At 37.2% G+C, this 72089-nt stretch overlaps 1 protein-coding gene across 4 annotated transcripts; it reads right to left on the reverse strand.

Moving 5' to 3' along the window:
• Nucleotides 1-3802: 3802 nt before the first annotated feature.
• SYT10 (synaptotagmin 10) lies at nucleotides 3803-36969 on the reverse strand. Of its 4 annotated transcripts, none has more exons than XM_015866409.3 (7): nucleotides 36269-36969; nucleotides 24768-25125; nucleotides 19251-19815; nucleotides 8756-8876; nucleotides 7672-7843; nucleotides 5680-5809; nucleotides 3803-4613 (listed from the first exon to the last, which is right to left on the reverse strand). In XM_015866409.3, exons 1-7 carry the CDS (start codon nucleotides 36417-36419, stop codon nucleotides 4542-4544), a joined length of 1569 nt encoding a protein of 522 aa, XP_015721895.2. In that variant the 5' UTR covers nucleotides 36420-36969; the 3' UTR covers nucleotides 3803-4541. The 4 variants fall into 4 exon arrangements, with proteins under 4 accessions (XP_015721895.2, XP_015721905.2, XP_085397229.1 ...); XM_015866419.3 differs by having other exon boundaries at nucleotides 7672-7720; nucleotides 36269-36555; XM_085541103.1 differs by lacking the exon at nucleotides 36269-36969 and adding an exon at nucleotides 35726-36084.
• Nucleotides 36970-72089: the final 35120 nt, after the last annotated feature.

Here is a 72089-nt window from a genome sequence, read left to right on the forward strand (position 1 = left end):
CTTTAAAAAAAAAATAAAATTGTTACTTAGAAATAGTAAGTGCAAACATTTCCATATACTGAAAAAGAAATGTTCCAGGGGAAGGCTTGTCCTGAAATACTAAGTTTGTATTTATCTTGTTTGTCCTGGACACATTCTTTGTACATGTCCCTGAGACACGTATATTCTCCTTAGTGCTTCCTCGAAACCAAATACCAGTCAGTGTTACTGATTCCATAACCTCTGGTAATCATAAAAGACTGTGGAAGAGGAAAGTTCTTTGACAGTTCTTCATAGAATTAGAATGAGAAATGTAGTGATCCTACACCTTTTGGTCAGGACCCCACAGGCTTCACATCACTGCATTTTAAGGCCAGGAGTCATCTTTAGGCAACACAGACAAAATTAAAGGTCAAGAATGTACTGCTTGAACATATAGAAGCCAGTCTATACTGAAGCCCAAGATAGAAAGAAAGATAATGGGAAAATAGCTGGTCACTTGCCAAGAAGGTGAGGACAAAAGTTTTATCACCAGATGGATACTATAACGCTAACCAAAGTTGAGAACATAGAGTGCAGTCAATCCTATGCTACTGCCTGCAGTGCCAGTGGAACTGTAAATCTACCTATGTTGTAGGGTCCTAGTTAACATTTTGCATAGACCTAATAATAATTTTATGGTTGCTCAGAGCAAATCTAATGGTCCCTGAAAACTTATTTAATATGAGGAAGGGAAGCAATTGTTTGAAAACAGTATTTACCCATAAGACTAGAATGACTCATTAGATACATTTGTATGTGGGCTTTTTTTCACTTTACAGTGCATTATTGAAAATAAATATAAACTTTAACAGCTCTCCTGAAACCACTTAATCCATCATACACTTTCTCTGTACAATTCTGTGGTTTACTGTTGTGAAAGTACAAAAAAAGCTCTGCAGTGCAAAATTCTTATTAACTACAGTTACTGTTTCCAGTAAAACATTTCAATAAAAATATCTCAGGCTTTTGAGTTAGCCTCAGGATTATGAGTTTTTCAAACTCTTTTAAAATTACTACTATATATTTTACACCAACCATTTGCCAAATTTGTTTTCTCTCAAATCAGAGTAATGTTTGTGATATAGCAGAAATACTAAGAAGTAAAAAACTGCATATTCAGTACAGGAATAGGAAGTTTACAACAGTTTTGCAAATTAAACCCGTAAGAGTTAGATAAAGCAATATATAAATTGACCAACTGTGTTAAGCTTTTATTTAGAGGATACTTCTATGAGTGCACACACAGAGTAAGTTAAAGCCAATGGACTGGTTGTGCTAAGTATTTACTCTACCTTGAGAAAACTAAGAAAGCAGTAAAAAAAGAAAAAAGAAAGAAAGAAAAAATATAGTATTTTGCATTATTTATCACTGATAAGCAACAAATTAAACAAGGGATCATTTTTAAAATCAGATATTTTGTTAATCTTGCAGCCTGATTTTTCGTAGATGCAGAGCATCCATAAATCAAGTTTAGACACAGTAGTCATACAGAATTGTTATTAGCCATACAGAAAACAAAACAATAACGTAACAACAACAATAAAAACAATTAAAAAACTCTCTGCACCTACCCTCCCCCCTCCCACCCGAAAAAATAACAAAAAAAGCAAGAACCCAAAAGAAAAGAAACAAACAAAAATACCAACAGGGAAAAAATTGAGCAATTATTTCTTTGGTGCTTTACAACAATTTAAATTTAAGGAAGTGACAACTGAAATATCTTACTACTTATGATGAAACATACAGGACACTCATAGATAACAATGAAATAGTGAAAAAGGTGTTGCTCATCACTGAACACTTATGCTACATTTCATTGTGAAATTGTTAGCTTTTTGGATATTAGGTGCAAGAAAGTGCAAAGAATATTCAGTCAACTGTTACAGTACCACATTACAAAAAGTATTTTCTAGGCCACAAAGGCCACAGCTGATATTATTTGTATTAAGATAAATGTATACACAAAATAAGTTTTCAATCTCCATGTACATATCTACGTATCTATATCAGCATCGCAAAACCACTGGGAAAATGATCTAGGCCACAAATCTCGTATTTAAAATATTAGACATCTAGAGAGAATAAAGAAATGAAATTCTGCAAGGTAGCTCTGCATTTATGGTAATGAAAGTACAACCTTGAACAGGAAGGATCAGTACTTAGCATTACCAATCCTCTCTGGGAAATGCATTTCTTTCTAGAGGCCATGGAAAGCAATTTTGAAGAGACATGAAAAAAATTCAGTTGAAGCCATTATTGTTAGTGTTTTTAATAATAAATAAGGAATACCTTATATAAAGCTCTATTTGTCTATTTGGCTTGCTTTCTTCATGTGTATGAAATCATTTTGAATTACTCCTTTTTGCCTCTTAAAAAAATAAAATAAAATAAAAATCCACCTCAAAAAACCAAAAACAACCACAAATAAAAAACCCCTAGAATATTAAGAACAGCCTTCTCAGCATCTCTAGAGCTGTCAAAATGTTTCAAGGCATAATTGACAAATGTAGGATTCAGTTAAAGGAATGGAGGTGGCTGGATCTTTATTAATTCATTCTGTGTCAATCAGGCCAAACTAACCAATTCCAAGTGGTTCTTTGCAAGTCTCTCAATTTGCAGACCTTTTCCCCTTCATAATCAGATTAATTTCCACATTTTTTTCTGTTCTTATAAAACAATCTTCCATTTTTCTCATGTGACAGTACAAAATGCTGGTTTGGAAAATTGCCATTCTCACAAGGATACAAAAAGAGTCACCACTCAAACATTTTTCTAGTTGCTCTTCAGCTTTCAAAATCCAAGGTCCAACTATTCAGTCTTTTCTGTGCTCTTCACAATAAATAAATAAATAAATGAATGAATTGGTCTGATTGAAGTTAGATCTACAAAATAATATTCAGTTCTCTTCCAGTTTTTAAGTCAGCTCACTTCAGCAGATGATTTGTTGTATTTTCTCTCAATGTGTATTCCAATAAGCGAATTTTCTTGTTTATAAAATTGTTGCATTTCAATTTCTTTTTCCATATATTGATACAAAGCACAACTCAAATTCATTTTGGACATCTAATTTGAGGTACCAATGAAGGACCAGAAACACAAACTACGTATTTAGTTAAAACTACTTCAAACAAATCTAACACTCATGCTAAATCCAGAAACATAAAGGTGTTGGTTTTTTTTTTGTTTTTTTGGTTTTTTTTTGTAACCACAGCTTTTGTTCATGTTTTTGAATACCTAAAATTCATAAAACAGTTTATGTTACATCAGAACATATTCACACCTTCAGTTTGGCCTGATTAAATACTGAATATGGGATGCAAGATGCCCACAGCAAACAGGCTCTACTGAAAGTGCTAGAAGCATCTGCTTGGGAGACCCTTATACTTCTGTGGTGCTACTGCAACCTCCACAAAACTCCTCGTAGACACATCCACTGTCCATAATGATACACCCATACCTGTTGTTCAATGTCATGCAGAGCTAGTGGATAACTGAAGTAAAACTGCTACCAAATACAGCTGCTGGCCTCGGTGCACATGGTAATTATGCCAGTTAGTTTAATGAGTTCCTGTAGGTGCATCAGGCATCCTGATTGCTGGAATATTATAACTGCATAGATCCAGTCACGGGACATTTTCCATAAAGGCTGAACTGAAACCCAGGGAAGCCTGTAGGGTCCTACTGAGCCAATGTGGCTTCAAAGGACTTTTGATGAGTGCTTCAACCCTGTTCAAAGCAAGAACTTCTAAAAGTCAAAATGTGACAGTAATTACTGTTGTTATTTTCTTTTTCTTTTTCTCTTTCTCTTTTTCCTCCTCTTTTTCTTTTTTTCTTCTTTTTCTGATTTTCTCTTTCTTTTTCCTCTTCTCTTTCTTTTTCTTTCTTTTCCTTTTCCTTTTCCTTTTCCTTTTTGTTTTTTCTTTTTCCTTTTCCTTTTTTTCTTTTTCCTTTTCCTTTTTCCTTTTTCTTTTCCTTTTTCTCTTTTTCCTTCATTCTTCTATTTTTTGTTGTTTCTATTTCTTTCTCTATTTCTCTCTTACCTCCTTTCTTCCTTTCTTTTTTCTTTTTCTTTTTTCATGCAGTGTTCAGCTTGAAGTCTTTTCTTGACAAGTCATATCAAATTTAGTGCAATTTATATGAGATTTTCTACAAGAATCATATATGACTATTTGTACTCAGAAGAATTAAGCATCAAAATCTGCAGTGGTACTGAATTACTTCAGGGATTATTCTTTTTGATTTTTATGTCTATTCAAATATATTGGATATGATACTGGATATATGCCAGAGACAAAACAGGTGAGTGAATTTTTATGAGAAAAGATTATATTTGGCTCAAGTCAGCTCCATTCTCAAGGTAAGAAATTATTATAAACTGTAATATAAGACTTAGAATAGGAAAAAAGTATTTTAATACAAAAATATGGATACAGTTCATCTGCGAAAGCCAAACCTGTTTATGTAGATGTGAGCTACATGGGAGCACTGGACACTGAATATGATGAATCCACGCTTGTTCCCTAGGGTGTAAGTGGTGGTTTTGGTGATGAACAAGATCCCTGGCTATCAAAACTGGTTGCTCGGCCAGGTAACTGCAAGAAAAATATTAATTTTACAAATGTCATTAATCTGGCCATGACTCCTTTCAGAGAATGAGGGAATCCCTCAAAGAAGAACCTGAGTCACAATGAGAATCTTTCTGGGTCAAAGTCTTAATCAGAACTAATAATATAAAGAAATTTCCTAGAGACCTAAAAATTCCTCTGACTCTTTCACAGGAGTGGGTAGGTACCCCCTTTGCCAAACCTACATAACTCAGAGAAAACCAGAAACATCTCAAAAGAGGCTTCAGTTGTGCATTGACTCAGTTTCCCTATCCTCATACTCTTCAGGTATTCTACTGAAGCCTTGATGTTTTTTCTAATGCTGAAGATACTGTGCAGCAAAGCAATACACAGTGGGAAAGCCAAGTCTTGATCTGCTTCAAACAGCAAATCATTTTTCTACACAGAGTAACCTAGAGGAGGTCTCTATGGTGCACCCTCTGTGTCTTAAAGCGGGGCCTGCTGCTTCTTGAGTCTTCAATATGAATCTTTTCAAACTCAAAGCTGATTAGCATCTTGTATACTGAAAACCAGTAAGATATGACCACACCAGGCTGAAGTTAGAGTCTAAGCCTGGGGAGTTGTAGATACAATCATCAATCCATATGAATAAGCTTCTAATAAAAGCCTACTAGTAAATCTAGAGGTAGTTGCTATTTTTATTTTTTTTTGGCCTCTAATTAGCATAATTAGCCAGTTTCAGATTAATGTCTTAGCATCATGATTGTTAAAGATTTCTGAATAGGAAAAGATTGCTTTTGATCTGCTTAAAAATGATCTCTTAAAAATGAATATAAGATCAAAATCTCTGGAATTTTAAAGGTTTTAATGTTACAGTGCTCATGAAAATGTTTGAAATGGCAGATATAATAAACAATAAACCCAAGCAACTAGAGGTAGATTTGTGCAGAGGGTATTATAGAGGTGTGATAGATGGGAAGTGGCAACCATGTTGTGCTGATTTTTATGGTTCTTAGAAGCACATAAGCAGGAGAGAGAAAATAAACCCAAACATAAAATACACTGAGGAGGAGAAAATTGTGCTACTTTTTACCTCTACCAGTGGATGCCAGTGAGTTATTGGTTTACGTGGGTAAGCCAGCATTTCATTCCAGTGATCTCTTCCAAGCCCTTCAGCATCAATTCCTGTCCGACACACTCCGATGACCTCATTGTGCCCTACACTGAGAATTGTAAAGATAGATAATTTTTTAAATGTAATTTTAATAACATTTGATGTATAATGTACTAGTCTCATGCAACATAGTAGATATGTCCAAGATTTTCCTAGTATTTATTACAGATATTAGTTTAGTGGAACTGTGGCAATGAGATATCCTGTAATAACATCCAAAGCCTCCAGCTACTTCCAGACTGCTTCTAGGAGCCATACAAATAGCAATGAAGGTTTAACCTTTGCCATTAAAATTTTACAAACATAAACGCTCAAGGAAAACACATTTAAATTTTGCTATAGAGTGTCATGGAGTTATCTAGATCAATCTGTGTGCATGACAGGGGGCAGCGGGCCTACTGGCTCCCTGACCCCAAAAATGGGAAGGGAAAAAAGGAAGGGGTAGGGAGATGGGAACTGGGCTCAAGGAAACAAACAAAGCAGTGACAACAAACTATGAAGGAAAACTTATTTTACAAACTATGAGATTGGAATGCAAGATAACACTATATAATCAAATTGAAACTGAGGCTAATAAATCAAATAAAATAGGAAAGAGAGAGAGGTTTCTGAGGACTGAGAAGCCTACTTTGAAACTGAAGGCGTACGGCTTGGAAGCACACCCACACCCGCAGCCAGGCAGTGAGAGAGGGAGAGCAGGCATCACTTCCGTGACGTATTTCCCTCTCTGACTGTGAGGTCCTCTGGGACATGTAGTTCTTCTCTGTGCACCGCCTGATGTTATGATGTGGAATACCAATAGCAGAATTACGAAACTGTGACATAGAGCACGGTGATGGAGGATGCCAGGGAATAAATTCTTGCTCCAGATGTTTCAAATGTAATTCACACTACATATCCTAGATCTAATTAATCTCATTTGAGTTTCTGCTAAAAATGTGAAAGCCGAGGTTTTATAGCAGTAAGGGGCTTACCTTAGTAATTCAGAATTCCTAGTAGTGTGATAGACTTGTTGAGGGAACACAGAAAGTAATTTTCTTTACTTCCCCTACAAGTACCTTAGACTAACATTTCCTACCTTCCTCTTAGTTAACGTTTTGAAAGGAGCAGCTGGAGAGGACTAGAGGTGTGAAAGTTGCTCTACATTTCTCCCCCCAGTGACGTTGCAGTGTCCCTTTCATATCTGAACATCTTCTTAACAGAATTATAGAAGCAAAATAAAATCTGATGGTGAGGAAAGATAATCTGACATTTTGTATTAGTAAACTGGACTTTCACTGTTTATTTGCCCTGCAATCTCAAGAGCTCATTACTAATAGCCCTGGAAAGAAGGAAACTTGGATCAGGCACTGTCAGTCAAGACTAATAGTTTACTTTGAAATATTTTAGATGCTCTGAGCAGGAGTCTTTTCAATTCTCAGTAAGGATACAGATTAGTTGAAGCTAAGATGTGTAATCACTGAGGGATGAACTGAAGGATTCATCCAAATAATTAATTATGACTTAATTCAATGAGGCAATTATGCACCTAATTATTTTTTAGGCATCTAAATTTCCATTGATTTCAAATACCTGACATTTATATAGGAACTGGAGACACAAGTGTCTTTTAAACCAGGAGGCATAACTTACAGACTCTTACATTGTACAGCATCTAGATGGGGACAAAAATGCATGTCACTGCTAGAGGCAGGTAAGGAGTTTTAGCCAAGCTTCTTCCTTACCACAGACAAAATGGACAACGCTCTAAAAGTTGTGGAAGCTTTAAACCTCTTCAGGAAAGGGCCCAAAGACTTTATCCTTTGTGAAACTGAGCCTGCTTGAAAGTTCAGGGAGGTAGAAATCAGTTGCTCACAACGATCAGATAATGTCTAACTGAAGCTTAATGTTCAGAGAGCAAGCAGTGCTTACCGATCATAATCCATCACTGCAATGGAGAGGCTGACCTGGTCCACATTCTCTGGAGGAATATCAAAGATGATGGCCTCGTTATAAACTGGATTGAGTGTATTCTTCTTTGTGGTTGTTTTCCGCTTTTTCAGTCTTCGACCCTCACACATCAGTGACACTTTGACATATGGATCTAAGTAACAGACAATAAGCTGTGTGTACTTGGACTCAAAGCCATTCATACATTTAGCATAAATACAGTATTTCTGTAGGTGTGGTATAATTATAAGACATAAAATACAAGATCTTTAATAACCTTGGGAATGCATGTTTTCAATATGCTTTCAATGCAATGGGAAGGCATAAAGTTTATGAATGTATGTACCAAATATCAGACCAAAGATAGCAGGTATGAAGGCTGCCTGAAAAGTAACGCCTCCTATTTTATTATGTTGGCCCATTATGTCAGAAACAGATGTTGGTAGTATGGCAGTGGAGATTGAACCTTCCTGATAGTATCCTATTAAATTTAGTTACTATGTGACAGATAGCAGTAGAGGGGAAGGCTGACAAGCTGGCATCTGACATGGAAGTGTGTATGAAGCAACAGTGCTCCACTGAATTCCATGCAGAAAAAATCATACCCATTGAAATACATCAGAACTTTCTGAACATTTCTGAAGACCAAACAGCAGATGTGAGAAAAGTGGGGAAGTATGTTTCAGTAACAATGCTGTCACAGCAGCTATGAAATTCTAGGTAACTTCTGCTGATGCAGATATTTATTAGCATGGAATGGATGTTCTTTTTTATTGTTGACAAAAATACACAGATAATGGTGGAAACTATATTGAAAAACAGTGTTTTGTAGCTGAGAATTTGCTCTATGAAATAGTGTTATTGTGCTCTTTGTAGCTGTTGTAGTTTCCATGAAAATATATAGGAGGCAGTATGAAAGTACATTCATTTGTGTACAGGTCCTACATCTATTCTCGTGCTGCTTCTATTCAGAACCATGCTAAACATGCACTAAATGAAGAAGTTGCTTTTTTTCTCCTTTCTGAGTAAGCTCTGCTATGCTGTTTAAAAAAAGAAGTAGATTCACCTGATGCACCAGTTATATCCATTGCTTTGAGATTTCTGCATTTGATGACTGTTAATGTCATTCTCCCAGCAGTAGGCAAATAACAAAGGGAAAACATGATCTCACCCAAATCTATGCTTTCCTAAAAAAGAAAAGCAATTATTAGAAATCCAATCATGCTGCCAACAATCCAGTTCATACCATGCAGAATTTAAAAAACATTTTTAAAATACAGAGAGACATCTTTTGCAGCCTCAGATACATTTGAAGAGAAGAGAAACTAGAATACTTGGAAATCATTTCTATAACATGCAGAAAGAGTACCAATAGAATAATATTTTAATGACAGGATCTGGAGTTACTAAATGGAGAATTTAAATCAGGAGCATAGCCAATTTTTTTCTGGAAGCATTTGTGTTGAATTCACAGTTAGAAATGCTGTTGAATGTAGAATTTCATGCTCTTCTCCTGGAAAACTCAGATTGCATCATCTCCAGTATAAAGAAATGAAGTGGGATATTTAGATCACATACATTTCCTTGCATTTTAGCTACTGAAATGAATATAGCAGTTTTATTCATGCACATATGTATGTATTTGAAAGGTTCATCCTGTCTGAGAGCTTCAAAAAGATGAATGTGCTTCTAAACGTTACTAGACTTATTGATTTTACCTTGTTTAGTGGGTTCTTTTTTTCTAGAAGAAAAGCAAAGCAAAGGAGTAGCATCTCACACTTTCCTGCCTCAAGGACAGCTTCTAGGAGGATGCTGTACTAGGGAAGATAGATAAGGTCTGATAGGATCTTGATCATACTCATGGAGAAATAGTTTTTATGTTGTGGCAATGTGTTGTAAATTAAAAAAAAAAAGAAAAAAAGCTATATAGATTAGATGTAACAACAGCTGACAAACAAGATCTAAGGAAGAAGGTTTCCATTAATTCTTTTTTTTTTCTTTTTCTTTTTTTCCCCCCTTCCTTAATATACACATGAATATATAATTTCCTAATATCACACAAATGTAGCTTTTGAGATATTAGTAATATTCTGAATTATTCCTGTTCTTTTAAGATATTAAATAACTTTCTACTCCTCCTCCTCAAACAAACGAAAACAAAACCTATGTTTGCTAATCTAAACAACACACCAAGAACAAGCCAGGATTTTTAAATAATAGCTTGTAAGGATCTTTTAAGGCAGTCAGCTCAGTAAGGCAGCAGTTCTCAAGCGTGTTCACATGATCTTGAAGGATTATTTTTAACTTTCCTAAAATGCTTATTTTTAGTGTCCGCCCTGTCTTTAATATTTTATCTGTCAGACCTGCAACTACCCTGAGATTACGAATCTTAGTTCAGCTGGATTTATGATACAGCTGATCCAGCATCAGAAGGTGAGCATGATATATTTTTAAATGACGAATGGTAAAATGATTATTGCTGGATAGATGACAAATATTTTGCTTATAGTTATGAGTAAGAGTGAGGATTCTTCACATTTTTCAGCTACATATGCAAAGTCTTATGAATTTCCCTTGCGTTAATCCTTTAGCTTGAAATACATACTTAAAATCTTTCTTGAATAAAAATGGACTTAATCACATGCATAGATAGTTTTTATTGTGCAGGTTGGTCAGTTCACAAATTCAGTCATTTTGCTGTGATTCTATTGTAAGTATTAAGAGTGGTGTGAATGTGAATATACTCCTTGGGTAGATTTCATGCTTGTCAGGATTTCTCAGGAAAAATCCAGTCTACATAATAGAGCCATTTTGTACCCCTCCTTTGCTCAGTTCCTTACTTTGCCACACAAGCTGCACAACTTTTTACCACAGAGTACACACACAGATAGTGACAAATAGTTGTCCTCTGTTATACTTTACAGGTTTGTCATAAGTGGAATCTGTGTTTTAAAGACAGTTTCTATTATTACCATTGCTTTCTGAATTCAGACTGATCACTGGTTCTCATATATATATATATATAGGAAAGAAATCTCATCCTTTTCTTTGAAAAGAAAATGCAGTTCCCCCACATCCGACTCTTTGAAGTGCGAAGTCTGAGTTGAGAGAGGTAATGGGTTGGGTCATGGAGTACAGTAAGGAGACCATGAAAAAGTCTGGGAGGATATAAATTCTTCCTCCAGTGAGTTGATTTGTGCAGGTGAATAGAGAGGATCATTTTATGCAAGATGGGAGAACATACTTGAATCTTCTACTATTACATTCTGAAGATAAATTATATATATGCTCAGAAGTCTGAGTGAGATCAAATGATAAACAGCAGTTCATACAGAACTATTTGCCATGACTTCAATTTTTATTTACTTATTTATTTATTTTTATTTTTATTTTTATTTTAATTTTAATAAAAAAGCAAAGCTCCATGTGGCGGTTACTTTCTGAAGACTTATGAAAACCATTAGTGTTTAACAAAATGATCACAATTTGATATTAATGGTCAGTCCCTTTTATTTCCTTTCTAAACACTGTGTACTGAATATATATATTATATTGGAAAAGAACTTGTAAAATTAGCTGCAATCAGACCCAGTGTTTTTGATCACAAAATGAATAAGCAACATGCCAAATGCAAAATAATGCCTGAACAATGAATGAAGGTGAAGTTTTCAGCCAACATAGCAGGCCATCAAAAGGAGCGTACTGAAGTTACCAGAGCTCTGTAATTTGTGATACTCTTCAGTTTGAAGCAATAAGGGATGAATTTAGGATTGGGAAAAGGCCGTTCCACTATTTACTCAGGCATCCCCTAACACCTATGATCTACATCTGGTGAAAAAGTGGCTCATGTCAGCCTGATATATCTAATTTTCATATGGCAGAATAATACTCATGCTACAATGTGTACTATGAAAACAGGTAAATTCTGCAGTAGGCTAGAATACATAGTATTTCAGATAAACACCCTAGTCTGTGTAAAACAAATTTAAGAGTATCTTGTCTTAAGATCGGAAAGCTAGAAATAAAATCAGTAGCTACATTGCACTGATCTGTAGACACCACATAACTACCCTGGTAAAGAGAACCTGCTGTGATAGACTACTACTGGCAATTAGAAGTTTACATAGTCCTCTGAAGTCAAATACAAAGTGTCTGTTCTGAGTATCTGTTAAGACCGGTAGCCTTTCTTCCTACTTGGGCGAATTCTTACAGTGACATGTTATTGCTATAACTGTAAGAGTTATATTAGGACCTCGAGAAATTATCAGGCAACTGAAAACTATGATACTAAAAGAAATATAAATAAAATATATATTCTTTGGAGCTCATTCACACAGCGTGAAGCCCAATAGTCATGAACTTCTAAATTTGCTTTTGAAGGACTAAGGAAAAAATTACATGTATATAAAAGACAGCATCAGAGATCAGGTATCACATGAAATTGCTTGGATATCACCCATTTTATTTTGTTTTTCATAAATTGTGTTCTAGAGGGTCATGAATTTGGAGATGAACGCATAAGTTCAGACATAGATAATGAACAAAGTAAGGCTTGACATATAAACATTTTCTGAAATTCTTTATCACACTGATTATCCTGAGTAACATTTTCGATCACCTTGGGTACTTAAGTATTATTTCATTTAATTGAAATTTAAAAATAGGATTTAAATTACTTCAGAATCCCATTGCTCTAGAAAATTCATATTCCTCTCACTCTACAATACACTAGGTAATTTAGTTCACACAACTCATCTGCCAGGAACCCTTTAGTATGAGCAAATCTATGGAAACCAAAGCACAGACAATATCATCTGCACTGCAATCCACTTCAAAAAACATGACTCAGAGGATGCAAGCCTGGAACCAGTGGCAATCTCTCATGCAAATCTGAACTATCCTTCAGACTGCTTTACATGTACCACGTATTCTCTTATATAGCTTTTGTTATATCTGTACCTAGGTAACTCTCATGACATTTTCTTTCTTTCCTTGGCTTACTTTGGTATTTTTTTCTTCTTAAATTAAACTTACATTTTAATTAACAGATAGTTTTACAGATGCTTATAATAATTTTCCCCTCACCAAATTACAATAAGAGGTACAAAACCTGACAAACAAAGAATAAAAACTACCGGCATCAAGCACAGCTGCACTAATACAAAAAGAAGCAGTTGCTGGTACTGCATTTTTTTTCCTCTTATTTCCCTTTTGTGTACAGAAGCCATCATAGAGAACTAAGGAACTGGAACAGTGTTAAGAACTACACTAGTTTCAGTTATTTTCATGGCTCCCAATCTACCACACTATCCAATCCATCTTCTGTTACAGCAATGCTAGAACAAAGTAAAACAGAGGGAACAGACATCAAGCGTGTATGTTAGATGCACATATTAATTAGATCTTTTAGAAACGGAATATAGATATATATATTTTTAATAACATAATTACTCTACAAAAGCAACCTCCCCTGAATGGATACACTAACCAGTTACCAAGAATATATACACATTCATTGTTCCATGTCTGTTTGGGATATCAGCCCAGAGGCTGGCAAAGTTGGATAAAGAATTATTCTATTGCTTTGTCATCAGACCCACTAGAAAGCAATACTCCCATCTCCAAACTTAGCTCTGTGGAAGCATTTCTACAGAAATGTTCCCTAGTTATGGCACAGACAGAGTACTGTAAGGAGAAGTTTGAAACCTTTGCAGAGGAGCACCAATTGGTCCACTCAGGTTTTCAGAACTGTTGTTACTGGACAAAGTTCTGCTGTTTCTCATTCTGATTAATTCATCCAGTCTTGACATTAAATTTAATCAGAGATAACATTTAGCCAGGAATACCTACAAACCCAGGGAGAAAGTCAGCAACAGATAATATTACACTCAGGGTAGTTTCTGGATAAGAAAAATTATTTACAGATTATGTTGTTACTGAGAGGATTTACATACTGTCCTGCCGGTATGTAAAGTGTCATTTTTACAATAATTTTGTAATAATGATAATTGTCCGTAAATATATCCTAGCCATTTGTTAATTGGTGCTTGTTCCTTGTCTTTCCTTTCTTTTTCAAGTTTTGCAAATCAAATAAAACCTTAAAAGCAACTAAGTATAGATTTTTACAGTGAACAATGAAAATGTTACTGGAACTCAAAATTGCATATACTTGTATTGGCGCTAATGTGTCATTTATTTCTGTTGTTAAATAACAGTGATCTGCATAATGAATACTGCCCTAGAAATTGAATTTCCTATGAACCATCCATGTTAATTCCATTGTCATAATCTACAGTAATTAATAATTTTAATTTTTTATCTCTGTGTTACTACTGAGGACTACTCTCTCAATAATTGTATTTTAAGTGATGTTTTAATGATTACAAGAGATGATTACAAGAGAAAATTCTTAGATTGGCATTAATTTACTTTACATTTAAATCCTAAATAAATGATCTGCACATTGTCTCTTTCCATTTTCCTGCAGTACATTGAGTGAGTGCCTGTACTAATTAGTAATCGCTTTCTAGTTGTCAGAGAAATTATTCAGACATTTACATTTCTGAATTCTTAGCTGCTCAGTCATATTAAAAACTAACTTTCTGCACAGTATTCAATAATAATAATAATAATACTAATAATAAGAAAGCAGTGGCAGAAGCCCTTAGGACTTTATGAATACTGTTTTCTCATCTATGCATTTTGAATTTGATACTATTTATACTAACACAGACAGTGTCAAAAGTTCCGCGATGCCTGAGTAGAACAGCTAATTCTACCATCTCTCAACGGGATTTCACTCTGGAAACCTTGTCCTTACAGTTAATATTTACTTCCCTCTCCTGTCATTCTTTGCATACAAAATTCAGCTATTTTTGTTCTTCCCAGCACCACTTACTGATTGAGTGGTTCTCCTAGGAAATGAATCAATAAGATTTATGTTTGTTCTTGCCCCTGTGAAAGATGGTATGGAGACACTGGGGTCTGCTGCTCCATAATGACCGTTTCTTCCTCTTCAGGAGGCCTAATGTTTATTTTAGTCCAATGTTTGCTCTAGGTAAGAGTAGCTGTTGACTGTGATTGTGATTGCAGAAGGAGGACTCCTTGAGACAGCAGGTAGGGTCCAGCAGGCTGAATGCTCTCAACAGGAGACAAGGAAGCCTCCTGGGTGCTGGTTTTGTCAACCCCTTTGTACATAACCATCTGCCTTTTGCGCCTGGGGGTTAGTTTCATCCTGCCTGCCAGCAACAAAGCTCATTCATGCCTCAGAACAGCTAGGAACAGAGATACTTATGTGATCTAAATGTGGCATCCACTGGCATGTGAATGGAAAAGTAACCGAGTAGCTTCAGATATATTCATCTGAAGGAGCAGTGCATTGATTACAAAGGGAATACTAGCAGCAAGAAATTCAGAGATCACTTAAGGCCCGGCTACCACCTGGATGCAGAAATATTAATTTCCTCAGCAGAAGCCACCCCCTTCATTCATCTAATTTCTCTTACATTTAAGGTAGATCAGAAGTAGCAGTTGGCTTTTAGTAAGACAGAATATTCAAATGATCTGTCATTTCAAATGGAAAGAAATATTCGACAACTGAAGCCTCTGCTGCTTTCAGTAGCTAGAAAGAAACCCATGCTTTCTCAGTTGTCTTTTCTGACTATGAACTGGGCTGAAAGCAGTCCCAAACCTAAATAAAAAACCGAAACACTTTTCCTGTAAAGACTGAACTGGAGAGTTCTCTCATTCACCCAGTAACAGGTAATTACATTGAACTTTTATATTATCACGAGTGATCAGAAATGAGAAATGCCGTCTATTCTTGCCTATAAAGGCACTGATACCATTATAGAATTAATAAATGTTTCTGCTTCAATTTTGTTTGATTTACTTTCCACCTATATTTTGAGCAATGAAATTAGAGGCAGATATTTCCAAAGCAGTCCATCAATTTTCAAACAAGAATCAGAAGTTGATGAACTTTCATATCCAGAAAATTTTAGATCATTTCAAGAAGTGTCCTTTTTGCCTAAATGATTTTATGATACTGAGTACTGGCAGTTAAATGCAAATAAATGGGTTTTCTTTTTTTTTTTTTTTTCTTTTGTTGATTTAAAAAAGTACCAAAACCATGCAGTATATTATATTGGGAATAACAAGCTTCAGAAATACATGCAAAGCTTGCAAGCACTTCACAAAAATTCAAGATGATAGATATGTTGACTAAACAGCTCATGTGACACTGTTTGCCTTGGTTGCTTTGAAAGAGTTTCCTACAGTGTATTAAGAATTACAGTATACCACAGTATAATACACAACCTTTGCAGGTGTTCCAAAGCTGCCTCTGGTTTGCCTATAATTCAATCAATCAAACGAACAAAGTAAATAATGGATTATTTATTGAAAATGCAACCACCCATGTTGAAGCAAAACTGGGGGGTATTAATATAATCAGATACCTAGGATACTTCTTCTCCACAGCCAATTTTACACCAATTTTATCTTGGTAATTTAACATTAAAAAATGAAAATGCTTTCGCACTTACAACAGGTACATACTACATATTATACAGTAGCTGCAGGTTTCCAACAGAACACATAACAGAGAAACAATGACATGAATGAAAAATTAAAAGAACAAAATACAAAATACAAATACAAAAGATGAATAAGTACCAACGGTTGAAAACTATAAAAGTGAGTATGTGAGGGACCAATCCTGCACTTCATAAAGTCATTTTAAATTACTATTGTGGGGGGGGGAAAAAAAGGAGTCAAACTGTGGTTTATCATGTAGTCATTGGTTTTATGGCCTAAAGGATTCAGTGCATCCACTCAGACTCAACTTCCCCATGTTGTGTGTTTCCTGTACCAAATAAAAACTCCTCATGGATGTGCAAGCAAAGCCTCTAAAGATGTCTGCCTGACAGTCTTTATACAGTGGAGAATCTCCTCATCTGCTGCAGTAACTTCCTTCACAGTAAAATTTTGTAATTCACTACTTTGGTACTTCTGTCTAGTGGATCTTCAACTCTTACATTGTGACATAAAAATAAGTTTTTTTCCAAGTAGACAACAGGAATGTTTTTAACTTCATTAAATCTTCAGAAGAGAAAATTCTAGACTATGGAAGAGATGTAGAAGACTAAAAGCTGAAAAGAGGCCACTTCTGCTGTACTTTTTGAAGTTTTGGTCCTATTCTTTGACCTACTACTTCTACCATTTTCTACTATTTATCATTTAGCAGCGGCAAACCATTGGTGCAGAAAGCATGTCTTAATTGCATGGGTGTCTTAATTCCTCCTTAAGGTGTAAGTGCCTTCCTGTTGAGAACCTCAGTTTTGTTTTTGTTTTTAATTACAAGTTCTTTATAAACATCAAAGTATTCCTGCCTTGGGTATGGTTATTTTTTACTAATTGCAAAACCATCCAGACCACATTTTTCAAGGCTTGATCCAAGTTCCCTTGACTCCGGCAACTGTTAGTTATTTAATAGCTAGTTAGTGACTTTGGGGAACTTCAGATCTGGTACACAGCACTGTAATTCCCCAATAACTAACATCTTATGAGCTGTTTCTTGCTGTGCAGGATTGGCTCCCTCATCTTACAGTTTCTAAAATGTCAGAACTATCAACCTTTATTACTAACCAAATTTTAATCTACATGAAGCAGCAGAAGTAAAACACAAGGCAACATATTGCACATATAGTAACAGGACACCTTATTGGAGGGCTCCGTTTTGACAGGAAAAAAAGCAAAACAAAACAAAACAATTACAATACAAGTTTATTACATAATTTGCTGAGAATTAGGTGAAGCTTGTGGAAGTCAATGTAGTGACTGAATGCCTGAAAATATTTTGTGTGTGTGTGTTTATTGCTAATGATTTAGGTGGAGAAAACTTATGCACACGGAACACTATAAGCTAGAGTGGCCGAAAGGCTGAAATCTAAATGCTAGATGCTTTCTCTTAAACTTCATACAGAGTAAAATGGGCAGAACAAACTAAGCACTGTATCTGCATGTACTAACTCTTAGTGAAGAAGAAACTTTGATTAGAATACAGTGCCATGATTAGCATTTTTCATCCAGGTGCACATTATTATCCCTCTCAACAGCATCATCTGCTATGCCATTTCAATCTGCCTAAAATGACGGGACAGTCCAGGGGTTCTGATTTACTCAAATCTAGTTATAAGCTAAAGACACACATGTCGGTTGCAAAAAACAACTGTAGGCATATAAATTATTATTAAGGTATTAAATATAATACCAACACTATAAGAAAGATATAAATATAAATATATATATAAATATAAAAATATTTGTACTATATTATCTCAAGGCCTTAAACACAGATTGAATTTAAAGCTTGAGAACATAGTTCTTAAGTTGAAATCTGAGTTTGATCAAACAAAGCATACAGAGATGTGGTTTTCTGGAGGTGTGCCAGAGACTGTTCACAGCAGTTTGGTAAATCCCACAGTTGAAGTAAATAATTTTCCTGAATTCACAACTGAATACTGTCCTCATTATGTTCTGCTCTCTGGTGCTTCTCCTTTCTCAGGAAATATGTTGCTCCTGCTCAAAATAGTGAGCAAATCTAAGTCTTTATTGTCCTTTTAATCATACACACCTACATTCCACCATCCAGCAGGTGGTTCTACTGAAGGAATGGTGTAAAGATTCTGTCTCTGATGCAATGCCTAGTATTTCTGAAAAATGGGGATGACAGACTATTTTGGTTATCTCCACAGAGCAGTGGAGGGGAAAATTTCTATAAAAAAAGCATTTTAGTTAAAAATATCAACCAATTCACCAAAACAACCAAAGCATCTAAAAACAGTGCTTTGCCGTTTCTTCTCACATTCTAACCAGGGAAGATGTTTTCAGTTAATAGTGATAATGGCTGGGGACTGGTGGTAGTTTCTCATCCATTATATGTGTTAATTGCAGTTATGTGTTATGTGCAGGCCTTCTTCTCTTGATTGCAGCAATAGACAACAAATAATTTATATTTCATTTCCTAACTCTCCTTGCTTGTGTCTCTTGAGTTTTGCTAGCAACCAACAACAACAGAGACACATCTACTGGGGGACCCTAAGCAAAGGGCATTAAGCAAAGAATTTCAAGCATTTTTAGCATCTCTTGTCTCTCATGAGTTTCACAGCCATTGAAAATCTGCTAACAAGAGGAGAATGGGCTCTGTTTCTTAATAGATGATCACTTGGAAGGACAAGGTATTTTCCTACCAAAAAATATTTATAGTTCTTGTTAAACAGTGATTTCTTTTGTGACGTATTATTTGATAACCTAATTTACATTTGCACAGTGAGCTATAAGAATGATGATATGTTCCCAGAAGATTATTTCAGTAATTAAATTTTATCACTTGTTAAACATACCTTTCTCTAAGCTTAAAGGAAAATACTGACAAGATTTTATTTATTAATATATTTATTTATTCCCTCTAGCATCTGCTGGTAAGCAGGATGCTCTGCCATGAACTACAAAACAGAAATGAAAATATCACATTAATAGGTTTGGAACACATTACTTACGGTGGTTGCACAGTGGATGTCTTTCCATACATTGGCTTCCCTGGAGAGATCTGAGACTTCAAAAAGGTTGTCAAGAATTACTTCCCCAATCATGTCATGTCTAGAAAATCTGTCAAAATCATAAACACTGAAATGCAATTTCCTGTTGCTGAGTTGATCATAGGCTACAGGAAACTGAAAGGTTTCATCAAAGACAGGGTTTAATGTCTTTCTGTGAACTCGTGTCTGAAACTTCTTTTTCCTATCTGGAAGCAGATAAATCTTAACGTAGGGGTCGGATGTTCCTGTGAAGTCTTTAGCAGGCAGATCTAAGGCTTTAACAATTGTGACAGCCAAAAGTTCGTTTTCGTAATCGTACCGGAGAGTGAAATTAAGTTTTCCACATGTTTTCACATCTTCTTGTTGCCCATCAGAATCCACAGATTTCTGTTTGTAGAGTTCTGGTTTTATTCTCCCAATGCTGGTTGTCGTCTCTCCCCTTTGTAAAACTGGATCTGTCCCCATGTTAAAATCAACACTGGACACTTGCATCTGCCTCGGCAAGTGCCTCCTGAAAGAATTGTGCCTGTACACATACACACACAAAATGAACCACAGTTATCTCCAGGAACAGACCTGGCTATTACTAAGCAGAAAATACAAGAAGATAAAATTAGTAAGGTTTCCACTCTTTAAACTAAAAAAAAAACACCCAAATGTTTTATAAGTGTGAGAACAACTTTAAGAGGAAATAATTAGTCAGGATGAACTTGGCCTGAGAGATGCTCAGTGTCCTGGCACTATATATGTTTCTCACTTTGTTTTCAAGCTATGTAGCTGAAAATCAGCTCAGGTTCTTTCATAGAATCCCAGCATTATTTGATCCTACTCTGCTAGGACACGAACAAAGTATAGTCATGCAGAAAAAAAGCATCTCTTACAGACAACAGACTTCCTGTTGTTCAGAGTCACTCCTTGTCTGTTTTCCAATTAAATATTTACTATGCTTGAACAATGATCACTGTGAAAGCCCCAAGAAAGCCACAGAAAGGTACAGATGTTGTTGGCATAGTGCTTTGCCACCCTGCAACACTTTATGTGTACCTATTGCATATCTGGTGCACTGAGGTAAAGGCCACTTTATCCTGTAATACTGTTCTGGCTGCAACACACTTCAAAGTTTGAGGCAACATTTTCCTGTGACATTTTTTTTCCCTTCTGTTCTCACACTCCTCTCTGTAGCGTATTAGCAAACTGATTCATGTACTCCTACCGAAAACTATTACGTTTAAATCCTTGCAATTCTGAATACTATGTAGGGTATCTGTACTTGTTTATGAGCTTATCTTGACTAAGGAACATTAATCGAACTTTTTGCCTTTCCTACTAAGATGTCATACAGCTTTAAAATAGCATAAAAACACTGGTCAAAAAGCTTCATAGACTTAATCATCAGCAGATGCCATTATGACTACACTGTTCAGTCTATTTTTTGGACATTTTCACTTTTCCTTGGTACTTCACTACCCTTACAATCTGCACTGGCAAAGCTCACTACCTCCTCCTGCGAGCCATTAAAAAACAATTTAATTGTCAGAATTTCCTCTGCTTTTTGCAATCAATTGCTTATTAATGCCAAATGCAGCCTTGCCTTATTGCTTGGTTTCCCTGTGGTGTTGTGTTCTGAAAACAAGAGGTGTCACAGCTGTGTGTTTCTTTCTTTAAATCAGAAATGCAAATTGTCTATTTGAAAGCAACTAGGACTCATTTCATAGATATTATTTGTATTTTTGCTTAAGTGAAGTGGTTGCAGAAGGCACCCAGTACAAAACTACTGCAATTTAGCTGAACAGAGATACAAGAGGGTAATCTGCAGCCATTAAATAATAGACAAGAATGTTTCCCATTTTGGTTGCTTCAGTACTGCTAGGTGTAGCATGCAGCAAAACTGTAACAAAATAGGGGAGGGAGAACTTCACAGTTCAGGTTTGAAGTAGCTCCAGAAAACACAGGTGTTTTGATTTCAAATTTAGATGAACATTAACACACCTCTCTCATACTACATTGCAACTTTTCCATACACAAGCACATATTTATTTGTTACAAGCAAATACTTCCTCTTTTCTTAAAAGCTTAAACTCTTCAAATTCATAGTATACGATATCCGTGATGGAATGGAGGGGGCAATGGGAAAGCTTTAACTAATCATAAAAGCAGAACTATGTTCTTCAAGGAGTTCCATAAATGCTGTTGAGCCTTCATCCTCTGAGAATCCCAGTCTCATGGATGTGCCAAACACAGGGAAGGAACTGATCTCCACCCAGAATGCAGTGGCAGTAAATTTTGAGCCTGCAGTGATTTAGGTGCTAGCTCTCTGGCATTTCTGACTCTGCTTATGCAGGTAAAACAACAAAAATGCCTGCATGTCATTTTTAGTTTAAATGAAATTTGATATGTGACAAACTCTCTTTTCCAGTAACCTCTTGTATTTATAAAGACCTGAGTTAACTCTTGAAAAAGTAACATGTAAAAAAAATGACTCCATGATTTCTAAGGTACCAACCTCCTTTCAAACTGTCAAACGCTATGTACATAAGATTCTCTGATGAAGACAGTCATTGTTGCGTGGCATCAATAAGTAGAACAGTGCAGCTGTATGGCTGTGCCCCATGGGAACCAGCAGAGCTTTTGCTCTAGTAAGCCAATGCCCTAATTACATAGTGCCTTGTATCTGCTCTGAGTCACAGCATTTCACCAAGACAGTTAATTGGTCTGTTAATTATTAAGATGCTTCATTGTTGTCATGGCAACATATTTATCATCCTTTGTTCTGCAATAACAAAGGAATAATGACTGTTATAATGAAGTACAAGGATGTCAAGCAACCAGGATAAAAAGGTGTAGGGAAGCTATTGATATGTGCAAATCCAGGTACATCCACCATTACTGGCCTTTACATAGCACTCCTATAATATCCATACTTTCTATAACTTAGAACAAATACATTTTGAGTGACAAAGTCTGGATGTAAATCTATAATATAAAACAAGTTTGCACAGGAATAATGATAGTATGAAGCTGAGTTCTAACACAGCAGGAGTGACATATGTAAGACAAAAGAGAAGGATAGGATGGTGATTTATAAGTTGAGATTTACAACATGTGGCTCTAATCTATCTTCACTAGATAATACTAGAGTGATGTTTCAGACCACATCCAGGAATGGACACCAGCATTTAAACTGTATTTTGCCAGGACTTAGTCCACTATTTCCTTCTTGCCATTACCAAATTCAACTGACCTGTTTGTTTTTCTTTAATCTTAACATTCTCACTCACCTCACTTTTGCCTCTGTGCCTCATGGGACCTGACTTACTGTTGCAGAATTGAATGACAAACTCCTCTCCTACCAAATGCTAAAGAGCTCACAGCTCTTTTAAAATACAGGTGAATACTTGAAGGAAGAAATATCAGAGAATCAGTAAACTATATTGCAGCATACCTTCACAAAGTGCAGAGAAAAATGGCCCTCTAACCCTGAGCAAAAATGCATCTAAATGAACACCACTGATGCAGAAATTCTATTGCAGTTTACTGGTGCCAACACTGTGTCATTAAGTACTTAAGGTGGGACAAGCAGGGCTACTCAGAGGAAATGAACCATCCCTCCAGAAAAGATTTAGAACTGATAATTTAGGCAGGATAAGAGGAAAAAGCTTCCCCACAGTACATACAGAAAGAGCAGGACAGATGACAGACTTTAATTTTGTAAAAAATGCTGGGTTTCAACTTTATTTTATGCATTCATATCCCACTCCAAATCACTCTGGAGGTCTATGGGAATATTTTGACAGCTTGAAGTAGCTCTGGATTACTTCCTTGAAACTTCTTTCTTCCCCTGTGTTGCCACAGAGTTTTCAAGTCTATCTGTCAGCTAGTTATTTCTTCTGTCTGTTCAGGAAGTCAGACAGTCTGATCACCTACAGATTTACCTGTTGGCACATAATGGATAAAACTGTTCAAATTAATATCCAATTAGATAGACAGCAGCACAGCAGTTGCAGATAGCAGTTGCATAAGATCCTTGTCATGTAAAGTTGTATCATCTTTTGTCCCTCTGCCTGTCCCTCTTACAGCAGCAACAACGTTAAAGCTGCCTTCCCAGTATTTTGGAAAAGCTCCTCAGAGCAGCCAGGATACCATGCTCCCCATCTCAGCAGGTGGATATATGATATAGTATAGTGTGATATAGTAGCTGCAACCAGGCACAGACAGGTCAAAGTGGCTTAAAGGCAGCTATACAGTCTTGTCATTCAGGAGATAGTTCAGCTGCTGGAGTCAGCTAGACCACCCTTGACTGCAGTGCTCTCATTTTTGGTTGCCTGTTGGCTGTTTCCTGTTTTTGGAAAAGTGTGAGGAAAAAAGCACTTCTGCACTTACCAGCTCAATGAATGCACTGAACTGGCAAAGTACTGGTCTTGGGGACCCTTAGAAAGGCAGCAAAGTATGTGGCCCTTAAATGTAAAGCACGTCTTCTACAATCTTGTGTGTCGTGAAAATGGGGTGGATGTATTTTTATTATTATTGTTTGGCTTTTGATTGTTTGTTTTGTTTTGGTAGCATGCCTCCATTTAGCAAAAGGTCCACTAACTTAGTCACTTCCTATACAGCATTTCTACTCTCACAGTGTTATGCAATACTTCAAGTGCCTCTTTTAACTTTCATTTTCCCATTTTCTGTTAAGAAAACATTCATTTTCAAAAAATAATTATTATTATTTATTTTTATGTAGGAAGCAATCTTTTTAGTTTACTGCCTGCTCCCTCTGCATTAAATTTGCTGACAGTATTTGAGGAAAATCGTGTTTGATACTACAGATCACCGCACATCTCTTCTTCAAAATAAGTCTGTATCTGCAACAAAACCAAAGTTTCTGTCCTTCAATGTAATACAAAAGAAATCATTGCTGCAATAGTACATGCTTGACATATGTTCCAAAATCTATATAGAATCTGTATTGCTTTGAAATCAATCTGTAAGGACTACATTCTTAGACTGGGATTTTAATTCCTTCAGAAGTGGCAAACATGTCATGAAGAAATGTGGCATCAACAACAAATCTGTCCTTTATTTAATGAAGAGGAAAACTTTCATCTGTAAAAGCAACTGTTATGTCTACAAAAATGTATCTGTGAAAAGACAGACTTGCAGTACTTTGAAAAATCACACTAGGATGGATTTTCCTATACACAAAACCAAAAATGGATATGTTGTAAATACATATATGTAAATACATATATATTTACAAAGTAGAAGAAGATAGATTTGATCTTCATATAACGGTGAGGTAGCTGAAGTTCTGCCATCTTTTTTTGGGATATTCTGTTAACAAGCCAGAAGCTTTACCCTCACACTACTGCTGGTTTGCCCATAACTGCTAAGAACTCAAAAGGACCCTAAGATTTTGGAAATTTTCACCAGAATGCTATGGCTGTACCTTTTCCCAGGAAACATGCCACAGATGCAAGTATCCCTTACCTTGATGATGACGTGGGCTCTGTGATCTGTCTCTGCATGCGTGCATGTCTGATCAGATGTTCTTTCAGTGCGTTCTGGACCTCTGCTGGTATATCGGGTGAAGTGTGGCTAATTTTCAGTGCAGCTTCAAGTACCTTTGTTGTAGGTTTCCCATTTTCTTTAACTTCCTTTTTCTCACTGGTCTCCAGAACCTCTGTAGGAGCACTGGAGGTGCTCTGCGGGACATTACTGGCATTGGAAGTGAGAGGTTTGCTTCTCCAGCAGGGCCAGCACAACTTCCAAAAGACAAAAAGTGAGACTACCAGCAAGGCGAGCCCGCAGAAGCTGACGACTACTGCTAACAAACTGACTGAGATGTCTGCAAGGAATTAGAAACAGAGATCATCGTGACAGACAAACATGGAGAGAAAAGAATATGAAACAGGTGAGAAGACAGAAGCATTGCAATTGTTATCCCATGATGAGTTTCGAAGCCTCATTCAAAGCTTTTTTCTTTTTGATATCTAAGCCTACGCCTTTAAAATACTATTATCCTCCACTACCTCTTTTCCACATTCCCCATTCATTGTTTCACAGACTCAGGGCCAGTACTGAAACCACTGGCCACACAGAGACAGTCAAATTTCTCAGGAAGTAAGGGACTACCCAAACGGTCCCAAATCCACCTACTTACAGTGATCAAATGGTGTTTACTTGGGAATACATCTTGCTGAAAAAAAACTAAACAACAATAGCATTTTCTGTAAGCATCTATGAAGATAGGTCAGTTACAAACACCCAGGCTGATAGAGAAGTTTCTTAGGACTTGTCAAACTTCTGATTTTGTGTGCTAACTGGTTCGTAAACATATTAAAACTGGATAAACAGGAACAAGGTACAGTCTGCTGTGAACAATAAGTTGCAGGGGTTAAATCTCAAACACTGTTAGATCTCAACATGAAGTTGCCTTCATACTGCACTATTCAACGCCCTTGGTTGTATGAAGACCATACCATACACTTAGCCACCCCTGCTGCCCTGCACTTGACTTTCTGTGCCATGGTGGATTAACATATCCAATAACACTGCCAAAGTAAAAGGAACAGATTTCATACTAACTAAATTCTGCAAACAGACTTGTATTTTAGGAGATGGTGGATCACCAGAAATGCCAATTGAAGCTTAATTAAGACTTTTATTCTATGTGACACATTTCAGTTTGATTTTTCCAGTATCATGTAATCTTCTAAAATATAACTAAAATAACCCTTTCCTTTTGAAAAGAGGCTTTTGTATGCTTTTTAAAAAAATCAATAAGCCTTACTTAAATGCCCCTCAAGCAAAGGCTGCTGCTACTGCTTGTTACAACAAGGTTTGACAGTTTAACAGCTAATATTTTGTATCCATAGCTGGAGGCTACAGGCTACTAAACTGAACCAGTGGAAAAGTGCAACCAGCGTATGAGCCTAATTTTTTCTAAAAGATCACAGGATAAAAAAAAATAATTGTCCTCTAGGTGTGTGCAATCTATGAAGCAGTTTGCAGCTCATGAGTCCTCCCGGGAGATTAAGTTTCTGGAAGATAATTTCAGAAGGTTTTCTTTATTAATATTTAATCTTCAAATACAACTTTCAGTAAGAAATAATAAGCTTACGGCCCATTCAACATGAAAATAGATAAGAATAGTCAATGTAAATAGGTGTTTATAGTCTGGAGACATGCTTCAGCTCAACCTTACTTCATATATGTCCTGGCCAGCTTCATGGAAGAATTGGCATTATGCTTCTGCATTTGAAGAGTTTAGTACTAACTGCTCCCTGCCTTGAACAGAAGTCCACAAACATTTTTGACAGGCTTGGGCACCTTTTTCTGCATACAGCTAAATGTCAAAATGTAGCCCTTGGAATATTCATGTCAGCTTAATGAGAAATTCATACGACAAACTTCAATTTAAGATGCTCCCATAAAATGAATGGATGCATAATTATACCTAATAGCAATGTAACACAAGAAGAAAGCAATACTTTTGCCTACAATTTTTCTAGAGAATGAATCCCCAGTAGGGGTTATTAGGCTATTTGGTTTGATCTACTGTTTACCCTGCTATCTTTTCTGAGCCTCATAATTTTTAATGGGCTTGTGCATATTTTGCAGTAGTGTCCAATCTTGATGGCAAAAGAAGACATTAAAAGATGCTGCCGGAATTTACAGCTTGGTTCAGTGATTAATCACTTTGTTGCAAATTTGTATTTCTGATTTGTATTTTTGTAGTTCTTATTTACAATCCCTGATTCTATCATGTCCTTGTATGAGAGATTAAAATATATGACATGCGTAAGAGGTGTCTTGTGCAAAACACAAATAAGCAAAAAGTGCTAGAAACAAACACAGAGCTTGAAATGCAGTTACCAACACCAGTCCCTGGTATGCTTTTAGCCATTTTAGGTCTCCCAGCCAATTCCTGGGCATGGGTCATTAGAGAAGTGCAACAAACATTCATCATAGGCACTTGGATGTCCTTCTGTTTCAGTAGATGATGGAGAGACGCTGCGATATGTCAGTTGGTCACAATACCAGAGCATGTTCATACATTAATTCTGTATATGAATACAGAGGTATGCCCCACCGAAGGAACTTTTTTGATAAATGAAACCAGATGAATTTTCAATCAAGCTAGACTAAATATTTTTAGATTCTCAAAGTCTGACAAAATATATAAAAAAATGTTGATGGTATCTCAGAAAACAAGAAAAAAGAAAACCAAAAAGAAATTCAGTTTGAGTTCATCTGCAATATTTCCAGCTCAGTGTAGGTGCTATTAGCATAATTAGCTTACATTTTGAGTTGAAGGCTTTTAAAACTGAAAAGTTGCAATTATTAATTTAGAAAATGGTGAAATAGATGAAATTATTTTAAAAAAAAGAAATATAAACATCTAACAGAGTTTCAATTTGATGAAGGCACTATCAGTTGAAAAAGATACTATCAAAGCTTTTCTAGCCAATCTTATTTTAAGTCTTTCACTGCGAGAGATTTTTCAAGTCTTCAAATAACCTGGTGTCTCTTTTCAACACCTACTCCAGTTCTTCAACTTTCTCTAAATTTTCTTTCTTTATTTCCGTTTAATAATTTCAAATGGTCTCTAATTCAGTGTCAAAATCTTTACAGAAAAAAGTAGGTTCCATAGCCCTGAAACACAGTATGAAACATCTTAAGTTTTACGAGTAGTGAAAATATTGGAGAGCTAATTCTGGAAATAATCATATAAATTATAGTCTCCATATCTGGTATTTTAGTAGCTTGCTCAACAGCCTCACATATTGCACTTGATAGTGTAACAGATACTTAAACAAAATAATGAAATACAGCAATTGCAAAGGAATTGGACAAAAATAATAATAATATATATAATATATTATAATAAAAGTTATATTTATTTTATTACATTTACTGCCATAATTGTTAGAAAGCAATTAGTATGCCATATCAATTAATGCAAAAATTATATTATTTGATTTTCTCGCTTTTGAAAGCCACTCTATTGAACAATTATTATGCAAGATTTGCTGTTAGGAGAAGATTAGAATCATTTATAGAACAGCAGACAAATGGAGCTTCCTTGACACTTAACATGTTGCACTGGATATGTCTCATATATTACCCTTTCATAGGAATTTAAGAATAAAAAACATTAAGAGATGGTTCTGCAGAGCAGGAGTTTCTTCACATACTCATCAAGGAAATCTGGATAGAGAGGAAAATGGTTACCAAAGGATGGAAGTGTCTTTAGGCTGGGGTCACACTTTAGTTATGTAAGTATTCTTTAGATGGTGACAAGTTCAAAGACTGCCTTAAGTTTTTAGAGACAGAAGGGGGTACACTCTCTGGTCTGTGACAAGGTTAATTGTCAACACCATAAACAATATTCTTGCCCTTCTCTGCTATGAAGAAAGAAAAAAATCATTTTCAGCCTCAGGCAAGCTTTTGACAACTCTTTTTCCAAACTGATAATTGCAACCTGTCTTCAATGCTATATGTTTGCACAGAATAGATATATTTCTGAACACTCGCCTTGGCACGCTGCACTATGGTTTTGCCATTCCTGTTCACATGCTGAGTAATCTTAGGAACATGAAGAAAAACCCTCTCTCACAATGCCCCTCCTGATCAGTGGGATAACTTCCACTGATTTCATTGAAGCTAACATTTCACACCCAGTGATTTTTCTTTACCGACTTCTCCTTAAAGTCATCTTCATAGTTATGATAGAATTTCATGACTGAAAGTCCCCTGTATCTTCATGCCTTCCTATTCAAAATAACTCTTTGAAGAGTGCCACTATTGGTCAATTTAATACCTCTCATTTGGGAAAGGCATGTCTACTTAGGAAATTCTTGAGCTATATTTACTTCAAACTCTTTCTGCATTTTTTGTAAATATTTTTGGAGAGACATCCAGCATAAGAGGCTTCTTGACAGCTGGTGTTTCATATTAGGCAAGTCTGTAGAAACATCCCCACCCTTTTTTTCTGGATGCTAGGCAACATTTTGAACCATGGTTTCTGTACTGTGGCTTCCGACAATTTATTGCTTTTAACTTGCCTCAGAGAAGTCCTGCACATGAACCTATTCTCAAACATGCACGCTGGCAGACTTCCATGTCCAAAGCAAATTAAATTCATTTCCATTACAGTCAGTGCTCTGAAAGCACGTGGCCCTTGAGGCTTAGCTTGGGAAAAAAAGGCACTCATCAGCCATTACTGAATGTATACCAAGGAGACCACTCAGTGTGATAATGTAGCTGTCCATATGCATAAGCAGCAGGCAGGGCAAGGAGGGACCAGTCAGCTACAACTGTGTGAAACCACATTATGCAGTCTCTCTTGCTCATCACATCACATGGCAGGAGGTATACAGAGGTGTGTACTGAGATATTGCTCCTGCTGGATCTAGAGGATAGAGACAAGCCTGCAGTACAAAGTTGTACCATAGGTTCCTACCTCAGGACTGTTACAGAGCCCAGTAGCCTTTTTCTGCCTTTAGAAGAGCGCTGTGAGTGTCTCTGGCAGACAGAAAAAAGGAGCTGAGTTCTCTTTTGACCCCTCTCTTGGTGTATAGTTGATATTGGATTTCTTAAATATTTCATGTTCAACATCCAATAACTTTTTTTCATAACTAATTTTCTTCAACTGTTTTGTTTTGTTTTGCTTTTTCCTATTGTTAATTGTCCATAAGCAAGTCCGCTATTTCCATAGGAACCACACTGAAGGGAGCTCTGGAATATAAGCAGTCAGCTCATACAGATTAATTAACACATCTCTGATTTTCTAGAATTTGAGGGATATAGGAGCTTTACCAATTATAAAACATTTAGGTCCAACAGATCTCCCTTATCCCCATAGGAAGAAGTTGGCCCAACCCAAAACTTCTGCTGTTCAGTTTTTTGGGAGGAATCTGAAGAATCAAAAGTTTCTGGTGTTCATTTTCACTTGGCATCAGCAGATCTTCCACAGATACCTCTCTGTCAAGTAAATCCCAAGGATGGGGATATAATGGTTTGGCATGCCTCAGACAGCAGCAGGTGTAGTCTCTTGTACTTGCTCTCTTCACTGCATTTGGTCACAGCACCTGACTTACCTTTCAAACTACAGAAATAAACTTCAGCTTGAAAATCTGCATGTGGTCTCTTCTGCTGCTGCCATACCGAAACATACTTTGAAGATCTTCCTTAAATTTTTGACTCCAGCCCTATTGTGAATGTGTTCTTTCCTATGTTGTTAATTCAGACTGATGTCTGAAACTGTACAAAACAGCGATCAGCCATCACCACCTCCTGGCTGGTATATTGCTTCCTAGTGCTAACAGAACTCAAGGGTAGCATTTTTCTTACTGGTAAGGGAACCCAATGAAGTCAGGTGTCACTGTGATTTACTACATCTTTACTGCACATAAAATTAGTAATCTCTTGTCAAGATCATTTAATCTAAGTTACACCATTTATCAGTGCATCTGATAACCTCTGTCTGTCCAACCACTAATAGAACATCCTCTTTCACCATTTCAGATTCCATGTATAGGCCTTTAGATTATGTTGTGCACATTAGATACAGGGCATTTGCCAGAAGCTTGTTAACTTTCTCCTAGTCCACATAATCTTTGGTTTTATAGAAATCAGAAGGAATTTGAGTAGTTGTATATAAATGAAAATTAGTATACGTTGTTTGTAATGAGAAAATATGGCTCGCACTCTGCCTGTCTGGGTCATTGTGTTTTGCCTACACTGTAGGAAGCAAATGACATCTGACTGAACGCTGGCTTTTACACTCTAATTTACTCTAGCAAATGTAAACTGTTTTCCTGAATTTCCAAAGCATTTTCTGGCTTGTCTGCCTACATACTTTTTTACTTCTTAGTTCTCATTTAGTTTCAGGAGGAGGTAAACTCCCATGTCTGCACAGCCCACATTTCCCATTTACCTTCCATTAAACAAAAACACAGCTCTGGGTTTGGTCCCATGCTGCTCTCACATTTGCAAGTATGTCTCTGGAACATGGAAACACAGAGGCTGGAAAACATCTGCAAGAATACTTCACTATCCTCTTTGAGACAAGAAAAAACTGCAAATGTATCACAGGCCCTTTGAACAGCCAGCAAACACAAGCATGCCTCACCTACAACCAAGTTCATGCAGCTGAAGTATCATTCTTGAATTGCCATGGTTATGTTTATTCATACCAAGCAATACATAACGAATATGTTACACACAGGATGAGACCCAGCTAAACACTTGTCTCTTTATGATCGTTAAAACAGATCTGTCCCCGAGCAGCTATATAACCGTTCCAGTATTTTTCATTTCTTTGCAAAACATGTACGGAGGAAGAGTCTTTTATAAAATGCTTTTACTCTGCATCACCGCTATCTGCATGCTGAAGGCTTTTGCACTGTTATGACTGCCTTCACATTTACTGTAAAGAAGTCTGGTTTCTGTGGCATGTTTACCCCTCTGTTATACCTTTGCATTGCTGAATTGCCTGCTTTTCTGTTTGTTTGTTTTTCTTCACAGCTTGTTAAGAAACATTTCATAAAATACAGTTTTCAGTAACCCTGCACTTTTTACTTTTTCCCTAAACCCTGTTTCTCTCTGATAACAGTTTTGCTTTGATCAGGTGACATCACAAATAACTCAGTCTGTCTTTTAAGTTTATCATTTAATTTTATCATTTTTCTCTACAACAGAACGCTCAATTGTTTCAAATAACTGTTACTTCGTCATGAAGAAATATTTTCCTTTCAAGTATACTTGCATCCTATGTTGTGTTGTGTGCAGTGTTTTCTTACTCCTTCCATACTTCTGTAGCAAATTTTCAGTCAGGGATAAGGTTAGAAGCTTGTTAGGTTAAAATAAATAATGATAATAAAAATAAAATAATTGTGAATAGAATATTTAGGTGAATAACAAACAGTCCTGTGTAAGCTGATGTTCTCTGCATGGTCAACTTAAAACAAATTCACTGCCTGACAAGCAAATGAGCAAGAGCAAATAACACCCCCTAGAGCTCTCCAGCCACGCTCTAGCTGGCTAAAATACAATCTCCTGGCAGGGAAACAACTGACTTCCCAGCTGTTAAAAATACTGTTTTCCCATGAGAACTGATAATGAGAATCTTGAGTTTGCAGGCCTAGCAGGCCTAGCAAAGCAAAGACAGCAGTAAGTAAGTGGCGAGACTTTGCAGAGCGTGTGGGATGGCAGTGAGTTTTAAACATGTCCCCAGAGCAGGATGCCTGTCCTCCTCTTAGGACAGTTCTTGCCTTAACCTTCAGAAATGCTCCCAAATGGGATTTTGATGTGCTTGGCTCCTTACAATGAGGAGAGATGCTTAACTGGCAAGAAAATGAGCTAGTGTTCCTTACTGCTCACACAACCTGAGTATAAATACAGGTAAAACCAAGCAGCACATATGAATTTTGGACATTTCTAGAAAATAATTTGCATTAACTTTTGTTGGATACAATCCCGTACTTCTAGTTCCTACATGTTTTCCACCAGACTCTTCCCATTATTTGACAAATACATTTGCCCAAATCTTCTGGAAGTAAAGGTGTAAAAATAAATCAGTTACACCTTTAATACAGCATTTTGCCAAAAAATATTATACTCTTCTCAAGAACGCTCACACAGTCATCTAACTATATTAAGGCACCATAAATGTAAATAGCTTCCTAATCTTTTTTTGTTGAGTACTCCCCTTGGGACAAGATAATTAATAGTCCTTGTAATTGCCAGGGTAGAAAATATAACGGCAGATGTTGTATCTTCACTAATTGTCCAAAGCTCTGGGAAAATTACAAAATTATTTCTCTCCATAACATTCTTTATTATGAGTTCCATAGATTAATTATCCATTATGTGAAATATGATTAGCCTTTCTTGACCCTAGAGTTGAGCAGTAACTGAGGGTCCTAAGGTTTTGCCATTGTCACTAAGAGGAAAAAATACTGAAGAATGAAGACATCTTTTTGATGTAGTCCTGTTTGTCTGCAAAGAATGCCCAAACTCTTATCTCTCTGAGAACATAAGGAGTCAAATGTCTGGAAATTATTATTATTATTATTACTTTTAATTAATATTAAAACAAAGAAGCTCTCCTTCCTGCTTCGTTGTTTCTTTTTGGATCCTGCCTTTCCAAAGCAATACACTCTTTTATTTTCTTTGGCCTGACTGTTGTCTCTGGTTCCCTGTTCTTTGTTTACATTCCATTCTGTTACCCTTGCTATGCTTCTAGACATCAGTACTGTCAAAACAGTAACAACAATAAAGCAGCTCCCAACCTCTACTTGCCAGTGAAACTTGTTGGGTCACAGAGTCAATGTCGTCTCATATTTTGGTGTGAACCTGAGCTGTGGTTGTGATTCCTCTGAGAAGGTCAACTACTTTATTCAGCTGAACAGAAAGCAATGATCACACCCACCAACACAACCATATCAGAGCAGTTCTAGTTACCTATTTTAATGTTCTAAGTTCCAGAACTTTGTATTACACAGAAAAGGTTTGCTTTCCTTTTTACCATCCTCTCTTTCACTTTCTGTTAGCACCTTCTCACAGCCTCCAGAATTTCTTCTAACAGCTCAAATATCTTCTTACTCTGACTACAGTAGTTTCTTCACTGCATGCCTCAGTGCTTGCTCAGGGGCTAACGTCCAATATGCTGCACAGAGCCCCATACCACAAATAACTGAAGTGGGCATGGACTGTGAAAGAGATTTCCATATCAGGCTGCTGGGAAAGCTAAAGCAAAATAGGGCTAAATTAGCCCATGCTCCTCTTTACCATACAGCTAGTGCTGCATGACACCAGATGTGTGCAGAATTTACTAAGCTACAGGAGGATACGTCTACTGGATATAGACTCTCACAACAACTGCTAACATTCCAGACAGCAGTGCTTCAAGACTACACATTTATGACTTCATTCTCAGAACAGAGAATGCTTTAGATTTATACCTTTAATGAGCTGCATCTAGGGATGCTCAGCACTGTGGACAGCACTAACTTCACCCACAGCATTGGAAAGGTACTCTGCATACATCTGAAGAGCAGAATTGAAACATTTCTGTGGCATGACTAACCTTCCCATGACCAGATTTCTCTCAACCTAAACACTGCATTGACAACCTTTCACTTTCAGAAAACTCAAGTGAGTAATATCTACATCTTGTCTACCCAAGTGTTTATATACAAAAAATACCGTCAGTTATCAACAACAGCATCTCCGCTCTTCCACTGGAGTCATAAAGTATTAATATGTGATTGCTAGCATTTTTATTAATAAATGAGACAATGTTTGCTTTAACACATATGCCAATAAAGTTGACACCTTTACTGTGTTCCTTTTAAGGAGGAAAAGGTGAGATTTAGGAATTTGGTTGAGATGCGGCACCCAGGGGTTCAAGTCCAGTATCTGTTAATCATCACTTAGTTTTCAATCTAACAATTTTAAGTTACTTAGAGTTTTCAAATGCCAAACATTAAGTAGATTGCTGTTCAAAACTGCAGACAACTCTTGAAAAGCACTGTTTACATTCTGATATGAAAGCATTTCATATTGGAGAGTTAAATTTTCTGAACAGCAAGTCTTGGTTTACACTGTGGGACGTTTCTGTATCCCACCTATGTATGTACATATCCACTTTCCTACTACACGACACCTAATGTGGACTCCCTGTGCAGTATTCTCTACAAATCCACTCCACTGCCCCAATGGGTTGGCCCCAGAGCCCTGCAACCCTCACCAACTGCAAACACAAGCACAAAACCCTGGAAGGAACACACAGGTACTGGAGTTTGAAAGAAGAACCACTCCTCCCTAAGGAAGGCAGCAGCAACAGGTGTTTATTTATTTATTTATTTGGGGTGGGAAGGAATTTGCAGAAAAATCTGTGAGCACTAGAAGAAAAACATAAAATATTATCAGCTGCTGTGGTAGCAACAGCATGGCTAGAGTACATGCTCAGTACCTGCTGCCTTTCACTTCTTGGTGTTCAATTTATTCGATTTCCACTGCACACTTGGTATTTGCTGGCCACAGTGCAAGCTGTCCTGCTCCATTTATGCACTGATGGAACAGATTACCGATCACTTTTGACAGAAATAAATAACTTGGTCTTATTTACAAGCCCTGACCGCAAAATAAACATGATGGTCAAGAAGGGCTGTGGAGCATACTGTGTGGAGAAAAGCAAAAGAGTGGAGCTGCTTCCAGAAGACCCAGACAGCCCCGAAATCAATGACCAAACAACGTTAGGAGTTCTGCCCGGTTTCAACCCCGACATTTTGTTTTGGCTTCGGAACATTTAAATTAGCCCGAACTCCCTCTTCTCTCCCCCTTGATTTCCCAGACGAGTTCTGAACCTCCGTTCTGCCCCGACCTTACAGCACCCTGCCGGCAGGCAGAGCTCTTCCTCAACCCTAAGCCCTTACCGGGTGGATACGGCCATCCCGCACCGCTCTCTCCAGACTCTCAGCGCACGGGGCGAAGTGCTCGGCGGCCACCCCACGCGTGCCGTGTCCCACCCGTGACAGCAGCGGCGAACACAGTCCCTGCCCCACCGCCAGCCCCGCCGCAGGGAAAACCTGGATGTAACTGAGCCGCCAGGGGCAATGGGTGAGCGGTGGCGGCGTGGCTCCAGCTCACCGCGGGGCTCGCACGTCGGGGAGGATCTCACCCCCTTCGATTCCTCACTGTGCTCCCCACTCCCGCACCTGTCCCCGTCCCCGCCGCGGTGAGCCCACCCCAGGTGCGAGGTGCCCGGCGGCGCTTTCCTCTCTGCGTTGCGGACGCGAAGCCTCCGGGTTGAGAGGATTTTAAAGCGGGTTGCGTGCCTGCCCTCCCCCCCAACTCCCCCAACCATCGCCGTCCGCCCCCTCGGCACGCAGGGAAGGCAAAAGAAAAAGTTGCGCTCTCCGGCCGCCCACGCGGATGCTGCAGGACGGGAGCGGCGGAGCCGGGGCCAGTAGCGGTACCTGTGCCGCCGATGCCCTGTCGGGCGGTCTCCAGTGGGAAGATGCCGGCGCACTTCTCTCGCTCCACCTGCCCGCCCAGGCACAGCTCGGAAATGATTTGAAGCGCTTTGTGGCAGAGGCTGCCCACGCCGTCCTCCGCGTGGAAACTCATTTTCCTGGCCAGCCGGTCGCTAAGCCATGGCTGGAGAAGGGCGGCTCCGCGTCGGACCCGCACAGTCTCCAGCGGGGAGCGGTGCGGAGCGGACGGGAGCGGAGCGGCGGGCGCGGCGCGAGTGAAACCGCGCTCACATCCGAAGAAGTAGTGAAGGTTGAGGGGGGGAGGAAGGGGGGGGAGGAGGGGGAAAAAAGAAGGGGGGTGGGGGGGGGAATAAAAAGGGGAAAAAAAAAAACCAACATCCACTTAGCAACGCCTTTTGTGCCTAGCGGGCTTCGGTAGGCGGTTCGGCCAATGGCAGTGGGGCGAGGGGGGGAGCAAGTGGTGGGGGGTCTCTGCGCGTCCCCCGGGGAAAGTTTTTCGTCCCCGCCGCGCGGTCCCGAGCGCAGCGGGACGCGGTGCGTTGCGGTGCGGGAGGCAGCGCTGTATGCGGTGGGTGAAGACCCCCAGCCCAGCCCCGCGGGACCCCTTAACCCTGATGGAGCTCTCCCGATCCCCCGCTGTTCCGCTGTGCTCCTCGCTCACTCATCGCGGCGGGAGGATGGAGAGGTTGCCCTGCGACTGTCCGGTCGGTTATTCCGGGACATCCTTTCGTAGATGACCCGAGTTGTGCAACCTTCGGTGCAGTCTACAAAGCAACGTCAGATCGTTTCATTAGCAATAATAACAACAAAAGTCTGTATTATGCAGAGTTGGAAAGTAGTTTACTTCGGTTATTTCTCCAGTTTATAGAGTTAGAGCAACCTGGCAAATGTTGGGTCTATTTCCTCAAAAACGGTTTTTGTTTGTTTGTTTGTTTTATTTTTTTAATATATTTTTAATAATAAAAAAATTATTTACAGGTTAAAAGTTCCATTTACTGTGAGTTCTTGAACATGTAATGAGAACTGAGTGCAGGACAGAATGCAGGTGGTTATTCCTGTTACTGGCTGTGTAGCAGAACAGCATTTCATGCTATCAGTTTGTTGATATACTTCTTGACACTCTGATATGTTTTTGTGTTTGTGAAGAAAAATGCTTCTACTTCATTGGCGTGTGCATCTTTCAGTACTTAACAATTCTGTTTAGGCATAGAGGAAAGGAAGTCTGCCAGCAGCTTGCTGAACAGCACTGCCTGTAGCCACCTCTGTGTTGGTTTCATAAGCATGAGAAGTTCGTTTGTGTACCAGTGTTCTTTTTTCCCCTCATTTCAATGTTATGTGAATATCATAATAACTCTCTCTAAGCAAATGCAAAGTTTAATGTCTGAAAACTTTATAATCACCAATAGCTGTAAGTTATGAAAGATTAAAGAAATGTTTATTCTAGCATAAATCTGAAGTTATGCACTTCATATAGCATAGATGCTTGTAAAAATACAGAGTTTCTACAAATGAGCTGTTTGGCATTTTGAAAGCTCATACATTTATGCATACTAATTCATTCTCAGGTATTTTTCAAGTCTGGAGAAGAGAAAGCTGCAGGGAGACATCATTACAGCCTTCCAATATTTAAAGGGAGATTGTAAACAGGAGAGAAATAAACTTTTAAACAGGTAGGTAATGATAGCACAAGGGGGAATGGATTTAGACTGAGGGAGGGAAGGTTTAGATTAGGTGTCGAGGAAGTTTTTCACTCAGAGGGTGGTGAGGCATTGCCCTGAGACGCTGTTTGTGCCCCATTCCTGCAGGTGCTCAAGGCCATGCTAGGTGAGGCCCTGGACAACTTGATGTAGTACTTGATCCAGCAGTTGGCAACCCTGGCTGAGGCAGGAGGGTTGGAACGTGATTATCCTCGAGGTCCCTTCCAATCCAAGGCATTCTGTGTCTCTATATAGTGAACAGACTGTGTAGAACACAAACCATAACGACTACAGATATTATGTTCCTCAAAGCTATTTTCATACGTATAGCAGGTATTTCAGATACTTCAGGTGCTACTGAATATGTTTTTCACTGTTCAGTGCATTTCCTGAGACTGGCATTGTCAAAACTCGGTTACCACAAAATGTTCTGGCAATTCCTAGAATGTTTAGACTCTTGTTGCAACAGCTGAGGACACAGCACTGAGTTCTACTTGAACATTCATTTAGCTTTCATAGGAACCTAAATCAGTATGATTATCTCATGAATATACGCTTGCTGGCAAGATAAATAAATAAATACGTACATCTCTTAATTGTAATGAAGGCTGCTGGTACCTACTTCCAAACTTCACAATACAAGCATATTTACTGTTCTTATGATGCTAACAACCCTGTTCCCAAAATTCTGTCATGCACTACCAACTAATAATTAAGCAGTCTGTTTATTTCGAGACATATTCATAATTCTGACAAAAGCTAACAGGAGATAAATATGCAGAGGAATGAAGGAAGTGTCTTGTCCAGAAATTGGCTTTGAATGAGGACTGTATTCAAAGCTCAAGACCTAAACTGTTCTATTTCTGAACTCTTCTACAGACTCTCTTTGCGCACATGGGTGTATATCACACAGTTAATGAGTGAAATCTTTCTAAGGTTACTGGCAGTGTTGCCACTGAATACAGTGTAGTCAGCATTTCACAAATTGATCAGCTTGCAACTCATTGACTTATGTAGTGCAAATTCTATACATTCTTAAATTATTTGCCTTTTGTAGTCAAGAACTTTGTTTCAGTGGAGAGCATACTGTCTTATTGCAGTTACCATTGTAGTACTGATAGGTAAAAATATAAGAGCTCAAACACATGCATTCTACAGTGAAAACCTTATATTCCACGTGAATAATTTGTGAGGACTGAGGTTTTCAGGTAGATGTCTGGAGAAAAGTACCCAACTCATGTGGTGCCTCCCATAGATATGAATTATAAACAAAACATAAGATATCTGAATACATAACCGGACATGAAAGGCTACTGAGATGCTGGAGCATATGCACAGCAGAGAGAACTGAAGCTGAAGAAGACTAGAAAAAGAGTTGTGAGGAGCAATTGTGGGATCTGGAGTTTTTTAGATTGGAGAAAAGGCTGCTGTGAGGCTTTACAGCTACCTGAAAGGGGGTTGCAGTATGGAGGGTATCAGTCTCTCAAGTGATAAAAGGAAGCAGAGGTTAACATTGTCTGAAGTTGTGTCAAGGGAAAGTATACTAGATACTGCGAGGAATTTCTTCGTGGGGCAAGTTGTCAAGGTCTTTTCCAACATAGACAATCCTATGATTCCATAACACCTATTCTAAATTCTTCTGAAATACTTTGATGTGCACGGAGAGTACTGGTCACAGACTGCAGTATCACTGCATATTCATCAAATACATCACCATTCTAGATCCTGTGGAATAAGAAGTGCTTGTCCCTGCTGTGTCTGAAGTTCAGCTGGAGAGGAGATGTACAATGCCAAAGATGTCTGAAACAGAAAGTAGACTCTACACTTGTAGCTGTGCTTGCAGAGATTGGCCCTGAGAGTGCTGCTGGGCATCTGAACTAGAGGCTCTCTAGATACATCCAGTGAGAGCTACGCTTTGTTCTTGTGCAGATTTCACCAGCTGTCTTCAGTGATTCTTGTACATCGTGTCTTTTAACATCTTTTCATGAGAACTATGTCACTTGACAAAATGGCACCCTGATCTTACCTCACACCTTTAAGTATTTCTGTCTTTTTACCTCATCTGAGAATTTGGCCTTCGTTCCTTGATTTTTGATTCAACAGAGTTGGGGTAAAATAAACATTTCAATTGTAGCCCTGAAGAAACTGCAAGTAGAAGAAGAAAGTGAAAACACTGTTTACAACTAGCATTTTTATTTTTAACCTAAATAGCAAAATAAACATTAAAGATTGCTTTACATTACCTGAATATTTTTAACTCTCTAATTTTGAGTAACAAGTTCCATTCACTGCTGATGTGAAAAAAAAATAATAAAGAAAATAGCTGACAGGTATTATTACAGTTATACAGCAATCCAGGAGACAGTCAAAGAGGAATGTTCCTAACCTGCAAATTAGAGCATAAACTATATAGAGGTGCCTGTAATAATAGACTGAAACACTGTGTCAACTGGATGTGGGAATGCTGCTGTTCTTCATCCTTTGTTCTACTAATTGAATGAAGTTATGATCATTTTGATCACAACTGGGCCTTCACTCATAAGGTGAAAGGCTGGCACTTAAATCCAACCCATTAAGTGATTCCCTTCTCTGTAGTGCTATGAAAACGTAGCTGCTTGGCATTGTTTTGTCAGTAGAACAAATACTGAACAGGTTGAGTGAGAGCTTCTAGCTTTTTGAATATTGAGAACTGTCTGCTTGGAAGAGAACCAAGGCTTAATGGCTACTGCTTTGAAGGGCATTGGGTGTAAATTCCCATTTCCAGCAGTCTTCAGGCTGTCCTTGTAAATGCAAGAGTGCCTTACATTTCTGTTAGTTATGAACTAATACACGAGGACAGTGGCTCTATTATCCTTTATTTTTCTTGCCTACTTAATGTTTGGATATTTATAAACATACTCCCTATCATAGTTTCAGAAGTACTAAAAAATATGTTAAATTTCTGCTGTTCTATCATTCTTCTCAATTTACTGTTCTCAAGTATGTTTTCATAGTACCTTGTGCAGCAGGGCTCTAATATGTGGCACTTTTCAACTTCTAATTCCCTATGAATACAAAAACCAATGCATACACACTCTACCACCCCACACACCCCACCACTCCAGTTAACTCCAAAGAAGTGCTTCCTCAATTTTCAGAAATGCTGAACAGCCACTACTTTGTTTTCTGTTTGTTTGTTTTCCATTTAATTTGTTGTAGTTGATATTTAAGACTACAAGGCTGAACAGAGTCCCACTGGATATATACAGGATGCATACAGAGCATTGCAGATGCAACTTCTGAGAGTAAACAGCAAATATTTGCAGTTCTGTGAAAGTGTTTTTCTGCAAAGTCATGGGCATCTAGTGTGGTATTTTATGTTGCTGTTTGAATGGATGGAATAGGAAAACAGTCTGGAAACTAGCAGATCCCAAGAGGTCAGTCTGGCTATCTCAGAGTATGTCTGTGTGGCTTGCATGCCCTTTGCCGCATGCAAAGTTATTAAGACCTGTCTACCCAACAGTGTACAAAGGAGCTGTGAAAATTCAGTGCTTAATGATCACAGAATGAACAAACAAGTTGATATCAGGGCAGGGCAGGCAGCTCAGAGAGTGTAGCATAGGGAGACACGGGGGCACCTTGCATGGAGACCATAAAGGGCAGGGTCAGACTGCCAGAAATTATTCCATTGCCTAAGGCTGAAACAGGGCAGCCCCTGCTCTGAGCTGGACCATGGGGCCGTGGAGACATGGGGAGTGGGAAGCCTGTTGACGCTGGAGACTGGGTTGCAGTGAGTCCCTGCAGTAGCCTCACTGGGCAGGGCCTGATGGTCATAGACTGACATGGGCGTCTAGGGCTCAGGATGTGTGAAGGAGCCCTGTGGCAGCTGGGCAGGGAATGTCTGAAATGACTGTGCCCTCATGGTCCTGTCTGTTAATAGATAAAAGGTTGTAATAATAAATGGAAGCATGAAGTGCTAAGAAAACCTCATCTGGCTAATCTTCAGTCATAAATCAGTTGAGACAGTGTTTGAAGATACGGTGCTCTGTGAACAGGAAGCTCCAGGCTGGTGACAGTTAACAGAGCAAGGCAGCAGCGACACCTGTTACATGATGGCTAATTATGTGTTGGAGGAGGTGAAAAGAGTGATCTTGCGACAGTGCTCCCCCTTGATAATCTGGTGGGGTTCTTTTACCACATGAAGTCGTCTTGAGCCTAAGAAGTCTTTTATGACTGTTATTTCTTGGTTGAAAGGTTTCTGTATCTCTGATACGTGACAACCATCTGGGTCATCTGCATCATGCAACCGCTCTTTTTTAATTTTTCAGCTTTAAAAAACAGAAGAAAAGCAAGGTCATTTGAAAGCAACATTTTTGAGAATGTGTAAGATGTGGTGCCTTAAAAAGGACATATTCTTTCAACAGGTAGCATGTTAACAGAATTTGTTGCCTTTTTTCCTCCTGCCACCTTCCTTTCTTTCTCTTAGTTTCACTTATTGAATAATGAGGTTGTGACCGACATTAGAGACATCTCTTCAGCTGTGGATAAGAAGTCATGCTGAAATAATGGTGTTACTTGGGAAGTAGATTGGATAAAATAATTCTGAACGGGATAACAGATTTTTTCTTTCTTGCAGGATTTTCAAACATTTTCCTTAAAGCCAGCTTCCTCAAAATATACTGCTTCTGATAAAAGAAGGCAGTCATAAGCCTTGGTGAAATAAAGCATGGTTTGCTACTGGAGTGGTTCAAAGCAACCAGATTTTACTGATGAATTTGAGCCATTCATCTGCATCCAACGAATTTATGCCAGTATGTGGCTTCTAGTGAGATGGCTATGAGCATCTTATTGATTTCCAAAAGCTGGATCCAGCCAAAAGGTGTCTGTATAGTGATTATCATTTTTTATTCTGGTTTTATTCCTCTTTGCTTTGTTGTTTCATGGCAGAATACCTTCTATAATAGCTTCAAAGTTTGTTTCTAAAATATTTCATTAAAAAGCCTAATAAATTAAGGGTTTTGTGGCTCACTGCTTTGTATCTTTCTCTCACTGTAATACAATGCAGCCTTATTGGAACACAGTGTAAAACTCCCTGAAATAATTTGTAGTTGTACAATAACAGGAAAAAGGCATTTATTTTTTTTGAAGGACTATACTCTCTACCTACAATATATCAAGATATCTCCCATCTAAGCTAATTAGAATAAAATAGGTCAACTATTTATGAAATGAACACCTGTTCATCTACACTGTCAATAGCCACTGAACAAAATTATTACATCTATATCAATTAGCTCCACATAATAGAAACAAATAATTACTACTGAGCTTTGTCAGAACAGTAAAGACATCAACTCTGCCTTGACATTCATACATGATAAATGAGCCTCATTTTAGCATTTGTTGAGCAGCAGAAGACCTTTATCCTGTGACACTGTTCTATGCTACTGTCATTATTTCTTAATTATCATCACTGGTTTGGAGCTTGGTATATGTTACTGGCCAATTTTAGCTTTGACTTAAGTGGATATAATGACATTTATTCACAACAGAAATGATGTCCATTTGTGTAAGGACTGAGCTTATTTCTCAGTTCTTAACCAGTGGATCATGATTCATTTCCTTTGTTCACAACAGATTCTGGAAAATGAAATCCAAAATTTTTACAATGAGAAGATGCCATTCAATAGGCATAGATCTGTGAATTAGTCTCACACTGCTGTCTTCATCACCTTCTTCCTCTCCTGACCATCTGCCCTTGTTCTGTGTGGGGAAAAAAGAGAGCTGCCCTCAAAGGGTGTTTGATGTCCTACCAAGCAGGTTTACATAGTGAGATATGCTCTTTGAAGTAGTGATGAAGGCAGCTGGATTTCAATACTCCTTGGCCATCCTCAACTAAACCTGTCCCTTTAGGTATTTGAAAATTAATCAGCTTTCAGATTCTCCCTGCTGTGCTCAAGTCTTTTGTACTTCAGCAACTGCTGCGTAATACTTTGGCTGGACCAAGCAACTCTAATAATGTGTCCAGTTGTAAAGTGATATATCATGTGCTGGTTCTCAGAGAGCTTCAGTTTCCCAGAAAAATTATGATAAGTAAATTTGGTTAGGCTGGATGTTTTAATTCTCTAATATTTTGTACTCTTTTCTTTTCTTTTCTTTTCTTTTCTTTTCTTTTCTTTTCTTTTCTTTTCTTTTCTTTTCTTTTCTTTTCTTTTCTTTTCTTTTCTTTTCTTTTCTTTTCTTTTCTTTTCTTTTCTTTTCTTTTCTTTTCTTTCTTCCTTTCTATGTTTCTTTCTTTCTTTCTTTCTTTCTTTCTTTCTTTCTTTCTTTCTTTCTTTCTTTCTTTCTTTCTTTCTTTCTTTCTTTCTTTCTTTCTTTCTTTCTTTCTTTCTTTCTTTCTTTCTTTCTTTCTTTCTTTCTTTCTCTTTTTTTGTTTTGTTTTGTTTTGTTTTGTTTTTGTTTTTGTTTGTTTCTTTGTTTTCCAGTGAGAGAAAGGAACTAATCTCTGGTAATTTTAATTGACACAACTTCAGTTTTGTGTAATCACTCGTTCCTGAGATTTCTTCCTAGCTCTTAATCAGTGCTCTCCCTTATTTTTTACAGAAAGAGGAATAAGCTGGAAACAGTGCTCAAATGGAAGCATGTCAGCACCATGCAAAGATCTATCTTCAGCGTCTTTCATATATTTTTCCATTAACAATCAGAGCACAGTTGCTAATTGCTGAAGGATTCTGTGGGAACAGAAGCAGGAAAGTTGTCATGGCTTCATAGAAGGGATGGAAGGGAGCATATAGAGCAATGGCATCAATTTATCTTCTCCAGCACTAGATTACAAAATGGGCAGGCTTCTTGTACTGGGAGAAGTGTGCTATACGTCTCTTATTTTTACCTTTCACATATGTCTTGAAGACATCAGATTTCATTGTTGGCTCCTCCTCATACAATACTAGTGGTTTTGAAAATGGCTTAAATAAATGCCTGGAAAACTAACTGTTTCTGCCTCACCTCAAATTCTAGTTATCCAACATGGATTACCATATTATAATGTACAGTATTTTCATATATCTTGATTGAGTCCATGAGTATTGAGGAAACTTGAAGCAGCAGAATTTGCTTCAAGGTCACAGCTATTAATGATTGTGAAAGTTATATCAGGGTTATTTTATCTCAAGTGCACTATATTTTTTTCATGTTTAAAACCAGTTTTTTTGGCTTGTTTGAACATGCTGTCATGTTGGCCCACTACACTGATGGGAGTCCTGTGATGTATAAACAGATGTATGAACGGATTGGGTTATATGCAAGTATATGAATATTAACAAGCCAAGTATATAAACTAACATATTCCAAATGTGGATGAATCTTGAATATTCTTATCAGCATTCTTCATCAAAATTTCTAACTTTCCATTCAATCATTTAATATATATGAGCAGTGTATGCAGGAGTAAAATCTAGTGAGGCACAAATAAAGTTTAAGGGGTGGGAACAGTGCCTAATGTTCTTGCTAGAGACATCAGAGTCTCTAAAATGTACGGTTCACTAACTTTAAGAGATAGTTTCTTTTAATATCTAGTCTCTATCCTTACATGTTGGCATCATAATATTTCATTCACAAAATACTTTTCTGAAAATGTGACAGAGCTGTAGAGAATATTTTACTAATTCATAGTCCCCTAAGAAAATCCATACCTGCAAAATAGCATTCCTACTATTATTTTTAAAATTAATTTTTCTCTTAAAGATGTGAATTTTTCCAAAAAATTTACAGCATGCATATTCAAAGGAAAAAAGTAGCCAGGAAATATGGCAAAATAATATATTGGTTATTTGAATTAGTGTTGTATTAGCTGACTGAAAACAATCCTCTGGAGTGCTCTTATTAATGTATCCTCCTATTATCTGTGTAAGTCAGGAATTTAGCTGAAGGTCATTTTTATTTTTATTTTTATTTTTATTTTTATTTTTATTTTTATTTTTATTTTTATTTTTATTTTTATTTTTATTTTTATTTTTATTTTTATTTTTATTTTTATTTTTATTTTTATTTTTATTTATTTTCATAGAATCACTGCTAAATAATTGTGAAGATTGTGAGTTTAGCATTCCTTTCTTAAACAGTGAATGTCATACTTAAGGAGAATATACTGAGATGATGAATTTTAAAGATGTATGTTTTAAAGGAAAAAGAGAAGAGGGAGCAAAAGTTAAAAGCAAGCTTTTTGGTAAGCTTAAAGGCTTTTAAACTAATTCTGAGTATTGCCTTGTAGACATCAATTTGTACTCCTCGTAAAGGTAAAAGTGTGGCCAGACTCTTCACTGCAGATAAACATCCTTCAGTGTAACAGAAAGAAACCTGCAGAGAATCAATCTGTAGATCTGGTTATGAGATGGGTCCTGTACTTAGCTTTTGATTGGGTTTGAGGGTATTGCTCTGTTTTAGGACAGGCAAAAAGCCTTTTTAAAATACAAATAAACATACAAACAACAACAAAATGCACAACACCCCAAAGCATAAATAGATGATACCCATCTGTTAGCTAGAGATCAGCTAGGAATCTTAGTTCATGCATGCTTAAGACATAAGTGTATAAAATAAGGTTTTAGAAGAATTTATAGCTAGGATTCATCTCACCTACATTTAGATATCCACATGGTAGATCCACAGGTAGACCTGATCAGTCTTTTATAGCTCATCAACAGAAATGGGTTGTGAACTGTGCTTTATCTGAGCTCTCTTACTTTTTTACCTTATTATGAAATTTATTTCACACTTAGAATACCTATTTGTCTCTATGGAAAGGGTGATCAGCTCAGGTGAACATATGAATCCCACTGCTGGATGCCAAGTCCAATGCTGTTATTCAGAATTTCATCCTTGAAGATAATGATAGATATAGAAAGTATTAAGATATTGCAGTGTACCTTGAAACCACAGAACCAAGGATTTCTATGGAAAGGCAATTCACTTTTCACTAACCTTCTGCTTCCTCGCCGAATATGATCTCATGGGGATGCTTAGATTTGTACCCTAATGAACATCATCCATGATGAAAACCATGTGTCAAGATAGTTCTGAATTCCCCTTGCACAATCTTCTTCCTTTCTGGGAAGCCAGTCCTACTACTGATGTTCTGCACACAATGTCTGTTTGGGCAGGCTGTTATGAAAAGGCAAGAGAATAGCTACTAGGGCTGAAAATAGGATGGACTTGTGAGAAAAGACTAAATCCATTTGTGTTTTCCCTTCCTGGCTTCCATTCATCTGCAGTGGACATTTCTCCATAACAGAAGGCATGACTGGAACTGGTAAGAATTGAGGCTCCACTGTGGGTCACAAGTTAGTTCTGGAACTACATTATTAAGTACAGTTGAGGTATTTGCATACTGCTCATCCGCAACAGGAAGCAGACACTCTGCTTTTTAAGTCACGTCAGTGATCTAATGTATAAATAAACATTCTCTCATGGATCTGTCACACAGGAGCAGTATTTGGTCTCTTATAAAACAATACTGAGATCAAATGCTTTCTAAAACTCCCTCGCAATGACCAGTTGTCCATGCAATGAGGACTTGATTCATGAAGTCTCATGAGCCTAATAACCAAAAAGCAATAGATTTTCTGAACGTTAAAATTTGCACCCTTGGGTTGTGCAGAGAATCCACTTCATGTGATGGCTTGTCAGTTACTGCACATTAGTGATCTGTTCTTTTCCCTGAATGTGTTCTTGGTTCTGTATGACTGTGTCAGAGCAATAGAGAAGATACAGTCATTCCTTTGTCTCATAAACTACCTGACTGGAAGAAGAGTTTGGACTGAAGATGAGAATCTGATTGACAAAACACATCCAGGGATGCAACACAAGTAGGTTAGTGAAGAGTATATAAAGCAGAGAGAGTTGAATTTTGGCTGATAAAGCTGATTTGAGCTGGTGACACTGAATTAATTCCAGAATAATGGTGAGAGCTTTGTGTTGCATTCTTCTGGCAAGGAATCTCTAGCTCATTTCTTACTTGGTAATTAATACTAGGTAGATTTCACTATTATTCACGCAGCAGTATGCCGAGGAAACATTATGATTTGCTGTTTCTATCAATCTCAGCAAAATAATCTGCATCTCCTTTGGCTGGGAGCAATGTCAGGCCACATCAGAGATGAGTTGGGTACTTTGAAGCACAGGAAGGGGATGCATGCATAGACTATCTCAAAAACAGAAACAAACAAAAAAAGTGTATGCCTAATTTTATTGAGCAAAATTTTATACTAAGTAAAATGCTACACATAATGATACATTCAACAGTAAAAATATATATAATTATATGACAGCTAAATTAATAGTTTTGTTTAATCTTAATTTAGTAGAACCATGACGTTCAGAGTTACCTGGAAGCTTGTTGAACAGTAAGAACTCAATTCACATTCAAGATGATAATTTTTAACTGTTGTAAATAAATATACATGCATTTATATATATATTTATATGTATGATGATACACCTAAATGCATCAGTAATTTCAACCACTTTCTGCTCTTGCTTTCTCTTACTGTTGTCTTTTAGCAGCACAACAGTTCTGAAGTTGCATGTGTTACTAATTAATATTATAAAATACCTGCTTAGGACCAATCCAAAGCCATTTGATCTAATAAAAATATTCTTATTGATTTCCAGGGGTTTTAGTACAAGCTTTCCAGAAGTGACTCTTCCTGAACAAGTGGACGAATAATTTCTGCTGTTATATAATCCTAGATCAACAGGTTCCCCTTCCCCCCCCCCCTCCCCCCCCCCCCCCCCCCCGCCGCGTAAATTTGAATATGAAAGAATGAAGGCAACATTTCAAAATAAATATATATGTAAAAATATGCATAACATTGTTGAAATATTAGAATTGTTTTAAGGCTTTTCATATGTCAATTCATATATTTTGTAATAATATTCAACTATTTTAAAGTGTTTTGCTGGTAATGTATCTTTGGATACTAAATAATTAATCACTTCATCTTACTTTTCAGTAGAGGGCACTCAGAACAAATCATAGATCAGAGTAAAGTCTAAAAGACACTAAACATCATGCAAGATATATATTAGAAACACCACTATGTCTTAAGCGAGGATAGTATATATTTACATATGTTTTAAATGTAAAGCAGCACCAATAAAAGATAAAACTTAGCAAAACTTGAGCTGTATCTTGTGAACATTCTTACGTATTTCACAGCATGATGTAAGTAAGCTATTAAATTTTGAGAAAAAGTGGTTTGTTCATCTTTATGGATTAACTACCAGAGTCTAATAAAATATTTAACAACTTTTTAATGAACTAAGCCTGTCCTCTCTTTCCAGACATAATGAATAGAGTGTATAGGTCTTGGCAGTAGAAATTATTGTCTTTTTTGGTACAAATAATTTAAAATATGCAAAGTAGAAAACACTTGGGCTTTGTTTCCAGCTAAAACTGAAGTGCTAATAAAGAGAGAGGCCCCAATTTCTCTCTACTTTCATTTATCTTTTATATCAGTATAGCTCTAATGAATGCAGCTATTACATCATAATAAGAAAAGCAATGCAGCAGGGATGAGCAATTTGATTATATTACATTTCACAAGGAAATACAGCAGATTCAAATTAGCTTTTATAAAATTGACAATAATTTAAATAAAATTCAAGAAAAGAATAAACTTTTGCCACTTAGAAGACATTTCCAAATGAAAGTGAATTGTAACAAATTTAAGGCACAAAAGTTTTTAATGTCTTTCATGCACTTGTTATGTAAGAGTTCTATTTTGTTCCAATGTTTTTGTTTATTTTGTTTATTTTATCTATCTATCTATCTATCTATCTATCTATCTATCTATCTATCTATCATCTATCTATCTATTTATTTTGGATAGTATAACATTCATTTTTCCTTACAAATATTTGAACTTACAGTAGGCATTGCTATTTGATAAAATGAATGCTTTGTGAATTAATCTTTATTAGTTTGAGCCCACAACCGCCATACACACACAAGAATTCAAACATGAACACATGGTTCAGGCAGTTTTTTGTGTAGGAAAGTCTTCTTTCTTACTTGGAGACTAACTTCTGTTATCTGATATGACTGGGTTAAGTTTAGACAATGATACACAGGGAGTACCTGTTTGTACCTACACAGTAGTAAACATCATTTTATATCTTTTTATATGTTTTCCATCCTTACTGAAAGACAAAACTGCTGCAGTTTACCTACAGAAGTACATCAAGAAAGTAAACTTTCTGATATGCTTCCAAATATGAGATTCGAGACTGACCTGTTGGTGGAGCAGAAAATTCTATCTGCATGTTCATTCTTTACCAGGAAGGACTTCTCCAAATATATACAAGCTAAGGCAAATCTTCTTTCAGAATTTCCAAAACCCAGTGATCAAAAGTAATGACATAAGCTTTAGAAGGTTTGAATTTATTTTGGCTTGTAAGGTACCTCAGTAATACTGCACTGCCCCTGCTATTCCAGTGATAAGTTTCTATTAAACCACTGCTGTTAATCATCTGGAACCAGGCACCAGTTCTTTGGGACTAACCACTGGGTATTAGCACGAAAACTGCAAACTCATTTTATTTCTGTGCTAAACTGCCACAAGAATATGAAGCTACTCATGGAGAGGTGAAAGCTAGAAAGCTAATCTACCTTACTGCTAACTCGAAAGGTTTAGCCAGTGCTGTATCAATGTGTGACATAAATCAAGGTTTTATTTTTTGAAATGTGCAACCCTGGTGGTTTATAGACTTTAAAGATCTTCCTAGAAGAAAGTTTGTTTTATTATCTCTCCTCCCCGTCAGAAAAGTACAGACTGTGAAATTAAAGTAACACACCATTTCTCAAAAAAGGGAAGCTAGTCTGAGCTTTAGTTGTATTGGGGTAAAATTCATCATCAGATATCTGTTTTATAAATGCATATGTTATGTTTGAGGGAGACTGTGAGCCAAAATGAAATATGTTCCACTTGTATGTATATATAAATATCATACAGTATATTTCACGAACTGCAATACTGCTATCGTTTCAGACTCCCACAATGATACTTAAAAGTGATTCAGAAATTCATAGATTTAATTTTTTTTCTAGGAACATTAAATATTAGCAGTTCTATTTTGCTTGAAAGTACCTTGCACTGTAAAGGTGAGCAAGCAATGCCCACATAGGGTAGACTGCCAGCCATGTTCTGTTCATATCAGGAGTGCATTTGCAGTTTTCTCCTTTTTCTGTGCTTCAGTTCACATCTTGGGATGGTTTCATATCTATGAGTAGGATTCCTTTCCAATGAAACAAACCTGGAAGAAAAGATCCAGGAGTGTGCACAGCATGCTCCAACTACTAATAAGTACTCATTAGTCATTCACTCATCAAGGGGCCAGATTAAACCTCCTGAAAAATTTGATGTGAATATTGCATTCTCAGCATCATTGTCTTCTCCCCATGGGTTGATCCTGTTGTGCTGCTCTTTTTACTAATATAGGCAGTGTCAAAACAACCACAAATCTACATACCTTGGCCATCCTAAAAATTCTGTCTTTTATTTCTTGATCCATAAATTATGCAGAGGCAGTTTATCACAGGCATTTGAAAGCTAAAATGCGGGCTGTGTTGGTTGATATAAATGTGTACTCACATAAGATGGTAAGCTTCATATCCTGATTAGCTGAGGATGGAACTGGAATATTTATGTTTACAATTCAGTTTGTTTTCTGCTGATATTCTCCAGTGGTCACTTAAAATTCAGTGTTTTATATATTTCTGCCAAAAAGCAAGTTTGCTCTAATAGTCAAGCAAACAAATTCTCATGATTATAAGAACTGTGATAGCAAATTAATCTTCCTAGAAATGATTTTATACTCTTTGCCCAGGACTAATTTGGTCTGCTTGCCTTTTCAGCAACAGGGAATATAGGTTTTGATTGTTTTAATAAACATTTATAATAGTAAGGTACTTATAACCATAGGAAAAGTATTTTTACTTGCAAAATAAAAACTTAATGATGGCTAGAGGAATTACTGCCCTTTTGCGTAATAACATGCACTGTAGCCATACAATAAAATACCAAGTGAGATATCTTTTATCCTTTTATCCTTTTTTTTTTTTCATAACACCATTATACATTTTTAAATCATCTGTACTTTTGTGTGTCACTGTTCTTATCCAGTTCCAGATGCTAACCTCCTTATGTATACTTTTCTAAGAAGCCACACTTGCTTAGGTAAATGAATAAAAGCAGGAATGCAGAAGAAATGACAACTGTCTATTTGTGTATTTCCACATGTGCAAAGCCCTGTTGGATGCTCCAAAACCCTGGGTTACTCATACCTCACAATGAGCTATAAAAGTTGCACATCATCTTCACTATGTTTTCTTTTAAAATTAAAATCGAATTAAATTTAAATGTACCAAAAGCAAACACGGTCCTGCAGACATATCTATCTGATGCTCTGTGGCTGGGTTTCTGAGCAGGTACACCTGCTTGCTAACATAATGTCTTTCCACTTTAAAAGAACAGTGGTACTAGAAGATCATATAATGCTTCCAAGCTCAGGTGAATAGAGAATGGACTTCAGCTCATCTTTGCACTCTACAGAGCTATCTACAGAGCAGATATTAGGCTTCTGTAGTCTTTCCTATATTTAAATCATATCCGACTTCACTGTAACATTGTACATACCATTATTGCCTTAAATCACTGCAAACATCCTAACAAGGAAAAAAAGAAAAAAAGATGTGCATTATTTTTGCATATTCTTATCAGTCTAATGATGCCAGTGCTGGCATGATGGGAATATCAAATGAATACAGCCACAAAGCTGACATATTGCTTAATACCAGTGCCCATATGATTCCATATTTACTTTCAGACAGTAGGCAATATTTGATTCTTTAGGATGTATGGGAAACATAGTGAGAGTGAAATTCCCTAGGTGCAAGCTTCTTATCACCACTCTGTTTTAATGTTTGCACCCACTTCATTTTGCTATAGCCACTAAATGACCCCCCTGATTTTTTCTAATCCATCCTTAGTGTCAGAACTCTTCAAATCGTTAAATCTACTCTTGAAATTTGCAATCCTTTTTTCCTTTAGAAGATCATATTTTAGGTATCTTATCAGAATTTTTAGTATGTTCATGTTTTCTTATATAATCTGGATAAACCTTTAGACCCAAGTACTCAATCAATCTGATCCATATTGGTATGGCAGTAGAGGTTGAGCTTTCCATCAGTATTCAGGTACATTCTGTTGTCGTGTGACAGATGGCAGCAGAGGGATAGACTGACAGAATTGTGTCTGACATGGAAATGTGTAAATGTGTACAAAGCAAAGTTCTATCATTGAATTCCTCCATGCTGAAAAAATGGCACACACTGACATTCCTCGATGATTAGAGAATGTTTATAGAGACCATACAGTGGATTTGAGCACAGTGGGGTGGTGGGTGGTGCATTTCAGCAGTGGTAACAGAAAGTGTGGGTCACCTCTGGTGGTACAGATATTTACAAATGCAGCAGCATACAGGCTTTTGTTCATCACTGGTGCAAATGAGTACATAGTGGCAGTGACTGTGTTGAAAAACATTGCTTTGTGGCTGAGCATTTGCTGTGTCAAATATTGCTATTGTCTTTGTATCTGTTGTAGCTTCCATGAAAATAAATAGGAGGCATTACTTTTGAAGCGACTTGTAAGTGAAGTCCAAGTTGTCAGCATTTTTCTTTCCACTCCTGAGTTTTCCTTGTCAAACAGAAACATCACGTTGAATTGCTTCTGAGAAGCTTGGCTAGGACCAGTGGAGGTAAATTTTAAATCAAATCAGTGGTAGAGTCTAAATTAAGATTGGATTTTGACTAGATTCTTTTACACATTCTCTATTACAAAGCATGTCTTTCAAACATATAGTGAGCAATTGGGTATTCAAGCTAGATGAATGACAAGGGGAGGCAAATAGTGTACAGTTTGAGCAATAAGAGGCTTACAAAAAGACAGGAAAACATGACTCCTCCAATATTCTCCCCTTTTACCCACAAAATACCATTTTCTAGGAATGTTTTTCGGAATTTCAATAGACTGAAGTTTAAATAAGGTCAATTTGTTCAGCTTTCTCCCTTAAATTCCTGGCAATGCTTTGTTCTGCTGGAGGCACAATTAAGGCCCTTATTATTCCCCTGACAGACAATTTTCATGCAGAGGAACGGAAATTATGAGTTTGAACTAATGTTATTTTCTCTCATTTCTCCATTGGAGAATATTCCATAAAACAGGCAAAGAACTCTGTGCCATAGACGCAAATTGTCAAGATCCAGAGAGGTCAAGGCACAGAACAAGGCCCCTTATGCTACAATGGCTGTCCACCTCTGCTGCTCCAGTAACTTGATAGCTTTTGTAGTAACTGCCCTAATGCTTGTCCTAAAAGCTGCTTAAACACAGAGAAAGAAAATAGCAGTTATTCTCCTATTCTACCACAGAGAAGAGGTGAGGGAACCTCTGGAGCACTTAGCTCTCTAAAATGCTTTGAAAACACTTTCCATTAACTGAAGCAAGTCCCTTTCATGCTGCAGTTCCTTCCTGTGGATGTGGGTGACTCAAGGGTTTACAACACACTAAAGCGGCTATTCTCTCCTTAGATTCATCAGTGGTTTGTGACATGCAGCAACTTACATACTATCACAGTAACCCTCTACGTTTTCTTGCTTTCTCTTAGATAAAATGAAATATTCAGTTACCACTTATTTTATGGTTGACAGGGAGAGAGAGTTCTTTAAGAAAATGAGAACAGATGATCAGAATGTGGGTTGCAGATACATCTTCGTTATCATTTTTGTTTTCATATTTACAGTCACTTTTCAAGAGCTTGGACTTCAAATGGAAACATGTCAAACTGTCATTTATAAGTGATATTACAGAAATATATTTTAGGATTTTACCAAATATAGAGATCAAATGTATTCTGTGATATGGATTTTTAGACTATGATTTCTGAACTCATTGCTTTTGTAGTAGAAACAATGTGTTAATTTCAGGTCCAATATAAAATTATGACTATTTCAATGACTTCCAACATGCCCTTTTGTAGAGATATTTGGAGTGAATAATTAATTTCGTAATACTCATGTTAAATTATATGATCACTCATGGAATATTATGAAATTCTTCAGAACTTTCCTACAAATACTGTCAGGGAGAATGTTTTGCAAAACGTGTGAATGATCTCATTGTATAGTTATACTTTAAAAATCTTTGGAAAGGAAAAATCCAGCTACACAGTCGTGGGAAGCCAAGGTTCAAGAAGATTTTAGAGAGAGTTATATCTGAAGTACAGCCAAAGAAAAACATTGCTTTGCAACTGTGGAAGAACTGGCCTTGGGCACTGATTACTTTCAGTGGAAATGTTGACTTAGCCTCTCTAGATAACTGAATCGGAGAGAGAACAGAATATAAATTGCTACTTCTAATCTAATACGTTATCTAAATACATGTGCTTTCTTACTTAACATCTATACGGAACTAGAATATTCTCTTTTTAAGTGTACACTTTGTATGACTAAGGTAAGCAGCACTTCTTAATCTCTAAACTAGCTTAAATACCACTGTCCTTTTCCAGAAGGTAAATAATATATATACTTAATTGAAAAAACTTCCTACAAAAGACATTATTTTATGCTCAGATTGTGCTTATACGCAACTTCCAGAGCATTGCAAGCACCTGGGCAGAATCAGCCCTCAAAGTGGACATTTTTCCTGCTGTTCTGCCATAAGTTTGTGTTGTGATACAGACTCATTAAACAAGAAAGACTGGAAGAAGTTTTAAAAAGAACAAAAGTACAAGTGAGCAGCACCTCTTTGACAGTAACTGTTGATATGGCACCTAAAAGCAAATTTCAAGCTTTGTTGGATTTAATGGAATCCCAGAAACTATGCTACCATGGATAGGGCAATGTAAGTGCTGATGAATGTCAGGACAATGGGACAAATTTATCTATTGCACATTAACTCTGAAACCTCTTTAGATCATATAAAGAAGACAATTCCTGGGACTGCAGGATGTGCTCAAATCTCTTAAATCAATATACTGCCTATTGAGCTATTGGAGCTTTGTTGATTTAGATGAAGGGCAAGTGTACTTCTATATTAGCAGTGCGTTCTAAAGAGCAAAGTTTTGCCAAGAAAGAGTTGAAGGTGGAACTTTCTAAAAATCCACAAGGTGCAGATGATTGAGAAGGATGCGAGGTGAGAATCATTCAAAGCATTCACAAACCAGGAAGTTGTACTGAAGAAAAGGCTTAGTCTTTTTTCATGCACATTTCATTTCTGAGTGGAGATTAATATCAACGTGTTTATCTCATAAAGCCATAAATGATTTTGAGCCCCGGCTGCATGAAAAAGAAAGAAGAGAAAAAAGAGGAACCCCCCCCCCCCCCCCCCCCAAAAAAAAACAACAAAAAAACAAAAAAAACAAAAAAAACAGCAAGATGAAACAACTGTCCTTTTTCTTGAGCAAAACTGTTTGAAGTGATCATAAAAAGAACTGCTGTAATTAATGGTCTCTTAGATCGAAAGGTTAGAGGAGCTAAAGATATATAAATTACTTTCTACTGGTATGTTGAACAGTGTTGTAAACAGCACTTTAGAAGATAAACTAGGAACGTCACGTAGCTGACAGATGTTCATCATGATTTCTAACAACTTCAAATATACTTTGTTGTAACCTGTAATTGAAATGTGTGTTTTTCTTAAGTAATCACTGTGACAGCCCTACCTAAATTAATCAGAGGACTGAATTAAGAACTCATTTATTCAGATACTCAACCTCTTACATGTGTTAGTGGAAGTAATGTCCACCCATTTATGTATCGCATATTTCTGGGAGGAATAGTGCTGTGTCATCATATTTCATGTGTTCTGAAAAAGAAAATTGAATGGTAAAGAAAAAAGAGGTAGTTTATTCCTTTCCAGCATAGCCCTTGGTACAAGCACTAGGCTATTAGGGAAAATCCTACGTTAACACAGATGCGTTGGGGTGTGTGTTATATGAGAGTCCTTGTGTTATTTTCCCATTACTTTTCTTTGTTAACTCACCCCTCCTAACTGCCAGCAGGTGTATTTCATCTAGGATTAGGGATAATCCCTGATTTGATTTGCATTAACTCATTCAGGATTTGGAAATGAGATTAAACTCCTTGGAATTCCTCCTGTGCTCTGCTGTGTGATGACCTGGAAAATGATAAACTTAAATGTTTGGAGCGCATGTGCTAGTAGAAAGGAAGTTGAATATTGGAGCTGTTATACTTAGTTATGCTTATTGAACAATTTGCATTCTAATTAATTCCTATACATAGAAGTAATAAAAATAAATAAATAAATAGGTTTTAAAGAAAATATAATTCATTCACCAATGGCAAGTACTGTGTACTGATTTCTGTTAATACCACCTTACCAGCTCCACGATTTTATTTAAAAACCACTTTACTGAATGAATAAAAAACTTTTGATATTAGCTGGGATCCATGTCACCAGGGCATTTATATCTATCAGTTTTGATTATGCTTATGAATAGGCAGCTTTGTCTTAGAAAAGAATCTTTAAAAGTCACTTTAAATTAATGTTGTTGCCTAAAAAGAAAGTGCATATTAATGAATGACAGCTGCAATCCCTAATTACTGAATTTTTTGCTAAAATGTTGGGAATCTGGGTGATTAGCTTTTAGAGTGGTGATAGAGCTCTTATGATTCTGATTGCCTCTGGACAAAGGATGCAATCTTCAGGTTCTGTTAAGTGGATGCAAAAAAGTACATTGCTTAAAGCCTCCATAACTACATAAAGGGTTCATTGCATGTGCTATTTGTTTAAAAAGAGTAATTTTGCTGATTTCTTCCCGTAGAGGTTTTAAAAAAATTGCTCTTTGGCAATTTATTGTTCAGAAAGCTAAAGAGCAATTTTATGAATTTAGAATATTTATTTGGAGAACTGCTGCTCCTAATGTACTGTTTTTCTCCAGGTAAAAATTTTTGTATTATCATTAATTTTATCCTCCCCATTTCTTTGTTAGAGAAAGAAAATACATTTTCTTACTTTACAGCCGTTAACTATTTCAATCTTTGTGTTTTTTGTGGGTTTTTTTTTGTTTTGTTTTGTGTATTTTTTTTAGCTTGAACAACAGTGAGATGCTGTTTTTGGTGTCTGGGAAGAGAAAATTGTAAATAATTTGGTGTTATTCTTTTTCTCATACCTGTGTTAGTTTAAAAACTGTTAGACGCGGATTCCAGGTAAAGACAGTTAATGTGGTCCTTGCTGATTCAAGACTGCCAGTCAACTTCCTTCTGACTCTGGGCAAGTGATCTGGTACAATAGAGCATGTTTGTTGCATGATTGTCATAGTAAATCTTCCTTTTTAAAGGAAGATTTAAAACAATGCTGAAGTCTCATAAGATCATATTCCTCTAAACTTAAAAGCTTTCTTCAGTTTCACTGATTGGAATCTCAATGGTGGTTAATACTGTCATGGTAAATGTCACAGAGGAGTGATTTTTTACTTTCTATCCTTCTTGTCTTCTGGGGTTGAGAAGAGGGTTACTGAATGCTCTGGGCTCTGATTTTAAGAAAATAGAAATTCTCCCACTGACAAAAGAAAATTTGAATTCCTACTATAAAAAGCTTGTTTGAATAACCAGTACTCAAGAGGAATGCACGTTCCTGTCCAGGATAAATATATATATGGCTTATATAATGGCTTATATATAAACAAAAAGCTGAGTATGAGAAATACAGAATCACAGAATGACCCGGGTTGGAAGGGACCTCAAGGATCATGTAGTTCCAAGCCCCCTGCCTGGCAGGGCCACCGAACACACATTTACTAGATCAGGTTGCCCAGGGCCCCATCCAACCTGGTCTTGAATACCTCCAAGGACGGGGCATCCACAACCTCCCTGGGCAGCCTGTTCCAGGGCATAACCACTCTCCTAGTGAAGAACTTCTCCCTAACATCCAACCTAAACACAAACTGATGAAAAGAATGAAAACTGATGGGAATTTCTGACTTGTAGTATTGATTTTCGTACTTAGGAATCAAAAGAAAAGAAGGGATTCTAAACATATTTGAATGCTACTGAGGGGAAGAAAGTTTTAGGGAGGACAAAATCTTTTAAGGTACCAGATTTAACAGAATTCTACTTTAAATTAGGAAGAACAGATTAGTGGATTTCTTGTCCCTTCTGCTAAGACATGTGCTGTTAGACAGATGTCAAAACTACCCTGAGGACAAAGCTTACATCCTTCAAAATGTTCTTGAAATAAACAGATTAGGATGGGGGATAGAAAATAAAGAGTAGAGAAATCAGATGGAAAAGTTATCTCGCTTTGTACCAAAGTCTTATTATGTAGATATAGGAAAGTGGTAATTTTATGTACATTTTGCACAGCCCTGGAGGAAACCGAACTTGGTAGAAAAACAGATCCCTGAAGTTCATCTCTAACAAAACTCTTTAATAAGTGTAGGTAATGACCAACAGGAAAACAGAACAAAGTTTGGCTTTAATAGCTTGCTTTGCAGATTTTTTCTTCTTTCTTTCTGTCTCACAGATCTGTGGGGTGTCTCATTCCCAGGATTTAGCCTGAGGCTTTTTTGAAGGAAAGAATTTTAACCCTATCTCTTATCAATGAAAACATTTTTCATCTTTGAGTGAAAGCAAACTTAAATTCCATATGTATCTGTTTTAAACCACTCTTATCTATTCTGAGGAGGGAAATGTGACTGGGTGACCCTCTGTGTTTTTATTGCTGAAGGTCTTCTTCAAATGAAAGATACTAAGAAGGGAAGCGTTAGTTTGTGATTAAATTGAAAGAGTGGGGCAGTGGGTCTTGCTTCAGTTCGTGCTTCTGTTGTGTGACTCCTGCATGGATGTGGGAAAACCATTACACTGTTTCTAAGCTGTCTACACCTCAATGCACACAGGCTTGGGGAAGTACACTTTTCCTTTTCTATCTACTCTTTTTTTCTAATCTTTCATAGATATTCTGAGTTAGTGTTTGTCTCTTTCAAGTGGCTGCACTATGCCTAGAGAAACATTTGCTCTGATTGCTCAGTGCTCCTGTTCTGTATCTATAGAGTTCAAAAATCAAAGATTAAAAAATAAAATAAAATAAATAAAACAACAAAAAACAGGAGAGAGAGAGAGTAAGGGTAAGAATTTGTTTGCCTGTCAGCCTGACCTTTAAAAGGAGTAACAAGAAGGGATGAATGAAAGGAAAAAAAGAGGATCTTTATTATCCTGTAAGCAAACTATGAAAGCACCAACTAGTTTCATAGCATTTCATCTAGCTCTCAGCTGTCTTGGGCAAGGTTTCTCTTGTGAGAACTTTGCTGGATTGTGCTGTACTGGTTTGCTGGATAAAAAATTCTGCTATTGATAATTGAGTGTATTATCTTTTCTTGTTTATCCAACTAAAACTGAAATGAGGAAAAAATAAAATCTTAGTTACTAAAAATATTAGTTACTAAATATTTTTCTACTCTTTCTGATAGAAAGCGAATGTAATTATTTGAGCAAAATGTGGGTTTATGGGCATCTTTTCTTTTTCATATAGGTCATTAGATATAAGCCCAGAAACTCCTCCCTGTCAACCCGAGTTGATGTGCCAGGAGTGTTATATATTGCTGTTAGAGCATCACTGAAGACGTAAACTTATGTTGCTGAAGACTGACTACATGTAATGTGAAGTTTCTGACGTACTTCTGACAAAGCTTGGAAGCAGGTAATATGTTATCATGTCACCACAAACAAGGGCAATGTTATAGAAAGGGAGCTGTCTTTTGATCTTATGCACTGAAATTTTCTGAATCCGACCCAGTAGAACACATTTTAATACAACATACAGTACTGCTCTCTACACAGTTTATTTTGAGGATAATGCCAAAGGAACCTTGAGATGGTTTTGATTTCTTACCTCCTGCAAAAATAAAGCCAGGATTTTGATGTTTGTATAAAGCAAACAAATAATGAACAGATTAGATTTAAGTTGATTTTTTTTTCAGTTGAAATTGTCATGAAAGTTTGGAAGTAGGAGCATTTTCATCATCTTATTTTTCTTATGCGTGTGTGGAGAAGGAACACATCTAGATCTTTCTCCTTATTACTAATCAGTTATTTCTCCTATAATTTTGCTCCTTCTTAACCACTTCAAGGAATACTTCTGCTGTCCTTGCTGAAGAAGATCTGAGCAGGAACAGCTCTGCCTATTTCTGAGCATTTCTACTACTGGTCAGCACTATGAGTCATATTTTTATGCTTCTAGGGTTATTAAAGCAGAGACACATCTTATGAGTGACTGTTCCCTGGTGTCAGGGAAGGATGTGCCTTGGAAGCTATCTATGGATCATCAGGAGGATTAGAGGCAAAGCAGAGAGCCTGCTGTGGAAACAGTCACCACCATCCTTCTCTCTTCAATATAGCCAGTTCTGCCTTTCCTACTGTGTCTCCTGATGGATGAGCCAAGCCTCCCTTCTTCTTTCAGATATCATTCCATCAGGCTAGCAAGAACTACAGTCAATCAAAAAGGGAATAAACTTAATTAGTGATGACCACAAAGAGTGCTACTTAGTAATGCATTTGAGGCCAGACATACTTAGTCTGTGTAGAAAGAAGAGGGTACAAAGACAGTAAACAACTCGTGCAACATCCATCTTTGGCTTGAATGAACTTGTAAGTACATCTCTATGAGTCTGTCTTTCACAGACATTTTCCTTGCATGTCCCTTCAGTCTGCCTCAAAGAAATCTCCTACTATGTTAGCATTTATGTCTGCTGCTGGAGCCCAGTTGGAGTCAACTGCTTCAGGTCTTCCAGCTTACTGTGCATTATTTCAGGCTGGTTACAGAGTTTGTCTCCTGTGGCTTTTGTTTAAAACACCTCCACTACATACTGCAGAGAGCACAGCTGTGGTGGTAACGTGATCTGCTGAAAAACATTAATGGTAGACTACTAGGCTCAGTATAGAGACTGGAGACAGGTGCTTTTTAAAACAATGCTGATATTTTAATTATAACCTAAAGATTTGCAAAGACGTGTAGACAAATCTACTCCTACTCACCTGCACTTGGACATGTAAATACTAATTAGCTGGTGTTGATTTCCCAAAGATATGTGTTTGCCTACCTGTGGCTGTGAGTGGCTGCTGCAGCTGGTGGAGAGTCAGGCCATGGCCACAGGCATCCTCATCAGCTGGTGTGTGGAGCAGCATCACTGCAAACAGGCTCAGAGGAAGCTTAACATTCTTCTTAAAACTGTAATGCTGATGTAACAGGGGAAAATTTCAGACCTTTCAGTGAGCTTCAGAATGTTACTAACCTTATTTATTCAGAAAACTGTTTCTAAGGGACCTTTGTGAGAAGAACATCCTGCCCAGCTCAGTAACCTGCCTCCAGCAGCAGACAACATTCAGTACGAAGAGCTTTCCTTCACAAGAACTGTCTACTCCAGCATGCATGAGACATATGCAGCACAGGTCTGACTGACCACTCAGTATTCAGGCACAGGGAGAGGATGACATTTATCAGGTGTACTCACTGTTTGATCCTGGGGTACACGGCTGTGGTTTGCTGCAAAATTCTTACTGGCTTGTGGAAGTTTAGGGAGAACTCTGTGCAAACTTCCACCATCTGTTCTTATCCAGAGGGGTGTAGGTATTGTATTCAAATAAAAAATAACACAATTTCAGAGATTATCATAATTTCTGCATTATTCAAAAGTTCACATTTCTGAAGAATTCGGCTAGTCAGTGTTCTGCACCTGCTATTATTTCCAGAAGGAATAAATTACCGTTGTGGATGTATAAAGCTGTCAAGCCTCTAAAGGCAAACCCAATGCTGTGCCATAAATTTGCAGTCAGGGTGGGTAAAACCATGGCACCAGTTCAAAGGGGAAGAGCAGAAGTGTCAGAAAATCTTCAGCTGTAACTTTAACATCTTTTCAAGCTTTTTTTTTTTTCCTCTCCCGGAATTCTACTGATGTGATGGAAGTATATTGACATGGGGAGAGTGTTAGGAAGAGGGGCAGTTGCAGGTGATAGGGTTTGATGGATTCTGGGCTCTGCTAGGATGGGTCATTTCACTAGATTTAATATAGCTATCCTCAGACATGCACACGTTTAGCCTTCAGGTTAAGCAGATATAAAATATGCGGAAGGCTGGATTAAACTAGGTTAGCAACCAAAAAAAAGAAACATCTTTGCTAGCATTGAGCACACAGGCATTACACAACCATCTACCTCTTCAGCGTTTAAGTAGCTGTTTGTTTGAAATCATTTTCTGCCCAAGGTTAAGATTGCCTTTAATGATAACAAAATGTAGAAAATATGAACTCTGGCCAAAAGGGATTTGAGAATAAACTTAGCTGCAAGGACTAGATTTCTTTTCTTTTTTTTTTTTTTAATTTATTTTTATTTTTCCCAAAGAAGCTGAACAGCACTGCTTCCCTTCCTTTCAGTTCTGCAGAGAAAATACTGTGATGGATCACATCACATCTACTTAAGCAGCAGCACAGCAAAACAGTGTTCCAATAATTATTGTTCAAACTGTGCAGAGTACTGTGATATTTCTGCTACTGGATGTATCTTATCCAAGAACATGTAAAAATATGAATATTGTGGTCCATAAATATTTATCTGAGGGAAAAATCCTGGCAAGTCTTTATAATCTAGCAGACTTGCGTAACAACATCCATCTCTGGAAAAATTCAGATAAGAAATACTTTATTTATTTATTTATTTATTTATTTATTTATTTATTAATAGAAGGAGTAATTATTCACTAGAATAATTTATCCAGAGGATGCTCTGTTACATGGAGTTTTAAAATCAAGATTAAAACGTCAGCCTAAAAGATTTGCTGTAATCAGACAGAGGTTATTGGACTGGATGCCACTGTTAAAAGGCAAAATTCTTAAACTGTAATAAATGAGAAATTTGGCTAGAGGATGCTATCTCTTTCTTTTGACCTTGGCATATCTGACTTTATGGTGTCAGTCAGCATGAACTTTTAAGTACTTAAGAAATGAAAGGAGTTAAGCAATAGACAGGAGTTTCTTTGGCATAATGAGCTGACAATGTCCAAGGCAAACCTCTGTAGCCACTCTGAGTGGTGGGTGGATTTGGGCTGGATGATCTCCAGAGGTTTCTTCCCAGCTGCTCTACTCTGTGGCTCTTTCGTACCAGTGCATTTTTTCCCAAGCCCAAGTAAACTTCAGCCTTTGGAAACAGCAGACATCTGCTCATTGTCAAGCTTCGTGAAACTGGGGATACTGTAAAGATCTCTTTTTAACAAGGATTCAGACCCCTCGCATATGCTCACTGCTTTCCAGACAGCAGTTTGATAGCCATGGTAATAGCCTGTGATTCTATTCAGTAGATGGGTAAAATATACTCTCTGTCTAACTGAATGTTTCTGTCACTTACTCTCTGTTTGGCCTTTATTGCTAAAAATTACTATTATTAGCTGCAAAAGAAGATAACTCCTCCCTGTCCCTCAACAAGTGGACAAAAGCAGGAATAAACATACTAGGAAGAGAGGGAACAAATGAGAAGATGACAAGAGGTCTCACGCATCTCTGACAGACTTAATACAGACTTTATTCGTTCAACTGATACTGTACTGGTCAGTTTGTGGGTTGAGGTACTGTTGACAAGAATCAGAAATTTTATCATGTCACGAGGAATTGCATGCAATGAATGGAAGCATGGAACCTTGGTCCTAGGCTGCTTTGTAGTTCCTTGTGTCCCCTCAAAGGAGCACAGCTTTGATGAGCAAGAGTAGTGCCCACTTGATACTTCATGGGCTCTGTCTGGCTAATGCTTGAACACACTGGAATGCCACACTCCCTTGAGGCCAAAACCCTGAAGGCCCTTTGCCTAACTGCTCTCCAGAGCTCTTGGCCACCTTACTGCTTCCATGCTGGGATGAGATTCCCAGCAAGCAGCAGAAAGCAGATTGTTTTCCCTTGGCAGATATCTAGAGTGTTGAAATGGAAGCATTCGTTTAATTCTCCTCTGCTTTACTCAAGGCAGTCTCCAAAAATTTATTGGTTTCACAGAATTTCTGCTTCAGCTTCATCTTTCAATAAAAGTCAAAGATTTTCTAGCCCCTTAAATAAAATATATCTGCTCTACAATTCTTCACTGTCCTCTAAAAAGAGGTAGGAGCAGGCATATGCCTGATGCAATACTTTTTATGCCACAGGTATCGTTACCAGGCAACAATCACATGCAGCTTCAGCAGAACACAAAGTTCTCCATCCGCTAACCCTTCAAGCACCTCAACCAAGTTGTGCCTGCACAAAATATCAGAGATCCTTGTGAAAGAAGGCAGCAACAATGACTTTCAAAGTTATGAATGGTTTAAGGACAATCATGTTATACTGACATTGTTGTTACTGTGTACAAACACACATTGCCACGAACAAGTGATGCCACTGAAAGTTAATTTTATGTATTTCTGCAGAGGCATCCCAACCTCTCTGGTTATCAATAATGTTTTGATTATTGCAGGTTCAGTGCAATTATATGAAGCTGGAAGAATGTTCCCAGCTTCCATCCCCAAGTAGAAGAAAGAAAGAGATGAGAAACTCGCCAGATCCAACCAAGTTCTTTCCTATCAAGCACTGAAAAGGTAATCACTTGTGCCAGCAGAAAACTTGTCTAAAACTATTCAACCTTACAGTGACAAGTGAATGGTCTTCCTTATCACAACCATTAGAATACAATCTGTGATTACCTTGTTCTGTTTCCAGATTTGTGGCAGACAGGGTTTCTTGAGTTTATGCTCCTTAGAACATAAGCAAAGGTGAAGGATCAATGACTGTAACTCTGATTCTCAGTTTGCTGCAGTCAGTTAACATCTGCTGAGGATTTATTGCAGGTTATCCCTAAATATGCCTACTGGGTTAGCATAGTGGAAAACAAGATAGGCAGATAAACACACTGCAATCTGTGGGAGCAGATACAGTGACATTCCTACTGGAAGACATGAGAATCAGCTAAAATAAGCCAATCTGGTAAGTTTCAATGTGGATTTCCACAATCTGAAAAGAGGCAGTTTTTGTCTCATTGGCCTCCCCTTTGCTTCTCTGCTGGTCAGAGGTATTGATATTTTAGAGCAAAACAACTTGATTCTTCAGAGGAAAAGGTGTTAAAGTCCATTAAATCATCTCGCAGTCTATAAAAATAAAAAGGAATACAAGACCTTTGAAAATTCTCCTGTGACTATATTTACTAATATTCACAAAATAAAAATAATAGTGATGGAAACCAGCAGGTAGATTAGGAAGCTATCAGTACTCACTCATCTGTTTGTTCAGTTCTGATATGTGTTTGCAAATGCAAATGTTATGGTGTGCACTTATAAATTACAGTGTGCATAATCTTGCATACACAGAGGCCAAATTTGTCCTTTCAGATACAAATGCATATCCAAGAGCTAATAACAACTATGCCTGAGGTCCATGTGACAGCTGTGTGATTGAAATGTGTTGACAAGCCTAATCCTCCAGATGCTATAGATGCAATGTCCAAAGGTGTTTGAAAGCTTCATAGCACATAAAAGAAGCCAGAAGATTAACACTGACCAAATGACTGACTTGAAGGCACAAATTTTTCTTTCTCTTTGATTTCTTGAAGCCAGTTCCAGGTAGACAGTTTTAAGGAATAACTCTAGATCCCCAGATGAAACAGTTCTCTCAAAGAAAGACATTTGAAATGTGTTTCAATTTTGCAGTTTGTATTTTTTGGGGAGGAAGAATCTTTAAGTAACTAATTCTATTTTGATCTTTCACACAGAATTTCTTTGAATAGCCTTTCAGCGAATCTAAAAGGGCAGGAAGAATCTGCATGTTATTTCCTTCAGCAGTTTTATGGTACTAGGGCTTGTCTGCTGTCAACCTATATCATGTCTTAATGTGTGATTTGCACTGTTTGTGGAGCCTGGCTTTTGAATCTTTGTGTTACCATTTTTTATTTTTTTTTTAATTGTCTAGTAATTAAGATTTACAATGAAATCAATGTAGTTGTACAAATAATTATGGTCAGTATGAGTCTCCTGCTTTTTGGGGATCTTACATTATTAGGGGCACATAATGATAAAGGTGTTGATGCAGGCAGATGTTTGCCAGAACTTTTTCTAGTGCCATCAGTGTCGACGTGTCCTCATTCATGATTTAAAATTGTGCATATTTATGAATCACTTCCAGGTGATATGCCAGGGTGCTCTGTTGCCAAGACAAACAAAACAAATGACAAAATTGTCTAATTCTTTTTTTTTTATTATTTTATTTTTTTTTTTTAGTAGTACAAGGGAGATTTTGTTTCTGAATTCAATTCTATGTATATTATTTTAAAACCAATTCTCCCTGGAGAAATACCTGCTTTTAAGAGCTTTCCCCAAGGCATTAAAATTCATACAAAATGTAATTTAAAAGGCAGATCACTGACAAATCTGGTGTTTGAAGAATGGTGTTATTTTAAAATGATTTATGATAATGTGATGCCTACTAACCTGGACACTGTGCTGTTCTGGCTCATTGTTGCAAGCAGGACCATAAAACTCAGCTAATGAAATGTTCTACTGCACAGATGAAATACTGTAAAAGTCCAATCAGATTCATTATTTTCTTTTCTTTGTTTTCTTCTTTTTTGTCTATTTCTTACTTTCTTTTTCTTTTTTTTTCCCTCTTACTCCTACTCTCTTTTATTTTTATTTTTTTTTATTTTTTTTTTCTCTTTCTTTCTGGTTTCAGTCTTCTAGCGGTTTTGTGTGCGTGTGCGTGTATATGCGTCACTGTCAATCCTAAACTTATACATCATGCCTGATTGCCTTTATTAGTAACTTCTTTTTAACATCATTTGGGTAAAACCACTTCTATTTACTTTTTTTCTCTAGTTTTTATTCATTTCTACACATCTACTCATAAAATATTATCATATATGTTTGTTTGTTGAACTTTGTTGCTGTATGTAGAAACAAAAAAATTGGAGACCCTCCCAAAATGCTTCTGAAGCTAATGAGAACTGGATTAGAATATCAGTTTCCAGTGCTCTGCAGTGCTTAATTTAAGAGTTTACTTGATATGTGCATGCGCTTACCTTTACATGGCATTCTGTGTATATGCAAAGGTATTAAATTTACCCTACCATATGTGAATTAAACTTTCTCTGGCTAATTACATTCAAAACGAAAGAATGGACCTAATTTTCTCTAAAAGTGACAAATTTCACAAGAGGATCAAAGTTGTTGTTCTTTTGTTTTGTATTTTTTTTTTTTAAATACAGAGAAGTTACTGATATCAATGTGATATTTAAACCTAACCAAATTAGATCTTTGTTGTGGTGTTACAATAGTAATTATACATTTTCTAAAACTGGAAATATGTTTTCATTTACATATTTTAGGTGAGGGGTTTAAACATCTTTTTCAGTTATTATAAAAATTTAATGTGTTTATATTTTGTATGAATAAGAGTTTTGACCAAATTAGCAAGGGCTTGCTTATTTTCATAGGGTTCCTCTCCAGTTTAACTTGGCTAAGTGAGTCCACGGATGCTTGGATGGCTTTCCCCGCTGTGGAGGACACCACCTACACCAGCCTCAGGTTTACCTACAGAGCTGTGTATTTAACATCCTTCATCCTGAGATATTAATGGGAAGGATGTCAGCATCCACTCAGCATAGTTTTGCCATCCAGCATCTCAGCTCTTGTTACGGTTAATGGAAAGGTAATCTGATATATCACTTTCTGTTTCCTTTTAGAATGCATGCTTCACAGCTTGTCAAGCATAATATAGATATGACATGTGCAATAACCTTTTCTTTCTTTGTGAATAGAATGCGCTATAATAAAATTGGCTGGCAGAGTTCCGTGAGCCAGAACACTTTCACAAGTAACTTGCTTCATTTAAAACAGAAAGAAGTCGAGATGGAAGAAAAGTCAGTTTTTCCCTGAAGCCAACAACATACAAGATCTCACAATGCACACAGACACAAAAATACATTTTAAATCAATACTAGACCAGTTAATAAATTAATTATAAAAAATGTAGTTTAGAGGCTTTCTTAATTAATTTCTGAGCATTCTGGGACATGCATTACTCTATAAATTGCATTGAAATGAGGTTAACTCAGCAGGTATCAATCACATATCAAGGAGAACAAAGCAACCCTCCTGGAGAGCTCCATCTCTAGTGAGTCTGTTCTGTGCAACTTTCATCTTCCAGTGAAAATCAGATGAAGATAAAACACATGCTTATCATTTTAAACAATGATAAAAGTCTATTTATGTATTTTCAAGCATATATTTCTATATTGTCTTGTTTTACCAGAGCAGATTTTATCAACTTTTTGATAAGTTGCTCAATTCTGATTAAAATATAAGGTGAAAGGCATTAAAATTACACTGTCTGGTTCTAATGTGTTGGGGTTTCTTTTGCAAATGTGATGGGAAAAACAATCTAATTTACCTGGAGATGAGACATAGGCTCTGTTGTTAAAAGGTAATCTTTAAAAATAACTAGTAGGTATGAACACTCTGATAACTGACTTTCTAGGTAATATGAAGTCACTAACCATGGGATTCCTGTAGCCTTGTTCCCTAGCACAGCTGTATCTTCTCTGTATTATTTTGGCTGACTTTTTCTTCCTTTAGTCCTCTTGCTGTCTTTCTTTTCTTTCTATTAAAATCCTTAGTCTTAAGGTACTAACACAAGAGAATCACCAAAGACAGAAATGCACTAAATTTCTGCAATTCATCTTTAGCCCTGCAAACATGTTATTTCTCATTCTTGCAAGCACAATGAATGAACGTTTAGACTTGCAACTGGCTATAAGAAGTTTCCTAGTTTCTTGAAACTCAGCCTTGAAGAGTATTATCATAGGAGAGGAAAAAGGTCTTTGGTAGGCAAGTATTACTGTAGGAAAACTATCAACCACTGCTGTATCCTCTCAAATAAAAACACGTAACTTCATAGTTGCTTAAACTGTTCATAATACTGCATGAATTTTCAACGACACAATGTTGATGGAAACATCTGAATAGGTTTTGTAGCAGTCCTGTAATTCTTTATATAATTTTCAGACATATTTTCACATGAAGACATATGAAGTATAAGTGCGGGAGCACCTTAAGCACTCTGATTCACTGATGTCTCAAGGAAGTAGCATGGTTCAATGGGTAGGACATTAAATTTGTTATGAGAGCCATGTAATTTTCTGAGCTTTGATTGCAGTGAATGTTAGACACTTCGTGTTTGAAATTATTCATTTGTAAAACTGGTTTGATAACATCCATGTCCGTGCATGTATCTGTGAACGAACACATAACTACAGTATCTCTATTGAGCATGGATTTGTCGGAAAAAGGGAGTCTTTTAAGATGGAGAATAATACTGAAACAGACTGGTCCTTTTAGTCTTTTGGTTCAAGAACCTTGCAATATTTAACACTGAGTTAATTTTCTAACTGAAAGCCCTCATGTCATATCAGTTTTTTAGCATTTTCTACTCCTTAAAATGATTTAATTTCCTAATAAATTTTGAGGTAAATGTGGCAGTTCTTCTTTCTGCTACATATTCTCTGTGCTGTGTATTACAGGGATATGAGTAGAGTTTAATAGTATCTTCAAGAATGGCTAGTCACAAAATGTACAGTAAAAATACTGTTTGCTGGAAGGATGAGGCACAGTGGTTGCTGGAAGGATGCAAAGTAGCAACAGAAATGAAAAATGAGAGAGTACTGCCAAGAGTACATGCATGAATGGTTCAAAGTACATGGAGGTCATGTTCGTTTATTATTTCATTGTCTGTTGTAAAAAAAGAAGATGGCTTCTTTGCACACAGACTATGATTTCTTCCTTCCTGTTACTGAATTAAAAGCTGCTTTGCTGTAATTCTTTCAAATTACTAATTAGGGGGCTATCAGTTATAATCAACCCTGCAACCAAGCAGTAGCTGATTGACAGATGTAATGCTGTGTATTCATTCCTGCAGAAATTCTCCTCTAGATTCTGTGCCCTGCTGTCCTGTTTCAAAGTGAACCGTGTCAGCTCTCTTTGTTCAGAAAAGCACAAGCAGGTGGCACAGCTTGTCTGTCAGAGCTTCCACGTGGGAGAGAATGACTCCATCCCAAATTGTACACAGAACTGCACACATCCTCTGTGGTGAAAAACTGTCCCCTAAAAATAACATCTGAAGTTTACCAGGGCTGGAAAAGGAGTCCTTTTGCTAGATCTAGTCTATGCATTATTGCAACAGACTCAAAATAATTTTATTTGCTAATTGAGACTCTTGAGTTAGGCTACTGCTTAGCAATTATAATGGAAGATATGTTCTGCATTCCCTCTTATAAAATATATCTGCCTTTTCTGGAAACCTTAACCAATACTAAGTTCCCATACCAGCAGAAATGAGGCATATTTTTTTACACAAAGTACTTTGTTTGACTTTAGGGAAAGTGTGTCAAGGGCAGCAGAAGAGTGGGTTTTTCATAGCATCTTGGTACATTTCAGGCCAAACATGAAGGGTCCAGCCCTCAAGGATAGAGCAGAAGATACCTGTATGCCTACTGTTCCTGATACCTCTGCAAAGGTGAATGATTGATGCTGATTACATGGAAATGAATCTCAACCCAGAAGAATGAAAAAAAAACACACCATTCTATTTTCTGAAGGTCACCAAACAATCAAGAGCAAATACTGAACTTCACTTCTCTCCAAGGCAGAATGGATACAAAATTAGAAAGCTGCCTGCAGCAGGTGAAAGGGAAACAGCAGGAATCTGACTAGAGGGACCCCCTCTGGGTCCCCAGTGTACCACTGTGTGTAGCTCTGCCCAGGAGCCATCACCCAAGTACAAAGGCACAGCAAGGAGCAAGCACTACCTGCTCCCTGCTGATGAGCCTTTCCTTCACATGCCATGTGTAAGGGACTGATACAGTTGTATTACGCTTCACAACTTCCTTAATGTAAATCCTCACTAGGCTTCTGGGGAGAAAGAAGCAGCTAAAATGACTTCTTGTTAATGAAATATGCAATACCAGAGGTACCTTGGAAGGAGATGATGTGCTTTGGTTCTTTCTTCCT

Source organism: Coturnix japonica, chromosome 1 (genome assembly GCF_054131305.1).
Source record: "Coturnix japonica strain WE chromosome 1, WE-NBRP24, whole genome shotgun sequence".
In the NCBI taxonomy this organism is placed as follows: Eukaryota; Metazoa; Chordata; class Aves; order Galliformes; family Phasianidae; genus Coturnix; species Coturnix japonica.

Excerpts from the sequence above, each read along its gene's own strand:
- SYT10 (XM_015866409.3), bottom strand. The coding sequence starts at position 36,419 with ATGAGTTTCCACGCGGAGGACGGCGTGGGCAGCCTCTGCCACAAAGCG. Across the intron at positions 25,126-36,268 it reads ACAGGGCATCGGCGGCACAG|ACATCTCAGTCAGTTTGTTA; the intron begins GTACCGCTACTG and ends AATTCCTTGCAG. Across the intron at positions 4,614-5,679 it reads ACTGGCATCCACTGGTAGAG|TTACCTGGCCGAGCAACCAG; the intron begins GTAAAAAGTAGC and ends TTTTTCTTGCAG.